Source organism: Pinus tabuliformis, chromosome 6 (genome assembly GCF_031772625.1).
Source record: "Pinus tabuliformis cultivar Carrire ecotype Pingquan chromosome 6, CPIR1, whole genome shotgun sequence".
Lineage (NCBI taxonomy): Eukaryota > Viridiplantae > Streptophyta > Pinopsida > Pinales > Pinaceae > Pinus > Pinus tabuliformis.
Genome location: NC_142292.1, coordinates 2,024,137,607 through 2,024,209,695, shown reverse-complemented (window position 1 = coordinate 2,024,209,695; position 72,089 = coordinate 2,024,137,607). Strand labels below are relative to the sequence as shown.

Here is a 72,089-nt window from a genome sequence, read left to right as displayed (position 1 = left end):
TGGCGCAAGCTTCCTTTGATGCTCTGAAAGATTCTCTAGTAAAAGCATCATTAATGTATGCCCCAGACTATCAACGAGATTTTAACCTGTATCTGGCTGCAGCGGATACGACCATTGCGATGGTTTTAGTTCAAGAAGTCGATGGAATTGAACATCCTATATATTATTTAAGTAAAAACTTGAAAGATACGGAAAGTAAATATTCTTATGTTGAAAAGCTAGCACTCGCTGCTGTTCAAGCGATACAAACATTTCGACATTATGTCCTCTTTCGGAAAACTACCATTCTATCAGATTGCAACCCCCTGACTTATATACTGTCGCGACAGTTGCTGGGGGGCAAATATTCAAAATGGATAGCAATCCTTCAAGAGTTTGATCTGGAATTTGTAAAATCCAAATCAAAGAAAGCTTTAGTTTTCGCAGAATTATTGTGCGATCTCCCATCGTCGTCCAACGATGAAACCTCCGAAGAGTCAATCGTGGACGAAAGTTTGTTTATGATATCTGCAAGCGATGAGTGGCATGGAGATATAATAATATATCTCCAAACCCAAAAATTCAGGCCTGACACCTCTCACTCAGAACAGAAACGTATACGATACCAAGCAAAAGACTACATGATCGTCGGTGATGCGCTTTACCGTCGTGGTATCGATACAGTTCTGAGGAGGTGTCTCACCCATGAAGAGGCCGAAAAAGCTCTGAATGAGTGTCATTCAGGTGCGTGTGGGGGGCATCAATCTGGATATGCTACAGCACAGAAAATCCTACGAGAAGGATATTTCTGGCCAACCATGTTCAAAGATTGCATAACCGCAGTCAGAAGTTGCCATGCTTGTCAAATTTTCGATAGCAAAACCAGAAGACCACCCGCACCTTTACAGCCAATAGTTGCTGTTGGGCCTTTCGCCAAATGGGGCATCGATTTCATGCAATGTAACCCCACCTCGACCGGGGGGCATGGGTATATTATAGTCGCCGTTGACTATTTTACCAAATGGGCCGAGGCGATGCCTACATTGGATAACACTGGTGAAACAACTGCCCTTTTCTTTTTTGTAGTCGCCAGGTTTGGCGTAACACAGGCCATAGTTACAGATCATGGATCACATTTTCGCAATCACATGATGGTTGAATTAGCTGCCAAGCTAGGGCTATCTCGCGACAGCTCTACCCCGTATTATCCGCAAGCTAACGGACAAGTTGAAGCAATCAACAAGGTCCTGAAGCGTATGTTGCAAAGGATGATCGGGGTTCACAAAAGAAGGTGGCACCTAATCCTGTACTCAGCCTTGTGGGCTTACCGAACATCGGTAAAGAACGCGACTGGGGTCACACCTTTCCAACTAGTGTATGGCCTGGAAGCAGTCTTGCCAATCCAGTGCGAAATTTCGTCGCTTAAACTCGCAATTGATCTCCTCCCCGGAACTTCGGAAGAAGAGGCTCGTTTCTTGGAATTAATCCAATTGGATGAAACCCGTCGTGATGTCGCTTTGGCTAACGAAGCCCATAAGAAACGAGTCAAGGCGCAGTTCGACAAAAATGTCAAACCCCATGTCTTCTCAGAAGGTGACTTGGTCTTGCTTTATGACCAAGAATCCGATAAATTGGGAGCAGGTAAATTTAATTCCTTATGGATGGGCCCCTATATTGTTAAACGAGTCTTAGCAAAAGGAGCCTACGAGTTAATGGATTATGACGGAATTCCACTGGCGCAACCTCGTAATGGGTTGTACCTCAAGCGTTACTATGCTTAAATAGTAACCTGTATGCTTTTGTTGTATTTTGTTTTCACTGAGGTGTTTGTTTTGGTCGAGTGATCCGCCTTTTTATATTTATTGCAGATGTCAAACCTTCGGGAGACATGTGTTGGATATGCCGACGGAGCGAGTCGTAGTTCGCGGAACCTGTCCTCCGTAGCCTGGGCCATTTTTGATCCAAGCGGCGAGTTAGTAAGTTTTAGAGGTGTGTGTATTGGGCAATCAACGAATAACATCGCTGATTATAGCGCGTTGATAGAACTACTCTCTGATGCCATCACCCGTGGTATACGCCGACTAATCGTCAGGCTAGACTCACAGCTCGTAATACTGCAACTCAATGGTATATATTCCGTTCGCAATCCAGCTATTTATCGCATGTTCCTAAGGGTTAAGATTTTGGAAAGACAATTTGATTCAATTCAATACCAACATATTTCCAGAAACTTAAACACATTAACCGACTCATTAGCAAACTATGTGTTAGATAGACATTTGCGACATTTATAAAAAGAGACACATCATCAATGATTGTACATATGGATCATATAACTCAACCAGAATAAAACTCGAAAATCAAAATATATATAAGCTGTTTATCGTTCATACATAATGTTATGTAACCAAGAAAAAATCGGTCATATGACCCAAAAACTCAAAAGTGCTAGGGGGCACCCTAGTCTAGTGATGCTCATGATAGCACGTCACGGCCTATGCAATCATGCGCAAGAGACGAGTCCATCGTCTAGGCACGCCAGTAGTATGCCGCTGCAACTGCAAAGGTAACTCATCAATCCTCACATCAGGAATGCTGAGAGTAAGGCTCTCAACCTGCTCCTGCACAGCTGTAAGAGTCTCTGCCACATCAAGATCGCGGAGAATAACCCTCCCAGCAGTCTCCCCTGCTGGGGCAGCAACTGGCGCTTTCGGATGAACTGCTGGACGAACAGGACCAACATCTGCATGCACACATGAGTTTGATTAAATCTTGATAGAATAAAGCACAAGGACATTATAAATAAGAACAGTAAACAGTAATATGGTCAAAGATTTTACCAACAGCGCCCCACTGTTCGCCATCCGGTAACACCAAATCCGGATCACCTCGGAAATCCATGCCAACATATGGGTACTCGGAATAGACCATCTCCTGGCGCTCGAACCACCTGAAGAAGGTATCAGTGAAAGTAATCTGAGATTGACCAGCATGCCTAGACATGTGGTCAACCCATCTCTGCATGCGTGGCTCGGTAGGAGAAGGCAGGTCGAGTGCAATATACTGAGGCTGCATCAGTGGTATTTTCTCCAAGGCAAAGGCAGTCAAAACAGAACCAAATCCAAAGTTCTTCAGCTTCCCGTCCTTTACCTTGGTCAATTGACTTTTCATCTGAACAAGTACTGCATCACACCAGTTGAATACTTTCGGTTGGAGACACTCCAAGGCGTGCTGTACATAAGACCTGTTGGCAACATGTAGAGATGCGCTTCCGGCCATCCTACCAATAGTATACAGGATGGACCTGAGAGACCTATCAGTAATCTCACGGATAACAACCTTCCCATCTCTGCTCGGCTGGGAACCTTCCCTGCAATACTAGCGGACGTAATCTCTCACGGAGTCATTCCCCCGGGCCGAACCTGACAAAGAAATGGGGGCACCCCGCCTTGACAACCCAGTCAAGAAGTAAATGTCCACTATGGTCAAGGGGATGGATTTTCCCCTAATATGGAATACTTGGTTGATGGGATCCCAAGCATCAAGCATATACTGCAGTAAAGAGATCTGTGCTCTCATGCTAGAGATACGGAAAAACTTCAGCAGGCCATAGTTCCGCAGCGCATTCACCGTGACAGGGTCATGGAGAGCAATCATATCTTCTTCTTCATGTTCTCATTCTCGCCATGTAAGGGACATTTTTCTCAAAGATCCCTGCAAAACAAACAAGAGAAAGAGTAAGTTCCTGAATTTGATGAGAAACTGCCAAAATTTCATCAAAAACTGTGCAATAGAACTGCTTTTCTATTATCAACGCAAGAGGCTAGTGTCCTACCTGCGTTGAAGGTCAAACTGCCTTAAGGCAGCTTGACATTCAACGCAGGTTTCGAATGGACTGCCTGCGCTGATGTCAGAGCGCCCTAGCAAAACCCCAGGGGCTCATGGGGGCAGGAAAACAAGCACAGAATGGAAAAATGAAACCATGAAAAGAAAGAGCTAGGGTTTAGCTCCTACCTGGTCCAGACGGCGCCGAGAATCATCCATAGAATCTCCCGAAATCAGCTGGTGAAATTCAAGGGGGAAGAGGCACCTCCAAAGCTCCAACAAACCAAGTTCGAATGAAATGGTAAAATGAGAGGTAAAAACACCTTTTAATTGATTTTTACGTAGTTCAAAGCTAAATATTAGGGTTATAATCTCATTTTCATGCAAATGTTATTCATTTCTAACTAGTTTGATGCAGCAATTGAGAATACAGGACTATCCTTGAAAAGAGAAAAAGCTAGTTATGGTAAAAAATCAAAATTTGACTATATAATCGAGCAGTTTTAGCATAAAGTTCATGCTCGTTAAAAAATAAACGCAAGATCCGAGCAGTTTTAACGTGGACTTCATGCTCGTTAAAAAATAAACATAAGCAATGAGCAAGTGTTTCCACCAGCGTTTAAGCTCATTTTAAAATAAAAAATGAACCTTCCCGGTAAATAACCACTGTGAATGTAACCTTATCAGCCATTAAAGCCTTGGTCGTGTTTGCACCATCACCTCCACTTTTCATTTGGCCGATCGTTCACCATATGATTGTTTACCCATTTTGAGGAACAACTGCAAATAGTGATTTCACCTAGCCATCCTTTTGACACTGCCGTGATTGGAAAATTCCAACCTGTACTTGGAATCAGCTGCTATCCCTGTTTATCACTCGTTCCTCAAAAGACGAGTCTTCTTTAAGCTCTTTTCAACTGACTCGTAAAATATGAAAAGATTGCCGAGTTGTGGCCTTCCATCTCGTTAAAGCAACCGGAAGAGCTATCCCTCCTCTAGATTTTAATCTTTTTGGACCTGAGGGATTATTGCACAAAAAGATCGAGCGCTTGTTTTGTTCGGCTCGTTAAAACTATCGAAAACTCATCCCTTCTGTATTGTTTTATACTTTTTCGGACTTAAGGGATTAGATGACGAAAAAGGAATTGTGGAGTTGACTTTATGTATCTTTTCAGACTCTCTAAAAATGAAAAGAACCGAGTTATCCTTGTCGTTAGACTCGTTAAAATCACTAAATAGCGACAAACTTGTCTTTAGACGAGAACGAGTTTCACTATCGCTAGGCTCGTTAAAACATAGCGATGGGCTTGCCTGAAGGGCAGGTTATAGAACAAGCGTATGTTATCCTCCTCAAGCTTGACAAAAATAAAGAGGTATTGGTCAGCAATGACTGGGGAAAAATTGGGAGAAAATCAAGAAAACTTTGATGGTAGCAAGTCGCTCTTGAACATGACACTTTTCCTCCGTACCACAATCAGGTTGGGTTGTTTCATTCACCGGTCACATCACCATGGTCTCGCCATACCATCCATATTTGGGGTAATGCTACTGATCCATTGCATCAGTGTCGCCATATGTTCAAGAGAAGTCGTTCAGAAAGAGTCAATCGGGTCCCATCCACTGCCATACATTATCCTTCATCCATTCATGACCGCCACCCTGAATCATGTGTCACAGATCGTTTTCACCTCCATTAAAATCAATAGCTCCGTTCCTTGTCACTGATGTGGGATTCATTAAGGCCCTCCTTTGACGGATCGCTTCTTGTCGACATCAGCTCATTATCCAAGAAGTTGATCTAGGAACAACCCCTTCAGTACTTTGAAGCTTGCATGCCTCAATGGCAAGTTTCTCACTTCCGGCGACAGGTATACATCAATGACCTTCGACCAGAAGATTTTGCGTGGTGTTCGACGCCAAGTCCTTTTTTCACACCACGTGAATTGTACTGTAGTACCTTGAGGGTCATTATCATTATCGGTGATTCCTCTCGCGCTTGTTAACGGTTTACATCATTGACCGGTAATCAAGCGATGTCTTTTCATGTTCGACTTCAGCGCAGTTCTCACATGGATCGACTTGTACTTAGAGTGAAGATCGAATGAGTTTGAAGACCCCGGATCTAGTTTCATCCATCTGGGCTGCGATATATATTTAGGAGAAATAAAAACATTGGACATGTACATCATTGCAGCAGATGATCATCCTACTCAAAGGATGATAATTTCGCCAAAATTATCAATCTACCATCAGACGATCGTCTATTCTATGTACAAAAATGAATTTATAAAGCTGAGCATGGGAATGCCTGCCTCAGCTAGATCATGAAAGCAGTATGAATCATAATGTATTGTATTGTATCTTATTACAGGTCTCCTCCCAGCAAATGGATGAACTTCAGACCCTCCTGGATAAAGCATTTCACCCGATAAACGGCCTCATACTTTAGGGGCAACTGTTATAGACATTTTTGTGCCTTACAGCATTGAGCATGAAATGTCCATAATCTAAGGGATCCAAAGTCTCTAAACATGTTGTTCCTACCCCTAGAGGAACAAGGCTAACTAACCACAACAATTCACAGAAGTTCTCCACCTGAAACCACTCAAAAACAAGTCAATTCAGGATCATGTTAACTGCTCCACTGAGCATCTGCGCTGAATGTCAACTGCTCCACTGTTTACCTGCGTTGAATGTCAACTCCAACAAAGGCTACCTACGCTGAGCGAGATTGGACAAGTGGCAGGCTCATTCCTCAATGTGTCAATGCTCAGGAAGCTTCCAAAATGACACTTGCCTCAGGGAATTCGAGTGGTGATGAGTAAGAGGTTCCAAATCTCCAAGTGGAAGCAAGAACCTCCAAGTGGAATCAAGAACTGAGAGAGGGAGAGGACACTAGTCAGATCTCAAGCTGACTCATCCTCTCTCCAAACATCTATATATGGATCTCTCCTCCATGAGATCTAGAGGCTGGAATTTTTTTATTGCAAAGAATTCCTGTTGGTTTGAGACTGGAACTATTGGGTGCTTAATGCGTTGAAGGGAGCTGAAGAAGGAATTCCATTCTGCTGGGAAGGAGATGCTGGATTGGAGCCCTCTGGGTTGTATCTCTTCCTGAACCTTGTTATCAATCAATAAAGCTATCTTGGTTTTCTCCTATATATTGGTGTATTTGTATGATTGCATTAGTGTATTTGATTTACTTCTAATCCTGAATCATTTGTGAATATGAATATCTGCCTTTGTGTTGTGTTCTTCTCTTGTCGCAAGTAGCTGTTCTCTTGTCACAGGTAGCTGTTCTCTTGTGATCTCGTGGGAATCAAGTAGCTGTTCTCTTGAGCAAGCGAGGAGGCAAGTAGCTGTGAACACCCAAAGAGAAGAGGATCTAGATCGAGGGGCAAACGGAAGACAACGGTAAGTCTATCGATCTCCCCTCTTTCACATTTCATAAAGGAAGAAACCAGTATAGTTGTACTCATTTGTTGCTAAGGTACTGTCACACCTTAGGTGGATAGGATCGTCCTGCATAGTCATTTTTCCTCAGAACACGGAACCCAAGCAAAGTCTCATCTCTAGCCCAGCGCAGGTACTGTTCTGTGAGTCTGAAATTCAGCACACTTCCCGAGTGTAGTAGGTGCGCTGCATTTCAAATTCCATATGTTACAGGTGCGCTGATCAGACTAGGCATTGCTCAGTTTTGGTTTCTGTTATTCATTATTTCCAGTTCTATTCATGAATTTTGTTGCCTGTAATCAGAATATCTCTGTTTGAAACCCCTTTTCCTTGCTGTTATTCTGCCTCCTTTGTGCAAAAGAGCTGTAAATGTTTTTGTGTATTTGTTGAGTCATTTTCATTTCTCCTTTGCAAAAAGTAACGTAATCGTACTGTCGTCCTTTGATTTGAAAGTGTCGCAAGTGTCGTTTTCAGTCATACGAAAGAGTTTGGTTGCTATTGATAGTCGATTATCCTATTACTGTTGTATTTGGCCTGAATTTGTAGTTTTTCTAGTGTCAAAAACAAGTATTCATTTCCAAATCGTAAAATGTTATTGTCTCCATTTTGATTTTGAAAAGAAACTTGTTAATAATTGTCGCTTGAAAAGTAATTCAGATTTGTGCATTAGCTTTCTTTTTACCATTCACATACTAAGAAATCCGAAAACAAATACATGCATGTGCATTTGCATTTAGACTGTTTGATTGGTTTGATTTAAGACTGTGCATTTAGTGTGTGCTCTTTGCTCTTTGTGAAAGAATACTGTCTCTCTTTCCTTAGTAGCTAGGATTTTCATTGCACAAAGAAGATAAAAGACTGTTTATCATCTTAGATTGCATTTTAGGAATTATACATCTACATCTCGTGGTGAACCTGAAAGGAAATTTTCATAAACAATATCAACTATAAAATAAATTCTATGAATCTAACAACGCTTTGGAACCTAACGCACAACATCTAGAAGTCTAGGCTAGAGATGTATTCCGGCGTCGTACAGCCTGGTAACTGTTGTTCTCACTGATGGTTGGGTGATTCCTCCACTTTAAGATGATAAGTGCCAGTACGGACTTGTGCTCCCACGTACCGTCGAGTATATTTTGGGAGACCACAATAGGCTTAATCCTTTATCCATAGGAAGCCGTGTCTGCCGCCTTATCGATCGCAATGCACTGAACACAGCATTCGGGAAGATTGACTGCCGTACCGTAAAAAGTATTCTGCAGTTTTGCGATTGGTTTGGTAATCCCTCTACCTAGATTTCCAGAGCAGTCCCTTTCGTTCATTTTCAGACTCCTTAACGGAAAAGGTCCATCTGAGCACTTGTCACTTCAGGCTCATTAAAAATCAAAGGCGACTAGAGTCATCTTTTGTTTTTTCTCGACTCATAAAAATTGAAAAAGAAAGTTGTGTCAAAGCAACTAAAATTTATTTTAAATGGAATAATCATCACCCTTTCCTACGTTGATATTAGGTTGAGAAAATGGAACCCACCAACCAAGGAATTCCCCTTAGGGGAAATCCTAGTCCCTTCTCCTCATGGGGAGATATTGGTGCACCCCATATGGCCACATTGTTGCTTCCAGGATTGACAATCGGCTTGCCCGTATGGCTCTTCTCAACCTCTGTCGTTCAGAACACCACAATTCCTGAACAATCAAGTCAATAACTAGACGAATCCAGAGTTACGCACCAACCTTCTACTTCCTCCAATTCTTCCTCTCCTCCTTCCTCTTCGCTTGATGGGGCTGGTAAAGCCAAAATTCAAGTATCTGAGAAGAAGAAGGAAAAGAAGAAGAAAGAGAAGAAGAAGAAGGAGCCAAAAGCAAAAGGGGCAACCAAGCATCGTGTAGCAAAAATCCACACACTGCACCGACCAGGCCTAAATCGCCATGTGTCATTTGCAAAGGAGACCACTATCATAGAGATTGTCCCTGCATCCCTCGGATCTTAAGGGATTGGTCTCCTCGTTTGCACAACCCGGTGTCGTCAACCACTGATGATCATGTTGAAAGCACACCGTCGACTAGTGAAAGTGAAGCCCCAGGACAAAAAGGAAAATATAGATTTCCTTGTAAACTGTGCGAAGGCGATCATGCTGTCCACCGTTGTCCCTTCTTAGACAAGGCTAAAATAGTTTTGGACGATCGTCCGGTTTCACAGTTACGACTTCCTCCTGGATATAAAAAACTCTTGTCGAGTCCGTCACTAGTTGAAAATCCGGCTGACCCGCCCAGGTGGTCAGCCGAAGCATCTATCATTGAAGACAAACCATCTGAACCCATACCAGAAGAAAGTCAAAAGGTCGAGGCGACAGTTGACCCGGTCTTGCCTTCAGAGGTTCCATCTTCAGATGATACAGTCACAGAAGAGAATAAGGATGACATCGTCCAAATTCTTTTCGTAAGCACAAACTCTGATGAACATGGGGGCAATATACCCGTTACTTTATCACAGGAAGGAAGTTCGTCAGAGTCATACCCAGTCGTCTATTCGGTCCCACCTCCAAGCAACCTAGTTGTTTCCTTCGACTGGAATCAACTAGGCAGACCCCATTTACCAGCTAGTGTACCATTCTGAATCATTGCTCAAGTATATAGAATGGTTGTGGCTGGTACCATCATAGATGAAGGGGCTTCTGTGAGTATCCTTTCCTCGACTGCTTGGAGAGTGCTTAGTTCGCCATCGCTTTTTCTTGAGGTAAGAACTCTAACAGGCTTTGACAAAGGAACCAGTCGACCGTTAGGGATCCTTCCCAATGTGCCCATAACATTGAGAGGGAAAATCGTTCATATGAACGTAATGGTAGTTCAAGGACCCCTAGATTATAATCTACTCCTTGGACGAGACTATATTTATTGCATGGGAGCCATTGTCTCATCACTCTTTAGAGTGATGTGTTTTCTGCACGAAGGAAGAGTGGTCAAGCTCATAGACCAGCTTTCATTTCCCGGATCACACAGAGCAAATAGTCATATGCCATCCCTGAATGGTCTTTTCACACAAAGAATGTCTCATCAATCTCCAGTCCACCCACCTAATGAGTGTGAGTGATTCGGGGGACATGACTGAAACCCAGGGGGCATGCACCCTGGTCTGCTTCGGCAGGAAAACTTCGGGTATAGGGTAGGTTTCCGCAAGAGATATATGACTGGACTGTACTCCCGTCCGTGATTGGAAGAGGGGGTTAGACTGGAATAAGATTCTCTTGTCAAATTTATGTGAGTGGATTGTCTCACCTTTGTCTATTTCGGTAGACATCGCCGAAGAAGTGTTTTGTTTGCACTGTGAATAGAACAATCTTTGGTAACCTGAAAGAGGTAGACCTTTCCTGATAAAACAAATGTTTTGTTGGAGATTTGAAAGGTGACCTTGAAACTCTGTTTTATACCTAGGGGCATGCAAACCTTTTGGCGTGCAAGTGAAGAGCGACTATTAATTTTTTAAAATTTGTAGGTCCTCTAACCCTTTAAACTCGTAGGATTGGTCGTTTCCTAACTTGCATAAAGAAAGGATGTGGGGAAAAACTCTAAAAATTTCCGTTTTCATATATGAGACATTCTTATTATACAACTGGATTAATCGAGCAGTTTTAGCACATAGTTCAAGCTCGTTAAAAAATAAACATAAGTCATGAGCAAATGTTTCCCCCAGTGTTTAAGCTCAATAAAAAAAATGAACCGATTTCCGGTAAATAACCAGCGTGAATGTAATACTTTAGCCTTTAAAGCCATGGTCATGTTCTCATCATCACCTCCACTCTGTATTGGCCGATCATTCACCTCCATTTGATTGTTTACCCCTTTTTAGGAATAGTTGCGAAGAGTGATCTCACTAGCCATCCTTGTAACACTATCGTGATTGGAAAATTCCAAAACTTACCTGGAATCAGCTGCTACCCGATTTTATCACTCATTCCTCAAAAGACGAGTCTCCTTTAAGCTCTTTTCAACTGACTCGTAAAATATGAAAAGATTGCCGAGCCACTGGCCTCTCCAGCTTGTTAAAGGGACCGGAAGTGCTATCCCTCCTCTAAATTTTAATCTTTTTGGACCTGAGGGATTATTACACATAAAGATCGAGCGCTTGTTTTGTTTGGATTGTTAAAAGTATCGAAAAATCATCCCTTTTGTATTGTTTTATACTTTTTCGGACTTAAGGGATTAGATGACGAAAAAGGAATTTGGAGTTTTCTTTACGTTCCTTTTCAGACTCTCTAAAATTGAAAAGGACCGAGTTATCTTTGTCGTTAAACTCGTTAAAACTTAATAGCGACAAACATGTCCATAGCAGACAAGAACGAGTTTCACTATCGCTAGACTCGTCAAAACATAGTGATGGGTTTGCCCGAAGGGAAAATTATAGAACAAGCATATGTTATCCTCCTCAAGCTTGAAAAAAATAAAGAGGTACCGGTCAGCAATGACTGGGGAAAAATTGGAAGAAAACTTGAAGAAACTTTGTTGGTAGCAAGTCGCTCTTGAACATGACGCTTTCACTCCGCATCCAAGTCGGGTTGGGTTGTTTCATTCACCGGTCACATCACCATGGTCCCATCACACCATCCACATTTGGGGTTAATGCTACCAATCCATCACGTCAGTGTCGCCGATATGTTCAAGAGAAGTCATTCAGAGAATTCACCTGTGTCTCACTTGCTACAATACATTTACACTCCATTCCTTCATGACCTCCACCCTGAACCTTATGTCATCAGATCGTTTTCACCTCCATTAAAATCATTTGATCCGTTCCGTGTCATTGATGTGGGATTCATTAAGGCCCTCCTGTGACGGATCGCTTCTTGTTGACATCAACTCATTATCCAAGAAGTCGATCTAGGAACACCCCGTTCAGTACTTTGAAGCTTGCATGCCTCAATGGCAAGTTTCTCACTTCCGGCGACATGTTTACATCAATGACCTTCGACTGAAAGATTTTGCGTGGTGTTCGATGCCAAGTCCTTTATTCACACCACGTGAATTGTACTGCAGTACCTTGAGGGTCATTATCATTATTGTTGATTCCTCTCGCGCCTGTTAACAACTTACATCATTGGCTGGCAATCAGGCGATGTCTTTCCATGTTCAACTCCAGAACATCTCTCACATGGATAGACTTGTACTTCGAGTGAAGATCGAATGAGATTGAAGACCCCCGATCTAGTTTCATCCATCCGGGCTGTGATATATATTCAGGGAAATAAAGACATCAAATGTACATTATTGCTGCACAGATAATCATCCAATCAAAGGGATGATGACAATACCAGAATCATCAGTCTACACTCAGACGATTGTCTATCCTATGTACATGAAAATGAATTTATAAAGCTGAGCATGGGAATGCCCGCCTTAGCTAGATCATGAAAATATTATGAAGATAATGTATTGTATTGTATCTTATTACAGGTCTCCTCTCAACTTGAAAGAACTTCGGATCCTCATAATAAAGCATTTCACTCGAGATCAAAAGATTAACGACCTCATGCTTTAGGGGGCAACTGTTATAGACATTTTTGGGCACTACAACCCCAAGCATAAAATGTCCATAAACCAAGGGCTCCTAAGTCCCTAAAAGTGTTGTTCTAACCCCTAAAGGAACAAGGTCAACTGATTACAACTTCTCCCAGAAGTTCTCCATGAGAAACTGCTCAGAATTGGTCAAAACAGGATCATTGCAGCTGCTCCACTGGCTAGGTGCGTTGCATCTCACCCAAATACACTGTGAGCATGGTGCGTTGCATTTAAAAAGTCCCTTCTGTGGGGTGCGATGGGTGAGAAATGACAAATGGCAGTGTCATTCCGCGAGGTGGAGAGGCATGGAATCTTCCAGAAACTTCTCCTGTGACACTTGCCTCTCTGAATTCGACCAAGGATGAGTAAGAGATCATCAATCTCCAAGTGGAAGCAAGAACTATTAGAGGGAAGACACTAATCAAATCACAAGCTGACTCATCTCCCTTACAGATATCTATATATGGATCCCTCATCCCAGAGATCCAGAGGCTGGAATTTTGCATATTGTAAGGAATTGTTGTTGGTTTCTTGAGATAACATCAGAGTGTTGGGTGATCTAAGCTTTGTATGAGGTGAAGAGGGGCTTACTTGCTGAGAGGATGATGCTGGGTCAGAACAACTGGTTGTAACTCCCTTGGCTCTTTCTTGTTTATCAATAAAAGCTATTCAAGTTTTCCTCCATACTCTTGTGTCATTTATGTTTTATGCATTTGTATGGTCAATTTACATCTGATCCTATATTGTTTATGATTATAGAACCATGTTCTTGTATAGTGTTATGCTACTGTGATCTTACAGGTACTCTGTGAAGCTGGGCGTGCAAGGGAACAAGTAGCGAAAGACTATCAAGAGAGAGAGGAATCGAACTAGGAGATTAGCGCAAGACAAAGGTTGGTCTTCTTTGTTCTTCTCACATCTATATTTCATAAAGGAAAAACGAAAGTAGCTTTACTTTGTTTTGTTTCTAAGGTAGCTACCACACCTTAGTGGGATAAGCAGTTCTGTATAGACACTTTTCCCTGTAACAACAGGTGGATGGGCTTTCTACAACAATTTCATATTGTTATCAGATATAAGAAGGGCATACATAATAAGGTTGCAGACATGTTCTCAAGACCAATCATAAATGCATCCACAATACTTAAGCATAATTCAGTAATTCATGAAAGTCACATTGAATAATATGCTCAAGACGCGGATTTTAAGGATGTATATGCAACTTTAAGTCATGGAAACTAGGTAGAAGAATTGGATTATTACATAAACGACAAACTCTTATATCATTTGGGAAAGTTATGCATTCCACAAACTGAAAGAGTTAACATAATTCGAGAAGCACATACTTCTCTCATATCAGGTCATTTTGGTGTAAGTAAAATAGTTGCACAATTACAAAGATTCTGCTATTGGCCATGAATAAATGAGATAGTTTCTAGATATATTAAAGGATGTACTATGTGTGCTACAAGCAAGCCAAGTAATAGAAAATTAGGCTTGTATACTCCATTTCCAATTCCTTCTCGTCCTTGGGAAAGTGTTTCCATGGATTTTGTTGGGGGGTTGCCAAAGTCTAGAAAGAGTCATGATTATTTGTATGTAGTTGTGGATAGGTTCAGTAAAATGTGTATTTTGACACCATGTAATAAATAGGTCAGAACTGAACAAACTGCAAAGTTGTTCATTCAAAATGTATGGGTTCATTTTGGGTTACCCACTTCTATTGTATCCAATTGAGATTCTCAATTTGTCAGGAAATTTTGGTCAAGTCTATGGGAGTTAATGGACACAAAGTTAAATAAGAGCACGACATTTCATCCACAAACAGATGGTCATATAGAATAATAGGACAGTGATACAATTGCTTCGAGGATATTGCAACAAACATCCCAAACTTTGCGATGAGCATTTGTGTTATGTGTAGCATGCCTACAACCATGCAAGCATCAAGGAAGTTTATTTACCTTTCTTTCTTTCGCTTTCTATATGCTTATTCATTATGTTTTCGTCACTCTCAGATTATGAAACAAGATTATGTTCAATAAAATAATAACTCATAAACTTCTATTTTCTTTCACATGAAAATATGTTTTATGGCTCTCTTTAGTTTTGAAACAAATATCATAACTGCACATTTACTTTTAGATTTGTTTTGTTTAGCATTTGATTTCTTTTTTGTGTAATAAAAGGTCAGTCTGTGAAACATCTCATATGCAAGTACACATTCATGATATTAAAAGATCAAATAGGGAAATATTTAAAATTTTCAATAATTCTCTTATCCCTTAAAGTTTGATCCTTTTTTAGCATTAATGACTTGTGATTTGATATTGTTGGATGCTCATTTATTATTGGCCTATTTTCATGCTTTTTTTTGTTTCCTTTGATTTTTGTAGATTTCCCCAGTCCTCTTTACATTGAATAAGGGTGGAGTTCATCATTTTTGGGTTTTACTTGGCATACTCATTGGACAAATAGTAGATGCTCTACTATATATAAACTGAAATCTCGTCTTTAAGTAAATATTTTAAGAAAGATATTTTTAGTGTGCTAACCCTCAAATCCCCTAATCATTTAATCCATGATTTTGGAGACTTGTTATGGATCATTCTCAATATTTTTTTGAATCTCTTCATCATTACTTAAGAACTTTATCTTTAACCCTGATAATAAAAGAACACAATGTTTTCACAAGATGGTTCACTTTTAAGGTCATGAGTTTTTGGAAAAGCAAGGTCGGCTAGTAAAGATTAGTCATTGAAATATTTGTACTCCATCCCTTTCTATTAAGGAGCATATTTTCTTCCCCATGTATTAAGTAACCCCTTGAAAATTAACAATAATGATAGTTTGATTTTAACACAAAAAAGTTAATTGAAGGATAGGAGGTCTCATCATTAGTTGACCTACCATGATCATGGTTTCTAACAAAGTGACATTACTTTTGTTGGTCAACAAGCCAAGGTAATGGATTTTAGTCACAAGACTAAAAGATAAGAGGTCTCATCATGAGCCAACTTGTTCACTTTTGTTAGTTCTTGTGAATGGCACTATCGTTAGTTTATCACCAAGCCAAGGAAGTGACCTTCAGTTGAATTCTAAGAAAACTTCATTAGAAACAAAGTAGAAGGATCTTGAAACTATGAATTTATATCTAATAGATGAGATAAAGGCATTTCATTGGGTTAAAAGGAATATTTGTTGAGGTTGTATATGTTTGTTGGAAGCAGTGGCCATGCCTGTGGTATTGAAGTTAATTTAACACTATAATTTATGTGGTTACCTTATCTTTCCCAAGACTTATCACTAGTCAAAGTTGTTATTTTCATATTTACACATGATACAATAAAAATATATGGGTTCATATTTTAACAAGATTGTGAATGATGATGAATATGATTTGGGTTTGTTGAGAAATTCCAAATGTTAACCATACATGTCACGTACAAATATTTTCATATTATCTTAGGTCTAGCATTTTGGAATATCTAATATTTATTTATTTGACTTTCATAGATTTCCAATCATCCAACCAAATATAACTGCTTCGCCTAGTGAGTCGCCATTTGTTGGCCCACCAAAAAATCCCGTATGTTTTGACCAAAATGAGGGGGCTCTCATTACATATTTTAGAGAAATCCCCTTTTAAACGGCACTTGATTGGTTGGTGGATTCTCCTGTATTCATTGACTAGAATTTGTGCTTCTTGCGCCTTTAGAGGTTGATCATGTATTAACATATATTTTCTTTTGATCATTGGGGTTGTCTCTTTGATTTCGTGGTCTTGTCTGATTTTTTCATATCAATCTTGATCATGCCACTCTTCTCGCCTCTCAGCAACCCTTTTTTTATTGCATAAATATCACTTGAGTTTGAACGAACTCTTATGTGATGAGCTTCTTTCAACATATTTCTAATGTATGGAATTTTGGTACATTCTACTCACAATTTCAATGTTTGACTACTTTCATCATTTTGGCGCTTTTCTTTGATGACTTCCTCCTTTGACTTGACTGAATATTTTTTATTTGACTTGGTTTCCACATGGCATCTTCATAATTCACACCCCTTCGAAAATATGTAAATGTAGATACATTAATGCTTACCTATATAGTGTAAATAATGTAATGCACTAGTAAGAAAATATATGTGTGTGTGTATGTGTCTAGAGAGAGAGAAAGTAATTAACTTGACTTATTAATATATATATATATATATATATATCTATATATATATATATATATATATATATAGCCCATGGGGCTTTGGATTGACGGTGAATGGCTGCACTGTTAAGGCACTCCTTGCGATAGGTCACTGGTTCAAATCCCCCGTGGGTGCTTACCTACCAACATATATATATATATATATATATATCTATACACACACACACACACACACACACACACACACATACAAAACTTATTAGAATCCTGGTCATTAAATTGAAACTTGGATTATCTATTTTTTAAAGGTATTTTTTGCATGTATTTAAATCACCATTAAAAATATCAAATTAAATGAAATATGAAACTTGTAGTGATCGAGATAGTTCTAGAAATAGAAGTGGGTTTGAAAAAACTCAAAAATCAAAGTCATCATATTGAAATGAAACTAAAACTAGATTGTAGTGCTTGTCGTCCTGATTCCAACGACGTTAATGACACTCAAATACGAGTTCGTATGCTCAAGATATTCATTGTCAAGGTTCTGGTCAAATTAGGCCCAATGAAAATCCCTAATGAGGCAAAAATTTGGCAAGGGTAGGTGCACGAAATCCGGCAACCGGAACGGATGAATTTTTGCCTCTTTAATTTTGTCGGTGACCCTTAAAACAGATGGATTTTTTTTATATAGTTTGGCTATATATAAAAAATAATAATAATTAATATATATATATATATATATATATATATATATATATATATATATATATATATATATATATATATATATATATATATATATATATATCTATATTCAAACCATATAATATATATGGGTTGGGACACCAGAAACCCAAGCCCGCCCAACCATATAATGACCACACAATCAAGGAGTTGACAGGGTTTGAACCCACCTGGCCTAGGTGGATCGGCCTGCCAACGGGTGGCCCCAAATTTGAACACCAATGAAACCATTGAATAATAACCAACACCAAAATAAAACATGGCTCCTCATATTGGAACCGGTGACCTGCTCTCACAACCAATTCCTTAATACAACATCGCCAACCAACGGGTCGTTGGCCCAACTTTTGTTAAATTTGCCGCCAAGATTACATATAAACCCATTATTCATCCAAGCACAGAGGTGTGGTGGAACCGAGTAGTGGGAACTGAGTTGCAGGTGGAACTAGGAGCACGCCCATGCAGGCACATATTTCAAGAAATATTCCTAGGGAATCTTGGGAGAATCTTTTTGCAGCAAATCTTGAGAGAATATAAAGATTCCTTAGATCTAGAGGTCACTTGCTTAGAACAAGGTCAAGTTTATAGTTATTTAACACAATTTCGTGCCACGAATCTAATGGTGATGCATGTTTATGGATATGAGCTTTTCATTTTCAGTCCATGCTAGAAAATGGAGGTATAAGGGTCATTTATGTAAATTTGATTGTAATTCATTTCTGTTGCCATTTAAAGAAAGAGGCCTCCTCACTTTGAGCAGGGCTCGAAGATGTAGCCCACACTGGGTGAACTCCATAATCAGATAATTTTGTGCCCTTGATCTCATGGTTTATTTTTATTTCTTCTTCTTTTCATGTCTTTAAGTTACTTAGTTACATGCTCTTTTATATGCAATTTTGTATGCGTCCTTGAAGTAAAACATCTGGATGAAATATGGTATTAGAGCATGTCTTCTTGATGCGAGTTTCATGAGTGAATTCTAACTAGGAACAAGCTCCAAAGAGGAGAAGAAAAACTCAAATCCTTTGATCCTGAAGTGGGGCATGCAACATGAAGACAAAACATGGCAGATGAGGAAGTTCAAATTGAGGAAGAGCAAAATTATTGCAAGATATCCTTCACCGTGGAAGAGAAAGTTGACAAGTTGTTTGCAGAATATGAGAAGAAAATTAAGCCTGAGAAGAAAGAACCAGATGATCATGCCTCAGTAAATCATGAAGGTGGAATATGAGAGCCTCCTGAACTACCCTCTCCATCCTCTAGTGATAGTTCTTCTTCTTCCTCTTCTCATCACTCTAACATGCATCATAGGAATACATCTAAGAAGCCATTTTTTAAGCTAGATGTAAAGTTTGATTTTCCCACATATAATGGAGAATGTAATGCAAAGAAAATAAATAATTGGATTAGACAGATCGATGTTTATTCCTGGATTCAACAGATCGAGGAGGATGAGGCTAGGATCCAATTAGAATCTCTACGGTTTAGTGGCACCACTCTTGTCTGGTGGGAGAGAAAGTTGCAGAAAGGTAGCAAACACTAGGGTAATCTCCTTTCTTCTTGGTCCAATTTTGTTTCTACATTAAAATATTAGTTTTATCCTTTGGGTTATCAAAAAAATGCTTTAATGGAATGGAAATATTTGAGACAAGGAAAGGGTCAAAATGTATAAAGCTTCACAGAAGAGTTTAGAAAACAAGCTTTGAATTTGGATATTTCACTTGATTCACCATAAACGATAACAAAGCATATTGGTGCTTTACATAGTTACATCAGGAATTTTTTTTTTTTTTTATTTGAGCCTACTACTATTGTTGCGATCAATGTGAATCACATTCATATTGAAAGCAGGGGCAAGAGTGACAAAGAAGAGCAACCGAAGAAATCATCTTTCAAATGACATACTGGCAAGTTCAAAGGGAAAGGAAAAGAAGGAAACTACAACCAAGAAGGAGGAAGGAGCAAAGCCATCTTACACACATTGTAAGAAGGAAGGCCATGATGATGAACATTGTTGGAAGTTAAATCCGGAGTTGAAACCAAAGATATTTGTTGCGAAGAAGAAGCAAAAGATGGTGGCAACCATAAAGCAGGACCTTGGATCTGATTCGGGTGACGAGACACAGATCACAACAGTGGGCATACAAGGTACTCTTTCTCTTCATGCTATGAAAATTATAAATTTCATGCAAGTACAAGTTATTCAAATGATTCTCTTGTTAATGAGCAAAAGACGATTGAATTATTACACATTAGAGTCATAATGAAACAATGTACTAAAGTGGAAACCTTGTTTGATCTGGTCTCACATGAAAATTTCATTTAAGAATCCTTGGTTAAGAATTTAGGGTTAGAAACCAAGCTTCATCTGAAAACCTACTCTCTTGGTTGGGTGTGTGATAAATCCAAATTACATGTGACCAAACAGTGTAGAGCTAGATTTTGTATTGCATCCAAACTAGTAGATGAGGTTGATCTTGATGTTGTACCCTTGGATATTTGTGGTGTTGTATTGGGGAGTCTACATTTGTATGATAGGAAAGAAATTTTCTTTCTCCATGAAAACAAGTATCATATCACAAAATATGAGGTGGAATACTTTGTCAGATCTCATTGTGCCAAAATTAGTGCCAATCTTGTAAGTGCAATTCAGATGAAGATATTGATCAATTCCAGAAAAGGGTTCATGCTCATGGTGGTGAAAGCAAAAGATGCAGAGACATCTGAAGAGTTCCAAGGTTGTGATCCCACTCATAAAAAGGAATTGTGTGCTTGTTTCTAACTACAATGGGATTTTTTAGGAACCAAGTGGGTTGCCTCCAAAGCATGAGATTCACTTTCAACAGGATGCTCCTTTACCAAACATTTGTATGCACAGGTTGTCATCCATTGAGATGGAGGAGATAAAGAAGTAAGTGCAGGAAATGTTGAACCAAGGGGTCATAAGGGAAATTTATTCTCCATGCGGTTCATATATTGTGTTGGTGCTAAAGAAGGATGGCACATGGAGAATATGTGTAGAATACAGAGAACTCAACAAAATAATGGTGAAGAATCAGTACCCTATCCCTCACATTGATGATTTATTAGATTAATTGAAAAATGTTGTCTATTTCACGAAACTGGACTTGCACAGTGGCTATCATTAGGTCAGGATTGCATAACAGAATGTATGGAAGACTACATTTAGGACAAAACAAGGGTTGTTTGAATGGTTGTCTATTTCACAAAACTAGAATTGCACAGTGGCTATCATCAGGTTAGGATTGCAGAACAAGATGTATGGAAGATTGCATTCATGAAAAAAGAGGATTTGTTTGAATGGTTGGTGATGCCATTCAGACTATGAAATGCTCCTTTCACATTCATGTGATGGAAATAATACTGAGAGGGGGGCTGAATCAGTATTTACAAATCAATAACTTTTTCATTTCCATAATCAGATTTATATACGCTACTTCAGTGAAGGGAACTCGCGTGTGCATGCAACTGTTCTTAAGGCAACCAGCATATATCTAGTGAACTTATGATTTAGTTAATTCATCATATGTTGATCTTTAATCAGTGCATCAATACATTATTAAACATTAAACAATAACCATGTGCAGTAATAACAGAATAAACCATCACACATAAGCAACACACATGGACACCAACATTTAAGGTGGAAACCCAATGTAAGTGAAAACCACCTGATGTTCCTGTCTCTGTCTTCTTTTAATAATAATAAAATCTATTTACAATCTTGTATTGGTGCAGACTCATACCAGTATGTAGGCACCCACCTGCAGAAGGATATAACCTTCTCTTGTTTTCTAGCTTCTATTGGAAGGGAGCTGCAACCTCTTAGCTCTTGTACTGGCCGATATGTTTACCAGTACATAGGTGCCAACCTATAGAAGGCTACGACCTTCTCTCTTCTTCCAGGGACCACGTTTCATGAATTTTCAGACTGGATACTCCTGGTACACAACAACACTATATGTAGGCCACGTTTCATCCAATTTTCATACTAGACCCATCAACAACATTGAAGCTTAGAATCAATCACCATAACCATCAAATACATATGCATCAACCAATCATTGAAACTCAATCATCAATATCTGAATCAACCACAACTAAATCAGTCATTGAAAACCCATCATCATTGAAGCAAATCACAACTAATCAATCTGAACATTCAAACCACTGTTACTAGAACATAGTCACCAGATAACAAAGCAAAACCTATAACTCTGCATCAACAACTAGAACCAACTGAAACTTAAAACATCATATTTCATAATTTATACGCTACTTTGATGTGCCGAACCGGCATGTATACGCGCTTTTATCAAATCCAACCAGTGTATAGATCTGCAAATACTGACTCATAACTTTGAAGCTTTTCCAGACTTCATCAATCTCTGATATAACTGAAACAATCAATCACTGACACCTCTAAACCTCTGACACAACTGAATCAACCATTCATTCAAAATTAATCAAATTCATCCAATCAACTAGAACAGACAGATCACTATAACTAGTACACAGATATGAACCCAGAACACTGCATCAACAACTAGAACAAACTGTAACCTCAAAATGCATGTGTCAGAATGTATACGCTTCTTTAATGAAGCAAACCTACGTGTATACACCACTTCCTTTTGTCCAACCTGCGTATACCACTATAGATACTGAATCATAAAACCTCTGAACCACAAACTATACCAATCAGCGACATTATGAAGATCTATTGTCATATTACAGAGTTCTAAACAGATAGCAACAAGGATCACCCTTCCTTCTCAATCAATCAATCAATCAGACTCAATTTCCTTACACATTCAGTCCTACTTTCAGATCTAAGAAGACATCATTGACAAATAACAGTAATATAGTAGTAAAACAACAGTATTGATCTAATAGATCAGTCATCCTTGAACATCAAGCTTTTCTTTTGAAAACGCTAATTGGAAGAGCCGAACTAGCCTGTATACGCACCTTCACTAAAGCGAACCAACGTATAGATCTGCAAATACTTAATTATAACTTCGCTGGAATTCTAGACTTTAGACATAACTAGATCATCATATATAAAAGGATAGAACATGCGTTAGCAATCAAATCTAGCCTATCCATTGTCCGATCACATAATGATAAGTCAATATAATCTTGATCCATCATTATATCTCATTCATCATCAACCACATGGGTGCATCCTTAGTTCAGATCAAGCAAAGCATCAGACACCCATTACCTGCATATTTGATCTAACACTTCATCAGATATTCAATACTTGCACACCTTAGCTTAATGATCTTCTCCTCCTTATATATTTTTAGGCCTTTCTCAATACCTTTGACCAGAACCACTTAGTAACAATACCTTGGACCAAATACCTAGGGTCAATACCTCGGACCAAATACCTCAGACAAAATACCTTGGATCAATACCTTGGACTAAATACCTCGGACCAGAACCTTAGTTTTCCAACATGTACGCGCTTTTCCTCCTTTGAAAGAGTGTGTATACGTATATGCTCATTTTTTTCCGTTAACCCGCATGTATATGCTGCTTGGACAAGGTGAACCAGTGTATACTTCTTAAACTACTCTCTTTCTTCAATCTTTGGAGTCTGATCTGTAATCCTTTTTTGTTAACCTACTACACTGTGAACTGTCATCTGAGTGAGTTTCCATCAAGGGCAACACCTATATCATAATGCCATTGTACATTACTTCTGAACTGATTCCTTTGAACTGCCCTGCATTTTGTCACATCTGTAAACACAACTGCCATGCATTCTGTCACATCTGATATTTCTTTTGTAGATTGATCTAGTTACCGTATACAAGTGAGTTGTTTTACTACAAGTGGGTTTCCATAAAGTACAACACATGTATCATAATGCCAAAAATCTCCCCCTTTGGATTTTATGGCAACCATGTTGGTGTTGATTACTGCAAGCTTTAGAAACTGTTAGAGATAACAAGCAACACCAAAATACTCTCCCCCTTTGACATCAAGGGAAAAGGGTGGACCAAGATACTCTCCCCCTTTGATATCAATGGTAAATGGCTGACCAAAATGAAGACTTTCATATCTGAACAACTGAATATGAACATTGATCATGCTCCCTCTAGGCACATGCTGAATTATCTGATTAAAATCCCCTTTGTTCATGCGGAGATGCATTATACCATCCATGCTCCCTCGGAGCACATGCAGAGTCTGCAAATATATTTTCTAAAAAAAATAACGTGACTCTATAACTCAACTATGTGAGTATGACCTTCCTATCACCAAGGACTCATACATACATCAATCTCCCAACCAAGTGGTGATATACCAAATGTTTATACATGACTGAAATATAAAAATTATTACATCATCCTTCCCATGCATAGTGGGGGTGCAAATTACATCATATGACCAAAAAGGACTCATTAAAAGACTATGATAGACAAAGACATATTATTACATCATGGGCCTTTACATGACCTTTACCTTAAATGATATACATGACATTTTTAACAAAGACCAAAGATCTAAACAAGACCATCATAGTCATCAGCAACTATATAGCATCCGTTAGCAACATCCAGGCCTGCAACCTGTATATGTCCATGACAAAGTAAATATCATCAACCTATGACAAAGTATGTCGTATATAGATATCAACTCATCCTCTTAATCTCATCAAGATCAAATTTCTTGTTTTCCTTAGTAGAAAGAGCCTTATAATAACCTTCCATGAATCAACTAAGCATATGTCATATCTCTAAGAAGTAACATAAAATCATTCACATCATATCATATGTATGTGAAAACACCATAGTCATCATCTATGATCATAACGTAATTCCATCATCATTATGTGACTAAGTAAGCCATGCCTCTAAATATCCATGTCTTCAAATAGCTATGTCTTCATGAGACTTGCATTAACACCATTCTCTTGGCCAACCAACGATATTTATCAATATGCAACTTAAGTAATCATCCATGTATCCAACATCATGTGTATCCATCAACTATGTATCTACCAAACCATGAGCTGATGATCATTTGTTAAGCTTTCTTGATACCATCAACAACAATAATCCTCAACCATGTGAGAGCCAAGAAATATAGGAATCTTGCATCATAACTACCCATATGAATTTTATGCATCTTTGAAGGCATGATGACACCAGCATAAAAAAAATGAGTGGCTCATCATCAAATAATGAAGTTGTGTACTCAAGCTTTGTACTTCTTCTTGTACTTATGAAGATCACCATGTAAGCAACATATATGTACTGTATGCATCATAAAAAAGTTATCCACAATCATCCATAAATCTGATCTGAATAACAACTATGTAACCCCAAGCAATACAAGTATCATCTGAGATTTCATCATGGTCAACTCATAATCGTAACATAGCATGATGTATCATTCAAACACTTTAGCCACATAAGCATCGTCATCATTGATAAGAACCATTAGGTACCAAAGATTTCTAAACATAATTCCAACAATGCATTATTATAAGCATATTCTTCCCCTGAACCTGTGCCAATTGTTCATTTTCAGATCTGATCATTGCAAATATTAGTAAGAATCATCAAGGCATCATCATAAATCAGATATACATCAATTTTTTTTTAACAGCTTATGAGGACCAACACATTTTCACATATCATCAGCAGATTGTAACCATCATCAAACAGAGAAAATAATTGATTGAACCATATCAGACCCTTTTTCCTGAGTTTGTCCCACTGCTTTTTCCTCAAACCAACATATATGTGACTGTTCAGCTTCGAACTCGCGTATATACGAGACTTGACTTCATGAAACTTGCATATGAGATTTAGAACATTGAAGTTTCACACTTTAAGTTCCCCCTGAGTCTATTATGTCTGTATACTATGCCATGCCACATTTTTCTGACTGTACTTCATTCTTCTTCCATATCTTCGAGTGTGATGATGTTTTCTCCTTTTGGTATGGTGCCAGAAATTTTCTCCTACATTCCTTTGCTATATGTCCAAACTTGTTACATGCATAGCATCTTACATGTTTCATATTCCTTTTATAGCAGTCAATGGCTTTGTGACTAGACATATTGCAAGAAAAACAATATCCCTTGAAGTACCTGGAAGTTGATGATGTTTCTGTGTGATGGTTATTAACTTGAACCATTCTACTTCTGCATCTTGTTGCAACATGTCCAAAATTATGACATATAAAACATTCAACATTATTCATCAGAGGAAAGAACCGATTATCACTTCCATAGTTAGGAGTAAATGATTTTCTTTGAAGACTCTCTTTCCTTGGTTGTTGATGGGGTTGACCTCTTATCTCCTTGTTGAGCATTTCAGATTTTTCACTAGAGTTATTTGCTTTAGTTTATGAGCTAGATTCTTCTTTAACAATTTCATGAAAACCAAGACCATATTTGATGGTAGGAGACCTTTGACTACTAAGAATATCATCCAAAATATTAGTACTATCTTGAAATCGTAAAAGTTTATCCTTTTCTTCTAATTTACCTTTTAGGATATTTACCTCAACCTGATATTGCTCTTCCTTTTCAAGATACTGCTTTTTCATGATTTCTTCAGCTTTTCTTCCTTCTCCCACTTGTTGCCTTAATCCGAGAACTTCGTTTTCTTGTTCTTCAAGTGCTTGGAGTAGTTCTTCATTCTGATTATTTTATTTTTCGAGATCTTCTTTTAGAGAGAGGATCTTAGCTTCAAGACTTTCATAGTAACTGGATCTATCTTTAAGTTTCTTGATTGTTGTACTCTTTTTACTTACTTCATTTCTTAATGATGTCACTTCATCCTGCAGCTTTTGACATTGATCTTCCTTTTCCTTGTACTGCTTCCTTACCTTGTTTCCTTCCTCCAATTGATATTTTAATCTGGTAACTTCTTCTTTGTAGGAAAATTCCCTTTTATCAATTAGATCTTCTTGATCTCTAATTATATTTGTGAGCTTTTAAATTCTGCTTCTATTTTATTTCTTTCTCTTTCACCCATAGTTGTTTCGATATCACTTTCATTATCTTCAAATGAACAGAGAAATGTATCACCAGAGGACATCAAATTCAAACATGATAGTTCTTTTGCTTGTTCATCTTCATTCTGAGGTGATTTTGAATCTGAAGAGTTGCGTCCACATAATCCCCAATCGTCTCTCCCACTGTCATAGTTCCTTTAGGATGCCTTCTTCTTTTGAGGTGCTTTCTTCTTTAGCTTCTTTCCCATTGTTTCTACGGATCTCCTTCAATGGATCAAGCTTCTGCTAAAGGACTTGCTACCAATTGTTGGAAATAATATTGAGAGGGGGGGGTGAATCAATATTTACAAATCAATAACTTTTTAATTTCCATAATCAGATTTATATACGCTACTTCAGTGAAGGGAACTCGCGTGTGCACGCAACTATTCTTAAGGCAACCAGTGTATATCTAGTGAACTTATGAATCAGTTAATTCATCATATGTTGATCTTTAATTAGTGCATCAGTACATTATTAAACATTAAACAATAACCATGTGTATTAATAAAAGAATAAACCATCAATCATAAGCAACACACATGAACACTAAGATTTAAGGTGGAAACCCAATGTGGGTGAAAACCACCTGCTGCTTTCATCTCTGTCTTCTTTTAATAATAAGAAAATATGTTTATGATCTTGTATTGGTGCAGACTCATACCAGTACGCAAGCACCCACCTACAGAAGGCTACAACCTTCTCTCATTTTCCAGCTTCTACTAGAAGGGAGCTACAACCCCCTATCTCTTGTACTGGACGATATTTTTACTAGTACGTAGGTGCCAGCCTACAGAAGGTTACAACCTTATCTCTTCTTCTAGGGACCACGTTTCATGAATTTTCAGACTGGATCAGTCAAATTTTTCTTTTGCATACACTACTTGGAAGAGTCGAACCAGTGTGTATACGAACTTTCACCAAAGCAAACCAGTGTATAGATATGAAAATACTTACTTATAACTTTGCTGCAATTCCAGAATTTAGACATACCCAGATCATCATATATAAAGGATAAAATGTGCGTGAGCAATCAGATCTAGCCTATCCATTGTCAGATCACATAATGATAAGTCATTATAATCTTGATCCATCATTAGATCTCATCCATCATCAACCACATAGGTGCATCCTTAGTTTAGATCAAGCAAAGCATCAGACACCCATAACCTGCATATTTTATCTAACACTTCATCAGATATTCAATACTTGCACACCTTCACCTAACGATCTTCTCCTCCTTATATAGTTTTAGGTCTTTCTCAACACCTTGGAGCAGAACCACTTAGGACCAATACCTTGGACCAAATACCTAGGGTCAATACCTCAGACCAAATACCTCAGACCAAATACCTTGGATCAATACCTTGGACCAAAATACCTTGGACTAAATACCTCAGACCAAAACCTTAGTTTTCCAACATGTACATGCTTTTCCTCCTTTGAAAGTGCGTGTATACATATATGCTCCTTTTGTTCTATTAACCCGCGTGTATATGCTGCTTGGACAAGGTGAACCAACGTATACTTCTTAAACTACTCTCTTTCTTCAATCTCTAGAGTCTGATCTGTAATCCTTTGTTGTTAACTTGCTGCATTGTGAACTATCATCTGAGTGAGTTGCCATCAAGGGCAACACCTGTATCATAATGCCATTGTACATTACTTTTGAACTGATTCCTTTGAACTGCCCTGCATTTGTAACATCTATAAACACAACTGCCATGCATTCTGTCACATCTGATATTTCTTTTGTAGATTCATCTAGTTACCATATACAAGTGAGTTGTTTTGCTACAAGTGGGTTTCCATCAAGTACAACATATGTATCACAATGCCAACATCATGAGGGTGATGAATGATATTTTTAAACCTTTTCTTAATGATTTTGTACTTGTGTTTCTTGATGACATTATTTCTTTTAGTAGAACATGGGAAGATCATGTGAGTCATGTTAAAAAGGTGCTTAATGTTTTGCAAAAGGAAACATTGTATCTAAAAATGTCTAAGTGTGAATTTGGTAATACCTCTTTGGTTTAATTGGGTCACAATGTCAGAGGTGGACAATTAAAATTAGATTCTTCTAAAATTGATGTGATTGTGAAGTGGCCTAAACCCACCAATGTTACAGAGGTTCGTAGCTGTTTTGGTGCAGTACAATACTAGAGAAGGTTCATTGTGAACGTCTCTGTCATTACATCCCTGTAGTATACTTAGGGGGGATAGTATGGGGTACAGAGGGAGGTACTCAAGGGAATAATATAATAATGGGATGGGCCATAGTTAATAAATAAAGTGGTTAACCCGCATCATGTAAGAGACCACAAGTAGTTAGCAATAATGTGATAAGCCCATGGTATTAGATGGATGGTATTGAGAGAACCATGGTAATGACCCATGGTATTGTATGTATGAATCCTATATAGAGGCTAGAGACTCTCCATTGAGAGATGTCAAGGATTATTGTATTGACAAGCATATGGCTTGTGGAGTGTTCTCCTTCCTTAAGGAGTAGTTGTATGGTGTTACCCTACCTCAAGGATTTGATCAATAAAAAGATGCATTTTCATGTTATATTATTGGGTTGATCTTGTTATTTCTGGGCATATTTATATTCTCCTATATTTGTAGGTCATATCTATTACAAGTGGTATCGAAGCACTTTCTTGGGCAAAGCGAAGATTTTTATTTTTATTTTTGCAGGAATTTTTTGGGGCAACAAGTTTGTAGATCATATCTGTAACTTCTGGTGCAAAATTTGAAGAAAAAAGTGCAGATCTGGATTCTTTGTGAAAAAAATAATCGGCCGAATTGGAGTCTGGATGAGGGAGATATCGCTAATTTAAAAATCAGTTGTGTTGCAGAAAAGTTTTGACGAAAATTCGTGGATGGCGCATCTCCAGTTAATTTTTTTTTTTTGTGGGGGATTTTGAGAAACTCATTGTAGATCGTAGATCCTCCTGAAAAATTACCCAATTACAAAAAACAAATCGGTCGAATTGGAGTCCGGATGTGGGAGATATCGCTGATTTAAAATCAGCTCTCTTTTTCGTAATTTTTTGTGACGGTAGACAGTTGCAGCTTGAATATGAAATTCCAAAGTGCCTAGATCGAGATTTCTATCACATGGGAAGAGGCATAGTGGTTATTCCATTTCCGGAAATAGGTCATAATAAGGATTCTGAGCAATATTGATTGTGTTGAAAAGTGTGCAACAAGAAATGCTTGTTGAGAGTGCAACAAGATGATGGATCTTAGTGAAAAGAGTCGCCTTCACTAAGTGGGCCCGCAGGCTATTTTTGGCGCAAGTCTATTTTTAGACTATGTCTATTTTTAGACATATGGATCATGTCTATGGATGATTGATCAAGTTGGGAAAAATAGATGGACTTCTATTTTTGATGAAAGTGTGAGTGATCACAGTGTGAGTGATTACAGTGTGAGTGATCAAAGTCAAAAATAGAAAAGTCAAATATTATTATCTCACAATAATATTTGGACTATAAACTTAATCTTATTCTCTTGGAGCACTTCAGTTTGAGCTACGGAAGTGGCACATGCAGCTGTCAGAAGGAAATTCATTTTTCTTATGAGTCAGTTGAGTTGTTGCATGCATGACTTCAGTTAGAACTCAAGTGAGTTGAGTTTAGTGGACTGGAGGTACAGTTGATGGAGTTGTGTTCAGTTTAGCTTTGTTAAACTGGTTGTATTTAGTCTAACTGATCAATAGACTAAAGATGAGTTGGGTGAATTAGTTATTAATTAATTCACAAGTTATTAACTCATAATGCAACTATAGAATACATCAGTTAACTCAGTTGCATGACAGTGCATGTTCAGTTCAGCAGGGACAGGTGTTAGAGGATCAGATTGCTATCATTTGTGACTATAGCTGTGCATGATGATTTGCACAATCAAAGGATTGAGTATGCCAATGAGTTTGCTCACGTATCTTCATGATATTATAGCTGTTGCTCACGTCCAACATAGTGTGGGTGACTATTTTGCAGTGTAAAATCGAGTTTGGGAAGTAATTCTCATCAGTTCTCGAGCAGGTTTGAGCAGTGGAGGCAGGCAAGCAGCGGGAGAGATTTGGAGATCAAATCTGAGCTGTATTGTGTGTAACAGGTGGAGATACTTGTGAGAAGTATTATGCTTTGTATTGTTACATGATTCAATCAATATAATATACAGATAGTGTGGGGTTTTTAGCGAGATGCTTTCCCCGGGATACATACTGTGTTTATGAGTTTGATTGATGCTTCTATGTGTGCCTGTGGATGTTTCTGCTTCTGTAATTTGATGATCAACGTAGAGGAGATTATGTATTATACATGTTCCGCTTAAATTGTATGATCAGGATAATCTCTGTTGAATATGTGTCATATTATTCAAAATTTCTACAGATTGAACTGTGGCCATTGTAAATTTTCGCCAAGTAAGTGATTTTTTTTTTCAAAACCCTCTTCATGGCTTCTAGCAATATATGTTTTTACAGGAAAAGTGTAGGAATTTACAGGGTAAGTTCCACAGAAAGAATACCAAAAGGACACCGCTCACAACCAGATCTCAAATCAATACACCAATATTTTTGACATGGTTAAAACCCTCAGAGTGCAAGGAGGGAAACAGTCCACGGCCTGTCCCAACGTGGGTACTACAGGCAATTTATTAATCAAAGAATGAAAATTTACATAAGCTTCTCTCATGCACAGATTACCCGAACAATGACCCTCCATGCGCTTTAAATAGAACTCATGGACCAATCGGGTGTCAAGCCACGGATCAAGTGTCAGTAATACCGAGGTGAGAGTGAACCGTCGGATCACTACATATCGTGACCGTCAGATTGTAAGTTACAAAATGTACAACAGTAAAGAAACACACTTTACCTAACTCTAACCTAACTCTATACTAGACCAAGTTGAACTTAACTATATCCTATGTGTCGGAATATCCTAACATCCCCCCTTAAGAACAACTTGGGATAGGATTGAAGGATTTACAAATATGACACAATAGGAGAAGGAAGGAGGCACTAGAGCCTATCCCCCCTTAGTGACAACTTCCTGAACTCCAAGCATATATCGAAGTTTAGTGAACTTCGCCTCTGTGAGAGCCTTTGTGAAGATGTCTGCAACCTGATCATCTGTTGGACAATATTGCACTTCAAGAACATGGTCATGAATGAGCTTTCTGATGAAGTGCATGTGTAGTTCAATGTGTTTGCTGCGCTGATGCTGGACTGGATCTTTGCATAGCTGAATGGCACTTTGATTATCACACCAAAGTGTGGTTGGATGCTGCTGCTCAAAGCCAAACTCTGATAGGATCTGACGAAGCCACAAGGCTTCCTTACTAGCTTCCACGGCACCACGATACTCTGCTTCTGCTGACGAAAGAGAAATGGCAGCCTGTTTCTTACAAGCCCATGTAATAGGTCCTGAACCAAGAGTGAAGACATAACCGGCAGTAGACTTCCGATCATCAGGGTCACCAGCCCAATCAGAATCAGTGAAACCAACTAACAGAGGAGCTGCTTTGGCACTGTAATGAATCCCAAACTGTACTGTACCTCGAACATAACGAAGTATTCTTTTAGCTGCTTTCCAATGACTTTCACGGGGGTTTTGCATAAAACGAGCAACAAGGCCAACAACAAAGGAAAGATCAGGACGAGTATGGGTTAAATACAAGAGTTTTCCGACAAGTTGACGGTATAAGGTAGCATCAACTTCAGGAGAAGTACAAGAGACTGAAAGTTTGACTCCAGACTGAAAGGGAGAAGGGGCTGGCTTACAGTCTTCCATGTGAAAATGACGAAGAATATCACAAGCATACTTGGACTGGGAAAGGAAAATACCCTCCTGGGATTGCAAGACTTGAAGACCGAGAAAATAGTGTAAGTGTCCTAAGTCTGTCATTTCAAATTTCTTTTTAAGGCTGGACTTCACATGGTTTATAAGGTTGGGATCACTACCAGTAAGAATAAGATCATCAACATAAAGAACAAGGATGATAAGAGAGTTGCCCACTTTCTTGGTGTAGACAGTATTGTCAGAATGACACCTAGAAAAGCCAGATTCTAAAAGAAAGCTATCCATTTTGGCATACCAAGCCCGAGGAGCTTGCTTGAGGCCATAAAGGGATTTCTTAAGTCGACAAACAAGGCTGGAGTCTGTTTGTATGAAGCCAATGGGTTGTTCCATATAGATTTCTTCCTGCAAGTCCCCATGCAAGAAGGCAGATTTAACATCCATCTGATGGACTTCCCATTTTAAAGAGGCAGCAAGGGAAAGAACAAGGCGGATAGAGTTCATTTTGGCAACAGGGGAGAAGGTTTCAGTGTAGTCAATGCCTTCAACCTGTGAAAAGCCCTTAGCAACGAGACGAGCTTTATGTTTATCAACTTTCCCATCTGGTCCATACTTGGTTCTGTAAACCCATTTACATCTAACAAGTTTGCGTCCCTTTGGTAGAGGAACAAGATCCCATGTATCATTTGTCATCAATGAATGATATTCTTCATTCATAGCTGCTTCCCAATGTGGATGGCCTGAAGCTTCTGCAAAAGTGTCAGGATCATGATTTACTGGAGCTTGAGCCAGTAAAGAAGAGGCTCTTTCAAACTGAGAACGTGTACGTCGCTGATCTGTAGGATCACCGGCAAGATCACCTGCTGCATCCCGAGTAGCACGGACCCATCTTGGAAGTTGAGGATCCTGAGAAGGTGGGGGAGGATTATCATCCTCGCTTTCATCATCTGAAGAAGAAATGTTTTCAAAGATAGAAGAGATAGGAAGAGGTGGCACATCCGCCGGACTAGGCTCGCAGGCCGATTTATTTTCATCAAATTTTACATCTCTTCTAATGATAACATTTTTGGACTTAAATGGAATAAGTCTATAACCTTTTACATCTTCAGAATATCCAACAAAAGTACATTTCTCACTCTTAGGTTCTAAAGCTTTATGCTTTTCATCTGGAATATGGGCCCATGCTTCACTTCCAAACACACGAAAGTGACTTACATCTGGTTTAATGGAACTCCAAGCTTCTTCTGGAGTGATATTCTCTAGAACCTTAGTAGGAGTGCGATTGATTATATAATTTGCACAATTAATTGCTTCGGCCCAAAAACTAAGACTGAGTCCTTTAGATTGCAGCATACAATTAGCCATTTCCTTTAAGGTGCGATTTTTCCTTTCAGCTACACCATTTTGTTGTGGAGTGTATGGAACAGTATGTTGCATTTGAATTCCATTTTCGGTGCAAAAGTTGATGAATGTGTTTTTAACATATTCTCCACCATTATCAGTTCTTAGCTTAAGAATTTGATGTCCAGATTGTTTTTCAACAAAGGCTTTGAAGGCCAAAAAGGTGTTAAATACTTCGCTCTTGAGTTTTAAGAAGTATACCCAAGTGCGTCTGGAGAAATCATCAATGAAAGTTAAGAAGTACTTGCAGCCAGAGAATGAAGCAACAGGAAGAGGACCACATAAATCACTGTGCACAAGCTGTAAAGGGGCTGAGGCGTGCCAAGAGGCACGTTTGTCAAAACTGTCCCGATGATGTTTTCCGAGTACACATCCGGAACAAACACCATCTCTGCAAGATACCATAGGAAGACCTGTCACCATATTTTCTTTACATAGATGCTGAAGGGAGCGATAGTTTAAGTGACCAAATCGCTCATGCCAAAGTTTGCTCACTTCATCATTATGAGCAACAAATACTGAGGGAAGATTGGATGACCCAAAGTTGTGAAACTTATACAACCTTTTGGAATCATCAGCAAGACCAGTAGCTAGAATCTGTTTAGGATCTTTTAGATCCTTGATTACAACATCATGAGGTGAAAATTCAACAATTTTACCTTCACCTGAATGAGTTATCTGATAGACAGATAGAAGGTTGCAGGATAAGGTTGGAACACATAATACATCATTAAACTGACCATTGTCTAGATGAACAGTTCCAGTCCCTACAACATTAAGAGATCTATCATCACCAATATATATATTTTTGGTGTTACAATCATTTAAAGAAGAAAACATGGCTTGGTTTTTGGCCATGTGACAAGAGGCTCCAGAATCAATGAGCCACTCATGAGAATGAGAAGAAGAAGAAGATACATTTAATGCATAACCAGACTGAGATGATTGACAATGACATGCAGAAAGTGCCATTCCGGAAGTTGAAGTTGAAGTAGGCTCCACATGGATGTTATGTTTCTTCATTGCGGCTTCCAAGGCTTCCATCTTCTTAAAGCATTTAGATTCTAAGTGGCCATCTCGATTACAAAAGTTACAATGTCTATCAGTCTTCTTCCATTTGTTTTTATTGGTCTTATCATTTTGCTGAAATGATCTTTCATTTTGAGGCTGAGATGGTTTAGGACCATTCTTTTGAGGATATGACTTCTTAGGATTCTTTGAATTTGGTTGCTGCTGGGCGGCTAACGCTTTCGTGGAAGAGTTTCCAAGATTAAGAAGACCAAGGTGTAAGAGTTTTTCTTGTTCTCTTATTAAGGAATCACAAAAGGAGTCAAAGGAAGGGGCCTTGTAGTCTTGTCCTTGACAAATGAAAGCTTCCCTTGTAGAATGGAAAGTGGAAACAAATACAGAGTAGGCTGGTCCCAACTTAGTAAGGATGGAATAAATAAGGTTACCATCTTCTTTCTTAACTTTAACACCTTCCAAGAGATATCTAAGGGTCTTGAATTTGGACAAGAAATCTTCAATGCAAGAAAAATTATTAGGATCCAAAGTAAGCAACTCATTTTCAAGTTGATGGGCTCTAATTTCATTTTTAATCCCAAAAACTTTAGCAAGTTTTTCTAATGCTTCATGAGGAGTCTCAAGTCCTGCAATGTGGAATCTAAGATCAGGAGAAATAGACATCCCTATCAAACCACGTGCTTGATCTTGTCTATTTTCCCATTTTGCCACCTTGTCTTCATCTTTTGGTTTCTTCTCTTGGTCTGTGGCTATTCTGAAGAGACCTTTACTTCTAAGTAAATCTTCCATGTATTCTACCCATTGGAAGTAGTTAGTGCTGTCAAGAATGACTTGGCATGGACTTTCCATTTAAAAAAAAAACTGAAGCTGAAGATGCTGAAAGTAAGTGTTCCAACGGATAGATCTCGAAAAAATAGGTGGTTTTAAAAAAAACGGCTCTGAAAAAGGCTTCCGGATGAAGAAGTTATGGCTTTTTGAAAAAAAAATTGTTGACGTTGCCGGCAAAGTGCGCGAATGTGCGGGAATGAAAAAATCCGCCCCCACAAAATGGAGACTTGAACCCAAGACCTCTACTCTCTTAAAATAGCTTTGAACCAATTGATCTATACAAAAAATTTGAGAGAGAGAGAGAGAGAGGGGGGGGGGAGGCGGCCTTGGTTTGCGTGCTTGCCTTGAGAAAGCTCTTTTTCCCTACAAAACACAAAACACAAAACCCAACACGAATATGCAAAGAAAAACGAACCTTGCGGCTCGAAGTTAGCTTTAGCCAAAAAACTAGAAATTTAAAAAAAAAAATCTCAAAGTTAGCTTTAGCCGAAAAACTAAATATTTTTCTCAATGTTTCTGATTTTCCGAGATCACACTAAGGTGCAGGGAAAAGAGCATACGCATGAGAAAAATCCTTCCTTTCTGTTTCTGATTTGCCCAGATCGCACAGAGTCGCAGGGCAAAGAGCATACGCAGAAATGAAAGGTATAGATCCGGTTAAAAAAAAGGCTAAATAAACTGAGACCGAAATAAGCAGAGAGAAAATAACAGTAAACTGCAAAAAAAACATTGTATACCTCCCGATCTGAAAAATGACGCAGCTAGGGCTACCGAAAACCTTTTCGCGTGAAACGAAAGGGGTTCCTCACTGGAACAGATGCTCCGAATGCAATAGAGCAGTCCTCTCGGCCCGAAAGCAGTCAGAAACAACAGATCTAGGAAACGACAACCGCATGTAGTTCTACCGGCTTCAGATTTGGATCACCAACGGACGCGGCCCTCAAATAGCTCTGATACCATGTAGGAATTTACAGGGTAAGTTCCACAGAAAGAATACCAAAAGGACACCGCTCACAACCAGATCTCAAATCAATACACCAGTATTTTTGACGTGGTTAAAACCCTCAGAGTGCAAGGAGGGAAACAGTCCATGGCCTGTCCCAACGTGGGTACTACAGGCAATTTATTAATCAAAGAATGAAAATTTACATAAGCTTCTCTCATGCACGGATTACCCGAACAATTACCCTCCATGCGCTTTAAATAGAACTCATGGACCAATCGGGTGTCAAGCCACGGATCAAGTGTCGGTAATACCGAGGTGAGAGTGAACCGTCGGATCACTACATATCGTGACCGTCAGATTGTAAGTTACAAAATGTACAACGGTAAAGAAACACACTTTACCTAACTCTAACCTAACTCTATACTAGACCAAGTTGAACTTAACTATATCCTATGTGTCGGAATATCCTAACAAAAAGTTGATGGGCCGACTATTGGAAAATTTATACAAGATCAGAAGTGTGACCGCCCATGGTTTTGGAAGGACTTCATAGGGTATTATTTGAAAGATGAGGTTGTTATATGGTGGAAATCACATGATAGTGAGATTTTGAAGTTATGTCGTGCTAACGAAATTGAAAAACTATTTTTGGACAAATGGTCTCATACTGGAAAGAAGGAAATCCAAAAACCTAGCAAAAATTTTATTTTTACAGGAAAGAAGGAAACCAAGTAGTGTTATTTTCTGCTAGTATCTCCTTATTACAGGTTCATGGATGTATTCAGAAGGAGAATATCATTGTGTCTATAGATCCTAGTTGCAAGCATAATTTTATCCATGTTAATTTGGCAAAAAAATTGCAAGTTATAGCAAAACACATTGAAAACACAGAGGTTCATAATGAGGATGTTCAAGTTTATAAATATTTGAAGCTTTCTATGGATAAGTATGCATTGCATTGTGATTTTTATGCTTCAGATATGGATAACATGGATGTTGTTTTGGGATATGCTTGGATGGAATCTGTGGGTAATTTCAATATTAATGTGAAAAAGAAATTCATGAAGCTCTGATATAAAAAGAAGAAAATTACATTACATGATATTTCCATTAAGACCCTGACACATAAGATGATGAGTCTTTGATGGTTGACAACCAAACACAAGCGTCAAACCAGGTACCAGAAAAACAGGTAGAGTCTAAGGAGGTTGAAGTAGAAAATGTTACAGGTACTGATACATCAGATGAGGAATCCGTGGTTGAAGTAATAATGGAATATAAGCAACAACAACAAGGGCCACAACATGTACCAAATACCAATCAGGCTCCATTAGGTCGTGAATTAAAGAAAGATACACTGTTGGTTAAAACTTCAGCATATCACCACCCACATCACCCTGAAAATATATGAGATTGATCAAACCCTTGAGGAAGGGTAACACCATACAACTACTCCTTAAAGAAGGAGAACACTCCACAAGCCATATGCTTGTCAATACAATAATCCTTGACATTTCTCAATGTGGAGTCTTTAGCCTCTATATAGGATTCATACATACAATACCATGGGTCATTACCATGGTTCTCTTAATACCATCCATACAATACCATGGGATTATCACATTATTGCTAACTACTTGTGGTCCCTTACATGATGCGGGTTAACCAATTTATTTATTAACTATGGCCCATCCCATTATTATATTATTCCCTTGGGTACCTCCCTCTGTACACCATACTATCCCCCTAGGTATACTACAATCCCCTTACATGCATTGAAAAGTTTGAAGAAAACCTTTCAGTTGGGGAGGAAAGCAATAGAAAGCCTTTGATACACTGAAAGAGAATATCAGTACCGCACCAGTTTTGGCCTTACCTAACCTCCATCAGCCCTTTGAGATATAGATAGATACCAGTGGGTACACCATGGTAGCAGTATTGATGTAGATGAGGAAACTTGTATGTTACCATTCATAGGCATTCTCCCAAGTCCCTGTGAACTATCCCACAAATGACAAGGAGTTGTATGCCTTGGTTCAAAGCATGAAGAAGTGGAAGCAATATTTGATTGGTAAGGAGACCATCATTCACACAGATCACTAGGCCTTGTGGTACCTCCAGTCACAAACCAAGCTTCAACAAGCATGCCATTTCAGACGGATTTGATTCCTCTAGAAGTTTCACTTGGTAAGAAAATACAAGAAGTGCACCAACAACAAAGTGGAAGATATGCTTTCTCACCCTCCTATTTTTGCATCTATAGTTTTGCAAAATGCTTCTTTATCTTTTTGAAATTTATGTTGAATAATATGCTAATGATGATGATTTTAAGAATATTTATGCAAAGATGACCCATGGATCGCAGGTGAATAATTACCATTTGTAGGGAAAATTCTTGTAACACGTTGGAAAAATTTGTATCCCTACCAATGAGAGAATACATGTAATCAGAGACGCACATACCTCTCTTGTGTCAAGTAATTTTGGTGTAGGGAAAAATTGTGTCATTTGCAGAGGTTGTATTATTGGCCTCACACGAAAAATATTATGAGTCGATATGTAAATGGTTGTGTGTTGTGTTCAGTTAGAAAGCCCACTAATAGAAAATTGGGCCTTTACACACCACTCCATGTTCCAAGTCATCCATGGGAAAGTGTGTCAATGGATTTTGTTGGCGGTTTTCCTTCGTCTAGGAGAGGTCATGTTTATTTGTATGTCACTGTGGACCGATTTAGAAAAATGTGTCTCATAATGATTTGTAAAAGGTAGGTCATTGCATAGAATAATGTTCACTCTTCTTTCAATTTGTATGGGTCCACTTTCAGTTTCCTGCATCCATTGTGTTTGATTGACACTCTCACTTTCTTGGATATTTTTGGATGTATTTGTGGAGAATGATGGACACCAAGCTGAAGAGAAGCACGAAATTTCATCCGCAGATCGATGAACAAATAGAGGTTGTCAACCACACAATGATACAGTAATTACTCCAAGGCTATTGTGGCTAGCATCCCATGTTGTGGGATGAGTAGCTTCCCTATGTACAACATGCATAGAACTGGGCAGTGCATTCATCCACTCAGAGCTCACCATTCGAGACATGCTTTGGATATTTTGCAAAGGATCCCTTAGACATGGTCTTTGGGAGATATGAAGATTCCAGTGGGCAAGATGACAGGAACAAAGCACAGAAGTTCATTCAGCGAATTCAAATGATTCACGAGGAAGTGTGGGAGAAATTGGAGAAAATTCAAGCTCAATATAAAGCTCGACATGATAAGCACTGATTCAATCACCAATTCCAGGTTGGAGACAGAGTGTGGTTCCACATCAACAAGGAAAAAATGAAATGGGAAGGAAAGAAGTTGATGCCAATCCGATATGGCCCATTCACCATATTATAAAAGATTGGAGACAATTATTTTTGCCTCGATTTTATAGCATACATGCAAATGTACTCAGTGGTAAATGTTGAAAACTTGGAGCTTTATGAGCCTTCTTTGATCATGGACACATAAAAGGTTAGACAAGCAGTGGACAAATTTGCACCCGAACACTTGGACAAGCTACCACAGGATATCAATCTTGATAGTAAGACCCAGACTTCATGGTGGGGATACATGGAGTACCTTTGTATTGGTTTCAAGGGAATGCATCCAAGTAAGGCCCAATGGATTGAAAAGGATTAAGTGAGGGAGAAATTCCTTCACTTTCCAATTAACTAATAAAATCTTTTGGCGGACCAAAAGCTCATTAGTGGGGAGGAATGATTTAGGTGGCTCCAGAAATAGAAGTGGCTTTGAAAAGATAAAAAAATCAAACTCATAGGATTGAAGTGAAACTAGGACCAGATCGTAGTGCTCGTCGTCATGATTCCAACAGCATGACAGATACTCAAATCTGATTTCCTATGATCAAGGTATTCATGATCAAATTTCTGGTCAAACTAGGCCCAATGGTAGTCACTAACGAGGCATAAATTTTGCAAAGGGTTGGCACACAGAATCTGGTGGTCATAACAGGTGAATTTTTTACCTCTTTAATTTTTCTGGTGACCGTTAAAACTTAGCAGAATTTTTTTTTATAGTGTAGTTATATATAACAAGAAATATAAAAATAAAAAATATATCTGTTGGCGAGCCACCAACCTTGCCAACCAAATGGTAATTACATTAAAACCATATAATATATATATGGGTCAGACCACTAGAGACCTAGGTCTGCCCAACCATATAACAACCACACAACAGAGGAGTCGAACCCACCCGGCCCAGGTGGGCCAACCCTCCAACTAGTGGCCCCAAATTTGAACAACAATGAAGTTTTCGAATAATAACCAATGCTAAAATAAAACATGGCTCCCTGGATTGGAACCTGTGACCCACTCTCACAACCAATTCCTTAATATAGCACCTCCAACCAACAATCCGTTGACCCAAAATTTCTTAACTTTGTTGCCTACATTACATATAAACCCATCATTCATCCAAGCACAGAGGAATGGCGGAATCGAGAAGCGTGAACCAAGTTGCAGATGGAACTAGGAGCACCCAAGTTGGAACCGCGCCCACATGGACATGGATTTTGAGAAATATTCCTAGGGAATATTGGAAGAATATTTTTTCATGGAATCTTGAGGGAATCTTGGAAGAATATTTTTGCATGGAATCTTGAAGGAATCTAAATATTCCTTAGAGCTCCATAGGTCACTTTCTCATAACATGGTCAAGTTTATAGTCGTTTGAAATGATTTCACGCCACGAATCCAATTATGATTTTTGTTTCTCCATCTGAGCTTTACCTTTGTAGTCCATGCCGGAAAGTGGAGGTATAAGGGTCATTTATGTAGACTTTATTGTAATTCATTTTTGCAACCGTTTAATGAAAGAGGCCTACCCACTTTGAGCAGGGCCTGGAGACATAGCCCACACTAGGTGAAATCCATAATCAAATCATTTTGTTCCTTTCACCTCATGGTTTCTTTTGATTTCCACTTCTTTCATTTGTTTAAGTTACTTGGTTACATTCTCTTTTATATGCAATTTTGTATGCATCCTTGAAGTATAAGATCTGGACCATGTAGGGAAATTGCAGCAAATAAATAACAATAGAAAATCACATAATGGAAAACAACACCATAAATTGATAATGAAGTTCATGTATCTCAAAGCCTAATACTTCTTGCTCGGTCTTTAGTGGGGGGAGGGGCTCTTTATTAGTTCTTAAAAAGCCATCAAAGTAAACCAAAATTGCATCAAATAAATTCTTGAATGATGTTGTCATGTTCTGCTCGACCTCAGGATTTTGACACAACTTACGACACTCAACAATGCCTTCCAAATATCCCAAAACAATCTTCCAAAGTTACGTTATCTTTTTGTCTTCCTCTACATAAATACAAATATGTTGCATAAAAATTTCAACTTGTGGCTTATGGCCCACTGGTCGAAATTTTATAATAGTTTGAGAGAGGTCGGGGGGTCAGTTTTCGACCTCCCCACCAATTCATTGTGATATGGTACATTGTATACAAAAAATATTAAAACAGAACTAATGGGTCTAGAATTCCTCACTACCTGCTGGCTCCACCCTATCCACATCATATAACGTATATATAATAATATATGTCGGCAAGTCTCACCCACTGGTTCCAACATTCACGTACACCATTCCGCCATTCAACGTTCAACGTTTTGGATATGCTGGTTTGATAAGTGTGGTAGGGGGTTCAAAAGTATGGCAAAGTATTCAACCATGGCGGATTTCACCATTTTTTTTTTACCATATATAACATGTTATCACAAAAAATATATTCGGAGGAGTGTTTATAATAAGAACCATCACGTGGTGTATTAATGAGGTGTGTGATTTGTTATGATGAGGTCTCAAGATCGAATCCCTCTAGTCCGTCGATCCATAAATTTTGACTAATCTCTTAGGTGACGTGGCCTTTCTCAATTGTTCCACATGGGTTCCTCTCATTAGACCACATGGCACATCGGGATTGGCCCAAATTCCACCAATCAAACAATGCCACTTGTCAAGATTTCATTGGTCCATGTGGTGTTGGAACTATGACCACAGAACTCTGAAGAAGAACCATAAAATGGAACCCTAGATGTTGGAACTATGCCTATTGGGACCTTGAATTTGGACTTCGACTTTTTGACCTCCTTTGACCAGAAATTTGACTTTGAATAATTGTTGGATAAAGAGTAATTCTTCCCATTCAAGTTGGATTGTATTTGTATTTTCGATCTCTTCGCAATGGCATTGGTTTCGCTTGAATTCAATGACTTCAAATTTTTGGCCTTTTTAGATCCCCTTTAGATCATTCCTCCCCATTGAGACCTTTTGGACCTCCAAAAGGTTGTTTATATTTTTTTAAGGTGAGCACAATGTTCCTTCACCTTCCCTATATCTTTGGGCCAATTTTTTTTGAATCTGAACATTTTACTCATCCAAACAATCATCAATACAACATAAAAACTACAAAGAACATTGTTCAATTTTCTATCCACATATACATCCATGTTTGTTGTTATCAACCACATATTTTTGAATAGAAACAAGTTGAATAACAACACTGAAAATATTGACATAAATGAAACTTTACCTTGCTGACTCTTCATAACCAGAACAATACCCAACTTATCATGCAATGACACTTGTTGTTGTACTATCTTATGCTTGTGTGCTTTAGATTGTACCAACTTTGGCGCGACATTTTTTCTTGCATAAGCTACTCTTTTCAACTGTTTTATTGTTATAAAATATTTGTTTTCCTTGATAGGATGAGAGTGCACAATATATTTGACTCCTCTTTTAAAAAAGTGATATCGATTATGTTCCCTGTAGAAAATTGCTTTCCAATCATACAAATAATGACTACCTAAGACCACTCCACATGCATCTAGCGGCAAGACAACACATGTTGAGATGTGATTCCAAATTGTAAGATACGTTTCTTAGTTACTCGCAATTTATGACCTTTTTTCATCCAATTTAGTGTTTAATATTTATGATGCATTTTAGTTTTTAACTCCAACTGTTTAACCACTTCGTCAAAAATTAGACTAACTTGAGATGAATCCTGCTGGTTACAGCTACTACAATAGCCCTGTGAAAGTGAGAATACCCCTACAAGGTCTTCTACATGTACAAATACCTTCTAGAACTGCTTCCAAACCTTAACTAATCCATACACCATTAGTCTAAAACTTGCAAAAACACTGTAGATGTGCTCAAATCAGAATTAGAGGTTATCAATGAATTTAGAACATCAAAAAACTCCTAATTTTCCTCTTTCTGAGCTCAATTTGGATAAAAACTAAAAAATTTATGAGCTTCCAAGCTCTCTCATGAACTTTACTATTAACCATCCTACAAATTCGCCCTCTCGCTAACTAACCTACATATCAGCCCCAAAAATCGCTAATGGAGTGACAATTCTTCCCTCTTCCAGTGCATTTTGTTATAACTTAAATTTAGCCTCTAACCCATGGAGACCAAAAATCAGGGTTGTGTGGGAACATAGGGCCGAGGGCTGGGCCTTAATGTCTTCCATTGCCGGTTAAGCCCTTAGCATTGAGCATGCAGTTATATGGTGCCATGGGGCTGAGGGTCAGGCTAATTGACTACCCTTCCCACTAGGCCCGTTTACACTTCGCATTGGGTCACATGGGGTCGCATAAGTCCTGGGCTAGCCCCCTTACCTTAGCACCTTAACTCGAGTGCCTTTTTCATTCCTCCTTGGGCACGTGCATTTTCAAACGACCAAGGGTTGGCCCCCTTGCTTTAGCACCTACCTTGTAGCCTTTGCTACGAGTATATGAGGTGTGGTATGACCACGGGCTAGAGCTCTTTCCTCCGCCGCCACTCCTTAACGCCTCCGTAGGTTATATGGTAGTGGTCTAATGGTAAGGTGTTATGGCCTTGTGCTGGGGCTAAGCCTCAAGCCCTTGCCTCCCTCTTCCATGGTTCTGTGATGTGTGGTGTGGCCAGGGGCTAAGGCTTAGCCCTGACCCCTTCCCCCATATAGTGCCAATGTATAATTTATATAGTGGTTAGCCACTATGAATTATAAGAACCATCGTGTGCTCTAGTGGTAAGGCGCTTGACTTGTGCTCGATCGGTCCCGTGTTCGATCCCTGTGGGTGATCTAAGATTTTTCCACTTATGGATGCATCAGATTTAACATGAGTTACATCGCTTAAAACCCATAAAGATATCAGCATGAAAAAATCAAGACAAAGAGACATCATCACAAAATATCATGACACTGAGATTTGATTATGGGTTTCATCCAATTTGGACTACATCCCCAGGCCCTACTCAAGAGTGGGGAGGCCTTCTTTTATTAAGTGGCATGAAAAGAGAGAAATACAAGCAGATTTCTACATAAACATCCCTATACCTCTAATTTGGAATATATCTGGCAAATGGAGAGCCCATCTCTAGAAATAGACAACACCACTAACTTCCTAGTGAAAAATAGTCCAAAAATGCCTATCTGAACACCCTATTCGGATAATCAGCCCTTCTGCAACCTTCTCGGAACCTTCTGATCAATGAAATGAAGTCCCGACCACCTGCCAAGAGCAGGTGCTGCTATTCTACTCTGAAATACTGCACTACTCTCTCTGCTCTCCCCGTTTCCTCTTACTCAAATGGTCCTTTAAGTAAGTTGGTGGCAAAATCCCTCAAAACGTGGGCAGTTCTAACCATAGGCCAAGTTAAGCAAAGAAGTGTTTTCCAATAGAGGTTCTCGAGCCCGAATAAGGCACAGCAACAAACCTTTCGAAATAGGGAAAACTCTATCGAAAGGTCAAAACAGATCGTTCACTTGAAACCTCAAAATGACAGACAATACAAAGAATTGGCGTTTCCTTTAACCCAATGGCTTTAACAAAGAATCAACGTTTTTCATATCGGTGGATGGGCCAAGCCCAAACAACAACACACTATGATACATGGAGCCACCGAACTTATAAAATACGACATATAACATATTGCATCCGGCAGTCCCCATCGCAATCGCAATCAGAGGGAACTATCACCGTAGAGACCAACCCATTCTTCGACGCTCTGCGATATGGCGGACCCGTCGGGATTATTAAACAAAACATATGAAATTTCGCATCTGAAAAAACCAAGTATGCATAACACGAACCCGCTACGTTTATTGAATATAGTTTATAAATATCGCGTATGAGAAGTCCTGTCGTAAATCGCAATCGGCGATTACACTCGGACAGCTTTGTAAACACAAACCCTTTTATGCGATTACGATATGTATGTCATTGTAATGAAGTCTTGTTGGGGCTGATCCAAAACCTCTCCCAATCTACGATCGCAATATGTGATATCACATCGCAAGAGAGTCCTGCCAGGGCCGATTCAGAACCTCCTCCGATCTGCGATCGCAATATGCGATATCACATCACAACAAAGTCCTGTCGGGGCTAATTTACCTTTATTTTTGATGAGCCTCATAAATGGGTAATTATATGGGCTCATTTTACCTCCTTACCTAGTCAAATCAACCATTCTCTTAGCTTATTACATGTTTTTCTGATTATATTTATGCTTATAGAGTGAGTTGCGTTAGTTATTGTGCCATGTCGTCTAACATGTATTTAATGTAGATTATTGATGGATTTCGAGGTCAAAGTCAAGGATCTAGTGAAAAAATGGTAGCAATAACTCGAAGTGGATATAGGAGAGGACTTATAGGATGGAATCCCCCTCATTTATTACTCCTCACTTCGAATTCCCCTTCATTCAGCTCGGAGTACAAGCAGTTGAATCATGCACTAGAAGGCAGCTGAGAAAGTGGAGGATGACTGATGATTATCTCGAGTTTTGGGAGCCAAGCCTCCCTATTTTAAGGAGGATGTTGGTAGCTTCATTTGTATAAGTAGAGGGGCCTAGGGCCTCACTAGGGTTGGATTTTGTCGCAAGATTATTATTTTTGTGACAGTTTCATGTAATCATGCTATTGTTTTGAAAATAAATATGGAATCCTTTTTGAGCTAGAACTGAGTTACCTCAAAGGGCTGAAGCTCTTGGGTTAGGGCCCAATCCAAGTAGCCAAGCTCCTCTTTACTTGTATTTGTATGCTTTGTTTTAGTTTGTAGATTAGTTTGATGTTAAATATATTTCTCTTATGGTGAAGAATAGGTTGTTTTGATGATTTAGTAGTTTGCTTCCATTTGTGCTTTCTGTAGCAGGTTAAGCAGTGATCAAAAAAGATTCAAAAGGCTAGAAATAGTGCCTTGGCCTCTCTTCCTCCCTCTGGGACCATGATTTGAGGCAAAGACTCTCTTGCTGCCCCGAAAACATAGATTTTCCTCATTCATAGGACTTCTAGTGTGTGCAGCTTTTTACTAGGTTAATAGTCCAGCTTTGCTTTGCTTTAGATCTTCTTCATCATGCTCACTTCCTAATTTGCAATAGTCTTCTTTCATGCTTTCCTTTCCTACAGTATTTCTCAGCATTTCCTTTCATAGATCATAGTTTAGATCCTTTTTATGCAAAACTCTGTTTTTCCTAAATGCATTCATTTCACTTGTTGCTTGATTTCCTCGGTCAACTGTAATTTTATATGTAGCAGATCTCTTCCAGCAGTAGTCTAGCTTATCAGAAATCACCCCCTCCATCTGATCCATGCCCTATTGGTCTCCCAAACCTCACCTCAATTCTGCCCTAGTTTCCTGCATTTTTTCCTAGAACTTCTTCCTCTCTCCTTGAGCAAATCCAATCATCTTTCTCTCTCCTGGTGGTTCATGATATACCATAGGTGCCCTAACACCTCATTCCAACCTTCACCCACCTTTCTCACCCACTCTCACACCATCAAAACAGTGAAAACTGCTCTCGGCCTCCTCTTGTAGGCCACCTGTAGTTCCATGTTTTTCTCTTGTAGATTTCCTGTGTCCTCCTGTAGATTTTCCTGTAGGATTTCTTTTGAAGGCCGAGTGTTAGAAAAGCCTCCAGAAGGCCACCTGAGACCTCCTAGGACCCATCAACACCATCCTACATCCTCTCAAGTCCCAAAACCACCCTTCAATGCCACCTATTCGCTACCACACTCACACACAATAAATTACATGCATGTCAAATTCACATAAAAACACATAAAAATCCAAAAACATGTTTCTTGCTTATTTACTTCCAGGAATAGCATAGTTAGATGTTGTTTACTTCCTTGAGTAGGTAATGGAATTCCTTTCATGGTTTTCATAGTGCTTTTTGCAAATGTAGAATTAGTTGGTTAATTAGGGTTTACTAGGTTTGCTTTACATTTCAGTATTTCTCCTTTTAGCAATTAGAATAGCATTTGTAGAGTAATCTTTCTTTCCTTTCACCACATATCAGAGCTTCTTCTGGAATCCATAGAAGTTGGCTGACCAAGTGACAAACTGCAATGAGAACTGGTACTTGTGCATACAACACCGACGCTTCCAAGTTTGTTACGAAATACCGGGTTGATAAGAGTAAAGTAGGCAGCCCAGGAGTTGTAGCATTATTGCTGCAATACTGGTGCTCACCACTTTTTTGCATTTTTTCCAGGGAAGAATCAAAGTATTCTGTGATTACTACTTTCTTCTATTTCCTATTGCAACATTCTGCTAATAGTTCATTTCAGCAAAAGTAGACTAGTCATTTGTTTTCCTTTCAAGTTCTACATTTCCTTGCTTTCCTCTCCAATTCTGCAAATTTCCATTTCATCAAGTTCATTTCAGTTAGTTGCAATTTTTTTTTGTTCAATCAATTTCAGTTTTGCAGGTACTATCAGTGTGGGAAAAAAGAAACAAAAGCCAACCAAAAAAATTTCCTTTCATACCTCATAGGAATAGAGATAACTCAGGAAAATTTTTGCCAACACCCCCACTGCTTCACATAGCCAACCTTCTCTCTTCTTCAGTGGCTACGATCAGGAAGAACCCTTAGGTGAACAACTAGACATATTTGAAGAACCTATAGGGGAAGAAGAAGAAGAAAACATTCCTTTGGAGCCAATGGCTGAAAACAGAAATGCTAGGGGGAATGGAGAGAGAATAGAGGGTACCTTTCCCATTCGAGAGACCAATGGGGACACCAAAATGAAGAATATAAGCCCTTCCACCCTACCTCATTTCCATGGTCTGACTACAGAAGATCCTGACACCTTCTTGTTTGATTTTTTTGTCATCTGTCGAACTTATGACTATGCAGAAGATGAACAAAATTTGAAACTATTCCCTTCTACTCTCAAGGATGCAGTACTGCACTGGTTCATGGGATTACCTGGAAATAGCATCACAACTTGGGCTCAGATGCAGTAGGTCTTTAACAACACGTATCGAGACTATTGTAGGTCAAAAGATACTTAAGAATAAATCTTATGAATGACCATAGGAAGTGATGAGCCCCTGGAAGACTATGAAGAGAGGTTCCATCTCAGTTACAAAAGGGTTGGGTGTACACTTGAACCCGAGTCTCTGAAATTGGTCCTGTTCAGAAGAATTCGGGAAGACCTTTTAGACACCCTCCATCTACTAGCTAGGGGAGACATCTACCAACTATCTTATGAGGACATAAAGACTATTTTTAGAAACCATTCTAGAGCAGTCAGAAAGAAAGGTAGGGGGAGTCAACCCATAGCCAGTACCTCTTCCTCCAACTCATCCATTAAAGGTGAAATTGGAAACATGCTGGAAGACTTCAAGAGTGAGATGCTACAGATTCTTGCCATGCAAATGGATACCTTACATATCAAGAGAAAACAAGAGGAAGAAAAGAGGGCTTTGGCCATTTTTTGCCCTAGATGCACCAGGAGGCATCCTAGGAATGAATTCCCATTGAACTCTGTAGAGGTTTTTTAGTTTGTGAAGAAAATCCTTCTATAGATAAGTGCCCTTCCTTGCCTGGACTTAAAGCTGTATATCAAGGGGCTGAGGGAGTCACTGAACAACTCTATTACATAAACCAAAGAAGACCACATAGACCTAGACCATACCAGCAGGGGATGCCAGGGACATCTTAGGCATACTACAACCCCAACCAAGTTCCCTCCATACCTTCTTGGGGTCCCCCTTCTCATCCTTCCTGGTCCACACCACCTCCTTGGTCCTTCACATCTCAATATCATGCCCAACCAGCCACCCATGCATTTGAATCCTATGCTTAGCTGAAACCTTAGTGGAATGCATCTCATCAGGGGTGGAGGCCCCAATACAACTCTCTTCCCGCTCTTATGCCTCCACCACTTGCCCAACCACAACCGTTACCTTTTGCTCCACCAAGGCAACCCCAAATGCCTACCTAGCCAAATCCGAACCTGAACAACATACAGGCTCAACAAGTGTATAGTGGGGAACCATCATGCCCAACCTATGCTGTGGAGATTCAAGAAATTAACTTGAGATTGTAGGTTTTAACCCTGTACAGAAATTACTTGCATACGAATTCTAAAACACAGAAAATAAAAAATTCAAGAGAATAACACATAAAACACATATACACAGATATTTTCCCCTGGATCCCAAAATCAGGACTACCAGCTTGATTTTTCATTATATTCCTTTCAATATTACAATACATATTTATACATGCCGAAGCATCCAATACCATGGACCAAAAACCATCGCGTCCAAAACCATGGACCGAAAACTATCAAATCCAAAAAACATGTGTGAAAATCATGCACAAAACCATGGGTACACCTCAAACCCCCTGTGACCCCCCCTTCCCCCCCCCCCGCTACACAATCGGCGCAACAAAGGGGGAGCTCCACCCCCCCTCTAACCCCCCAGTTAACTACATGGGCTAGTCGTTGAAAGAATATAACACAAACCAACATTCTCCCACTTGTTGTTTTCTTTCCACAAGGGGACACAAGAGAGCTTAGTCATTTTTCCAGCCTTGAAATGCCCATTGTCTCTCTACACCAAGAGAACTTCTCAGAGCTTACAAATTTTGTCAATGCATCTACAGTATTCTTCAAAGTGTCCACCTTTACCAACAACACCTTTTTGTCTTTTATCATATCCCTCACAAAGTGATACCGAACATCAATGTGCTTTGTCTTTGAATGATATATGGGGTCCTTTGCCAAGAAAATTGCACTTTGGCTGTCACAGTCTATCCTTATAGCTCGCTGTACTAACCCCATACTTGAACACAATCTCTGCAACCAAACTGCTTCCTTGCTTGCATGAGTGGCTGCCATGTATTCTGCCTCGGTAGTTGATAATGCCACTACAGATTGTTTCTTACTCATCCAACTAACTACACTTCCAAATAGGTTAAACACATACCCACTTGTAGATCTTCTCTGATCCAGATCTCCAGCCTAGTCTGCATAAAAAAAGCCACGAATATCCAACATTCTGTCTAATCCCGGTCTTCCTTGGTAGCACAAACCATAATCACTAGTGCCACGCAAATACTTGAAAACCTGCTTCACTGCTGTCTAGTGCTCCTTCTCTGGTTTTGACATAAACCTGCTCAATACTCCCACTGCATGTGCAATGTCTGGTCTAGTATAGACCATTGCATACATCAGGCTAGCGACTACACTTGCATATGGAACATGGGACATGTACTCTTCCTCTTCTTGTGTCTTGTCACACTGTTCAGCAGATAACCTCACACCTACAAGAATAGGAACCTTCACCAGTTTACTATCCTGTATATTAAACCTCTGTAGTATTGTCTCGACATACTTCCTCTGGTTTAACCAGAGCTTCCTCTTTGCCCGATCTTTTTAAATTTCCATGCCCAAAATATAGTTTTCAGCACCAAGATCTTTCATGTCGAATTTGAAGGACAATTGGGTCTTCAAATCCTGGATAATTTCTTTGTCATTTCCAACCAGCAACATATCATCCACATACAAGACCAGATAAATAACACAATCACCAATTAATTTAAAATACACACAGTGATCTGCTTTGCTTCTGGTGAATCCAAGTCCCCATATAAATGTATCAAATTTCTGATACCACATCCATGGTGACTGTTTTACCCATACAAAGACTTCTTTAACTTGCATACCAGTTCTTTCTTACCCTTCACTGCAAAGCCTTCAGGTTGCTTCATGTATATTTCCTCTTCTAGATCCCCGTGAAGAAATGTTTTCTTCACATCCATCTATTCTACCTCAAAATCAAAAGCAAAAGCAACAGATAAAAGTAATCTAATAGAAGTTACCTCGGCAATAGGAGAAAAAATATCACCAAAATCAATTCCCGACACCTGGGAGTAACCTTTTTGTTGAGATTTTTGGTTTTCATAAATTGGGCAAAAATCTCAGTAGGTGACAACAATAAGATTGTGTTGCTATATTAGCTCTATTTTGTTGGGAGAGAGTTAATGCGTCCTATATTTGTTGTAAGAGGATTTATGAGTCAGTTAGATTCTCTTAGCTATATAATAGATTGGGATGTGTGTGAGAGTTTGTGAGGAAATTGATTATTTTGTAATCTCCTGTTTGATAATAAATATTGTCGATACCTATGTTTAGTGGACATAGCCCAGATTGGTTGGGTGAACCACGTTAAACCACTGTGTCATTTGTGTATGATTTTATATGCTGTGTTTGTCTTTTATTTTCGCTACGCGCCGTTTGCTCTAACAAGTGGTATCAGAGCAAGTTGGAGGAGTGGCGCAGCGGAGGAGTGGCGAGCCCAAGTCTGGCATAGACTGTTTGTGTGTTGGAATGTGGCTGTTTATGCGTTGGAGCGTGGCTGTTTATGCGTTTGCATATCACCAATTACCAGCGTGTTGAACTGCACTCACAAAATATAACAGAGCGTGGCGGTGGACCTGCGTATGCCAGAGCATTGATATTCACGGTGATCGGCTATATCAGCGCAAGTCGGAGTAGGTGCACGCGTGAGGCAGACTCGAAGTGATTTCCGAGTATCGGTGGAGTATTTTTTTTTTTGTTTCCAAAGTCTAGCAATTGGCGCGGATAATTAAAAAATAGTCGCGCTGATAATCGGTAGAGAACAATTTGGTGCGGATAATTAAGGCATAGATGCGCCAATTGGCGCGGGTCCGAACCTAAAAGACACGCCAGAGTGCCAGAGCGCCAATATCCAGATAAGCACGGATCCGACAGGTTTAGTCACGCCATTTTTGTTACTCTACGCATTTTTGCTGCTGGCGCGGATTGTAATTTGTTAAGATAGCGCCAACGCGCCAACCGAGAACTGCATTGGTACAACTACAAGTGTTTATTTGGTTTTTTATTTTATAACTGCAGTTTGGTACAACAAAGTGTTTTTTGATAAAAGGCAAAGGAATTGTGTGTTAAATCTTTATTTAATTGATTAACGAGTTGGAATTGGAGATTGTTGTTGGTTGATACAAGATGGCGAAAACTCAGAGTGCCCGGTTTGAAATCGAGAAGTTTAATGGCAAAAACAACTTCGAGATCTGGAAGGTAAAGATGCATGATCTGCTGGTACAACAAGGCGTGGCGAAAGTGTTGTTGGGCAAATCCAAACAACCATAGAATATCACAGAGAATGAATGGGCCGAGATGGATGAAAGAGCAGTGAGTGCTATTCGGCTGTGTTTGGCGGATGATGTGTTGTTTAATATCGTGTCAGAGAAAACAGCTGCAGGCCTATGGTCGAAGCTTGAGAAGCTCTACATGACGAAATCCTTGACAAATCGAATTCTCCTGAAGCGGCAGCTATACAGTTTGCGAATGAAGGAAGGTACATCGATTATTGATCATTTGAATGTTTTTAATACTCTACTAGTGCAATTAGAAAGTATAGAAGTAAAATTTGAATCAGAGGATAAAGCTATTACTTTATTGTGCTCGTTGCCCGAGTCATGGGATCATTTTGTTACTTCTATAAGTCTTAGTTCATGAGAAACCATTGAATTTGATGATGTCGTTGGAGCTTTGTTGTCCGAGGAGACAAGGAAGAGGTCGAATGCTGACACCTCTACATCAGAAGCAATGATGGCTAGAGGTCGTTCTAGAGAAAGACGCTCTGGTAAGCACAGCGACTCGCGTTCAAAATCGAAAGGGAAGAAGAGTAAAGTAAAGTGCTGGTTTTGTGGCAAATCGGGGCATTTGAAGAAGGACTGCTGGAAGCGACAACAAACTTCTAAAGAAGCTTCATCGACAGAGAAGAAGGAAGCAAACACGACAGATACAGGTTCGGCATCTGGTTCAGGTATGAGCGACGAAGTGTTATCAGTTAATTTGTCAAATCATGATCAACATTGGTTGTTAGATTCCGGTGCATCAAACCACATGTGTATTCATAGAGAATGGTTTAAGACATATAGATCAGTTAATGATGGAGTCGTGTACATGGGTAATGATGTCACATCTAATATTGTGGGAATAGGGAGTATACAGCTGCAAATGTTTGATGGGACAACTAAAATGTTAACTGATGTAAGACATGTACTAGATTTAAGGAAAAATCTAATTTCACTAGGAGCAATTGACACCAATGGATATAAAACTGTAATTCAAGGTGGAGTAATGAAAATTTACAAAGGTATTTTACTAGTAATGAAAGCTAAGAAAGTAGGATATTTATTTCAGTTAGAAGGAAGAACAGGGTCAGATCATGTGTCTACAGTGTCTGAACATGACAGTAGTTCCATTCTCCTATGGCATCAAAGGTTGGGCCATATGAGCGAAAGAGGGTTAAAGATTTTGGTTGATCGCAAGTTACTTCCTAATCTAAGGTCTGGAAAGTTATATTTCTGTAAACATTGTCTGTTTGACAAATAAAGTAAGAAAAAGTTTAAAACAGGCAAACATACTAGTAAAGGAATACTTGATTATATCCATTCAGATGTTTGGGGTCCAGCACCTACAACCTCGTATGGTGACTCGTCATATTTTGTATCGTTTATTGGTGACTTTTCTAGGAAGGTGTGGGTCTATATGTTGAAAAGGAAGTCTGATGTTTTTACAGTTTTCAAGCAGTTTAGAGCGTTGGTATAAAACATCACTGGTAGAACTATAAAATGTTTAAGAACTGACATGGTGGTGATTTTACCTCCAAGGTGTTTGAAAACTATTGCAAGGATGCAGGGATCGAGAGACATAAGACTACTGTTTATACTCAGCAAAATGGCGTTGCTGAACGCATGAATAGGACTCTTTTAGAGAGAGCAAGGAGTATGCTGAGTAACGCTGGTTTTCAGAAGGAATTGTGGACAGAAGCGGTGGCTACAGCTTGTTATGTGATAAATCGATCACCATCAATGACGATAAGTTGCAAGATTCCTCAAGAGGTATGGAAAGGTCACCCTTGTGATTATTCTAAACTCAGAGTGTTTGGTTGTGATGCATATGCTCTAGTGCGTAAAAATTAGCGAACTAAATTAGATCCAAAGTCAAAAAGGTATATCTTTGTTGGATATGGTGATGGAACAAAGGGATATAGCTTGTGGGATCCTACTACCCACAAAATCATCATCAACAGAGATGTAAAGTTTAATGAATCCTCTCGTGTACAGTTAGATGTAGATAATAAATTGAAACAGGATTATGTATCTGATTTTCAGCACATTCAGATTGAAAGCACTTCTAATGATAGTCATGATGACCATAGTTCAGATACTAGTCATGAACAGGTTTCAGAATCAGATTATGAACAGGGTTCAGATGTAGATCATGAAAAGGTCTCAGATGGTGATCATGAAGAAGTTCCTACAAATGGTAGTTAGCCAATGGCAGAAGCACCAGAAACATCCTTAAGGAGGTCTACAAGAATCAAACGCCCTTCGAAAAGGTATGATGATTATGTTACTTCAGTTGCTTTTACCGCTAATGACGATGAACCTCTGTGCTATCAAGAAGCTATAGAAGGTTCGAAAAGTGAAAAATGAAAAGCAGCTATGAAGGACGAAATGATGGCCTTAGGTAAGAATGGCACATGGGATCTGGTTGAACTTCTGAAAGACAGGTAAACTGTGGGATGTAAATGGGTTTTCAAGGTGAAACGGGGTGTGAATGATACGGAGGATAGATACAAAGCGAGGTTGGTTGAAAAATGGTTTTCTCAGAAAGCAGGCATTGACTTTCATGAGATATTTTCACCAGTTGTTAAAATAGTTTCAATTCGAATTGTGTTAGCATTAGTCACTTTGCTTGATTTAGAATTATAGCAACTAGATGTTAAGACTACATTTTTACATGGAGATTTAGATGAGGAAATATATATGGAACAACCGGAAGGGTTTGTTCAGCATCGCAATAAGAAATTTGTCAACAGGCTCAAGAAATCATTGTATGGTCTGAAGCAGTCGCCTCGACAATGGTACAAGAAATTTGATTCTTTCATGTTAAGTCAAAAATATATAAGAAGTGAATATGATCATTGTGTTTACTTTAAGCAATTAAGTAATGGCATGTTCATTATCTTAGTGTTGTATTTTGACGATATGCTTTTAGCAAGCAAAATCATTGAAGAAATCAATAGGTTAAAGACTCAGATGGCAAGGACATTTGATATGAAAGATCTAGGAGCAGCAAGACAGATTTTGGGCATGGAGATTTTCAGAGACAGGAGCAATGGTAAGCTGTGGCTATCACAACAGAAGTATATTGAGAAAATACTCTTGAGGTTTGGTATGAACAATGTGAAGTCTGTGTCAGTCCCTTTAGCTTCCCATTTTAAGCTTTCTTCCAGTTTATGTCCTAATACAGATGAAGAAAATGAATATATGTCTCGAATTCCATATGCCAATGTAGTAGGATGTTTGATGTATGCGATGGTTTGTACTCGACCAGATATTTCACATGCAGTTGGGTTTGTCAGCAAGTATATGGAAAATCCGGGTAAAGAACACTGGTCAACAGTGAAATGGGTGCTTCGGTATTTGAGAGGCACAAGTAGTTATTGTATCACTTACAATAAGAGTAGTGAATTTGTTTGCGGGTATGTTGATTCCGATTTTGCAGGTGATTTGAATAAGAGAAGGTCAACTTCTGGGTATGTCTTTACTCTTGCAGTTGGAGCTATTAGCTGGATGTCAAAGCTACAAAACATTGTTGCTTTATCCACTACTGAAGCAGAATACATTTCTGCTTCGCATGCTTGCAAAGAAGCGATTTGGCTGAAAGGTTTGCTTGGTGAGTTTGGTAGGTTACAGGAAAACATCAAGTTACTTTGTGATAGTCAAAGTGAAATACATTTGGCTAAGAATCCGGCCTATCATAGTAAATCCAAGCATATACCAATAAAGTACCATTTTGTAAGACATGTTATCACTGAAAGGGGAGTCTCTCTTGAAAAGGTGCATACAAAGAAAAACTATGCAGACATGTTCACGAAACCAGTTTTGTTAGAGAAGCTGCGTTGGTGTTTGGCTTCTCTTAGCTTGCAGAAAAGATAAAATAATAAAAGAATAGGGTATCAGGCTAATTGTTGTCAAGGTGGAGATTGTTGAGATTTTCGGTTTATTGGGCAAAAATCTCAGTAGGTGACAACAATAAGATTGTGTTGCTATATTAGCTCTATTTTGTTGGGAGAGAGTTAATGCATCCTATATTTGTTGTAAGAGGATTTATGAGTCAGTTAGATTCTCTTAGCTATATAATAGATTGGGATGTGTGTGAGAGTTTGTGAGGAAATTTATTATTTTGTAATCTCCTGTTTGATAATAAAGATTGTCGATGCCTATGTTTGGTGGACGTAGCCTAGATTGGTTGGGTGAACCACACTAAACCACTGTGTCATTTGTGTATGATTTTATATGCTGTGTTTGTCTTTTATTTTCGCTGCGCACCATTTGCTCTAACACTTTTTCTACCAACCGTGCTATGTATTTCTCCACTTTTCCTTCTACATTTGTCTTCTTTTTGAACACCCATTTTCTGCCAATGGGTTTCTTTCCAGCCGGAAACTCCACCAGATCCCAAGCCTCATTTTTGTGCAAAGATGCCATTTCATCAACCATGGCCTCTTTCCAGAGTTTCCATCCTCTGAATCCACTACTTCCTTCATAGTTCTGGGATCATAATTAGTAACAGACAAAGAAAAATTTGAACAGAAAGCAGATGGACTATAGCTTTCTGGCTGCCTTCTTTCTCGAACTAATCTTCTCATAGCCGGAGTTTGTGGCTCTTCATCTTTTGATTCCTCCTTTGCTGTAGAGTCTGATTCTTCCTCCTTTAGCTCAAACTCTATCTTCTCAGATTCCTTTGGTTGGAATTCATGTTTAATAACATCTTTCACCTCTCTGAACACCACATCTCAGCTGTACACAACCTTCCTTGTTATTTGGTTCCAAAGCTTATAACCTTTAAACCATCCTTATACCCAATAAAGATGCATTTTTCAGATTTACTATCCAGCTTGGTTTGTTTCTCCTTTTGAACATGTACATATGCATCACATCCAAATACCCTTAAATGTGAAAGAGAGGGTTTCTTACCAGTCCATACCTCTTTTGGATTCTTATCCTCCAACGCTGATGAAAGTGACCTGTTAACCAGGTAACATGCAATATCCATCTCCTCTGTCCAGAATTCCTGTCCTAACCTGGCACCACTGAGCATGCTTCTTGCCCTTTCCATCAATGTCTTGTTCATTCTTTCTGCAACTCCATTTGCTGAGGTCTATATGGAGTAGTTTTCTACCGTGATATACCACACTTCTTACAAAATTCTTCAAATTCCTTGCTACAAAACTCCACCATTATCTGTCCTCAGCACCTTTATCTTCTTCTCTGTCTGATTTTCCATGAGAGCCTTAAATTCTTTAAATTTATCAAAGACTTCAGATTTCTTCTTAAGGAAATATATCCATGTATTCCTTGAGAAGTCATCTATAAATGATACATAGTACACAGACTTACCCAGTGATGGAACCTTCATAGGTCCAAACACATCGCTGTGCACAAGCTCTAATATCCGTTTCGCCCTCTTACCACCAGAGGGGAAACTCACCCGATTCTGCTTCCCATATAAACAATTTTCATAGAAATCAAAATCCAGAGAACTATTACTCATACCTTCTACCATACCTTTACCATGAAGTATTCAAAGGCCCTTCTCTCCAATATGTCCAAGCCTTTGATGCCACAACATGGTCTTCTCTCTAGAGACCACTAGATTTTCTGCTCCACTTTCAGGAACCACAAAACTGTTGCATCCATCAATAATAGTGCTACCTTGCATCTTGTATAGAGTTCCAATCAAAACTCCCCGCATCAATACCAGTGCTCCCCGAACCATCTTGCAGGTATCCTTCTCGAACACTGTTTTTACACCTGCATCATCCAACTTGCTTACAGAAATCAGATTTTTGGCCAATGCAGGAATATGCAAAACACGCGGAAGTGTTCTAACCCTTCCAGCTTGCAACTTCAACTTCAATTTTCTGTAACCACTGATTCTAGCCTTCTTATCATCCCCCAAGAAGACATCACCACCATCATATTTCTCATACTCATAGAACCACTCTCTATGGGGAGTGAAGTGAAAGGATGCGCCTGAGTCAATCAACCATGCCTCATGATCTACATGTGTACTTGAAGAGGCCAAGTACACATCCCCACCTTCATCTGAGGTTGTTTTCGCCTCCACAAAAGGAGCATCATCAGATCCTTTTCCTTTGTCAGGAGCTTTAGATTTATAGTCCCTTTTGTAGTGCCCTTCCTTTCCGCATTTCCAGCACACCACCTTTACAGGTTTTCCTCGAGATTTAGATCTCCCACTCGATGACTTATTTTTGTTTCTGTTGTGGGACCGTCCTCGTACAGACAAGGCATCACCATTCTGGCTCTCCATATTTTTCCATCTCATCTCCTCCGTTAGCAAGGATGAGACTATTTCATCAAACTTAAAGGCAGTTGCATTGCTACCTATTGCAATAACCAGACTATCCCATGAATCTGTTAGAGAACACAACAAACTGATGCACTTATCTTCATCTAAAATTTTAATATGAACAAATGCTAACTGACTTACCACAATATTAAATGCATTCAGATGCTCTGTCACCGAGTCTCCATATTTCATCGTCAGGTTATACAGCTTTTTCTGCATGAACAATTTATTCACCAGAGACTTAGATTGGTACAAAGTCCATAACTTGTCCCTCACCGTAGCTGGTGAGCTCTAGTATTGTAGCAATAATGCTACAACTCCTGGGGCTTCCTGTCTCTTAATTTTATCAACCCGGTAGTTCGTACAAACTTGGAAGCGGCGGTGCTGTATGCACAAGTACTAGCTCTTGTCGCAGCTGTCACTTGGTCAGCTGGCACAAGTCCGCTAGGGCTCAAGCCAACTTCTATATGCTCTCAGAAGAAGCTTTCTAAATGATGGACGAAGGCTATCTCGAAGGAAATTAACCTATTTTGCAAAAATGAACTGAAAGCCAAAAAGAAACACAAACCCTAGCAAACCCTAGCAAACCCTAATTCTACCAGCTAGTCCTACTGATGCAAAGGAAAGAATGCAAACAACGAAAATAGATGCCATTACTTCTGTTGGATACCTATACCAATAGGTTTCATATCTCATGATTGGCAAGAGAAAGTCCAAATATGCTCTGCTTTGAGTTCACAAAGATCCCATATTTCCGAGAGAACAAGAAGGTGTGTAAAGTGTTTCAATGTTGATGACCTTATTTTCAAATTTTTGATGGATGATCCAACAGTTTAATCTGGATCATGCCATGTGTTCAATTTTATGCTATAGAATAGAGAAAGAAGTCTGTCCAAACAGCTGAATCTTGGCAGACAAGCTAGTTTAGGTAGAGAAGAAAAGGTTCCCAACAGCTTAATCTGGGACCTTGGAAGAGATAAGGGTAGAAGTAGATAGAGAAAGCAAAAGAAAAAGCCAAAGAAAAGAAAAGGCAAATAAGGGTCTGCAAGTCCAAGTGCACCCTCCAAGAAGAAATAAAAATGCTAGGTAAGTAGCTGGGTAGGTAGTTGGGGTTGCAGAAAGGTTATCCCCATCATTGCAAGAACAGTGATGGTGGGCATCAAAGCAAAAGGTTACAGCAGGAAGCATGACTAATTTCCCTCATTTCCCCTCCAATTTCATTTCTAACATTCCCCCATCAGCTTAGATCCATGGAAAAGACTAAGGTTTCATGGTGGTTCTTAATCTTTAGAAGCCACATTTCTTGTCTAAAAATCTTTTCATTTTGATCTACTCTTAAAACCAAGTTTGTTTCACATAAACTTAATGGTTTCCTCCTCCACTTACCCCCTACTCCATGCTAACACTAACCCTATTATATAAATCCCTTATATCACCTTTTTCCCTAATATTACTAACACCAAGGTGTATAAACCCCAAAATCTTATAAATACCCACCCCCTTGGCATTATAGCCAATAAAGTCTCGAGTCAGGGATCAAATGACACCAGGTCATGTTGATGAACCTATGCCAACTACCCCTTCCCCTTCATGAGCTGATTCCTCTATTTTTACCCCTTTTGCACATAAAAAACCCCTAAAGGGCTTAAATTCCACCTTTACTCGCTTCAAAGAGCAAAAAACTATAAAACCCTCTTTCTGCTCTATAACCAAGGTTGGCGCACATAATTTGTTTTTTGGAAATACATTGGAAAATCGTTCAAAAACATGTTTTATTGCCTCCGCCCGCTTCCGTATACACTGCCCATGTCACCTCCCCGATGACCGTTAGATCAGGCCCTCCAGATCCGACGGCCCTGAATGCGTCGGAGTCCTTCCGACGTCCGACAGTTATATGTACTATCCCCCTGTCACGTCAGTCATCCGACCACCGTCCGATTAACCTCTGCAGATCTAACGATCACCATGATGTCGAAGCTCATCCGTTGCCCGAAACTTATCTCCCGACGTCCGTATTTTGAGTACGTCACTCCGCTGCCACGCGCCCTCACCACAATGCGTCGGAGGTACAACTGCAAATACCGCCCCCGTACCGGAAGCGGTGCGATACGAAACCACTGCCGGTTTCCGGTTTCCTCATCCCGCTCGCTTACATCCTCGCCGCGTCAGCAACATGTCATCGCTCCGTCACCCAGGTACGCTGTCCCGTCAGCCTCTTGCCCTACCATTGGTCCACCTGTCCTGCCATCTCACTGCCCCTGTGGACCAACCGGACCCCGCCACATCACCCGATGACGTCAGCATGACGTCATCCGACCTTGACCCCACCAATGACGTCATGCTGACGTCAGCACGGATTCGCGCCAAAAGCACCAAAAGGTCTATTTTAGCCAAAAATTCGTGTTTTTTACCATTTTTGTGCATTCGTCGTTGTTGTGTTCTGCATGCAAAACTACGTTTAAACCTGCACCACCCGCGGAAAAGAGTTTCCTAACCACCGGAACGTCAATTTCCTCAGCGCCAACAAGCTCTGACTGACCCAAATCTACAGGTATTCCTCATTTGAGCTCTGAAACTCCATTTTCACTGCATTTCGCATGTCAATGAGTAACAGACCTTAAGACTCCAATTTCACCGTTAAACACCATCAAGTTGACATTTAAATTGAACCAGAGCCGTCACTAAGCTACTGTCAAGCCAATTGTAGGCAATTCGAAACAAAAATGTCACTGGTTCGCGCAATCGTGAACCCGTCACCGGCAGGAGATAAATACACCACAAAAGAGCATCCTCTGAACATTTCTGCCACCCACCTAATCACACAGAGGCAGTACTTCAACTGCTGCAGCCTTACTTCCACCTTTCACTTACAAAACCAACATTCTCTGCAAAGAAACCTTGTTGGTGTTACTCTGCATAGTAACACAGTCCTTGGGTGAACAGAAATCCTAAAGGAGAGCCATGGACCCCCCTGTAGCTCCTATAGCCCTCAATGTGGCTCCCCTGAATGTCCCTAATAGAACATTGGACACCAGGGCATTAGCAGACTTGGACTACAAGATATCAGAGGAGATGTTGAGCAGAAGCAGGTTCCATTTGCAAATCCTAAATGAGATAAAGATCAAACATGAGAGGGGGACAGACATCCTGGGAATTTGGGATTCATTCCTTCCAATATTCAAGCTTCCTCAGGTTAATCAATTCCCTGAGCTTGTACACTTAGTTGCTGACCACTATGATGCATCCCAGAGGGCAGTGCTGGACTCTTCAGGCTCAATTCTATTCCTCATTACCCCTGAAGCCATCAGGGAGATGTTGCAGTTCCAGACAGATCAAAAGTTGGTTCCTCTATCATTAGCTGATTTTATAGTACAGGGAGCCAGGATAACAGAGGCACAAATCACAAAGCTTAATCAGATTTTCATCAAAGCTGATACTGTGCAAATTCCTCCCATCCATTATCTCTACCTCAACCAGTTGGGCTTAGACCTTGTTGACATGATCAGTCCCATCCTGGGATATGATTCAGTGGAGTATGTGGATGAAACTGTTCTACAAATGATGCTTATGTTTTCCCCAGGAAAGAAGCCAATCCACTATGATTATGCCACATACATATCAGATAAGATGCATGATCAATTGATGAATTTATCAAGAGAAAGGGTATTTAGATACACCTCGTACCTATATCATCTGCTCCTTTACTTCCAGCATGATAAGTTCTCCTTCCCAAAGAAGAGAGTAGATGCACAGGGCAATCTGAGATCAGTTGTGTATTGGACATCCGTTTTTCACATAGTGAGCTGTTCCCCATACACCTACTGCGAATTTATTGATCTTTTCATCCATCCAGCCTTGACTCTACTGTTGGGTTCACCACCTCCCAGATTGACAGATGAAATGCAAAGACTCCTGCATTTATCAAAAGCATACAGTATTGGGGATTGGTATTTCTACCAACACCACACCGTTATCAGACTATATGGGTGTGAGTTGCCCCCATTTAAACTACCTAGATTTGTGCCTATGAGGTTACTTGCCTTGGAATACTTCAGGCAGTTTGGTTATGTGGATATGCTCCACTTTTCAGGAAAAGGTAAGAAGGCACAGTTAAAAATCAGAAATCAACTTGGCCATTTACTTCTCAATGAGAGGGATGAAGGGTGGAAAGAGGCAGATAGAATACTTGGGTGCCTTGGTCTCAAATACAGCTTCGTATGGAAACCCTATGACCCCAATAACTTCATTACAATGAGGAGGCTCAAATACAAATTATCTGCTTATGGTCATTATAGCCTTCCTAACTTAGAAAAATATGCCAACCAAAGCAAGTGGAGAAGAGGAACTTTAGAAGAAGATGTGACTCAAGAAGAGCTTAATCAAAGAGCTCTAAGAAACCTCAAGAAAATGGCTGACCTTGAGTTTTATTCACAGGTTACCTCACTGCCAGGCACACAAATTGGAGCAGCAGCGTCTTCCTCAACTGCCCAACATCAAGCTACAAGAACTGGTGAAAATATCTCAGAAAAGGGCAAAGGCAAAGAGATGGAGCAGGAACAGCAGGAACAGCAGGAACAGCAACAAAAACAACAGCAGCAAGCAGAAGGGCTGCAGCAAGGGCAGCAAGAAGAACCAGAACAGCAAGAGCAACAACATCAAGAAGAACAAAGGCAGGAGCAGTCTGCCCAGCAAAAGGAAACAGTGGAGACTCCTCAGACCACTGAAAAAACGGGACCTACAAGACAAGACACTACCTTTGATGCCTCGGTCCTCCAAACCCCTCAAAAGGAGGATACATTTGTCTTTAGAAAAAGAGACAGAGAGACTCCCCTGACAGCCTCTGTAGACCAGGGAGAGAAAAGGCAGAGACTCAATGATTTTCCAGAGGAGGATATAGCAATAAGAGAGGCATTGGGCATGGGCCCACCCAGCAGAGAAACTTCAGCAAGTTCCTTCCAGCAGGAACAAGACAGGACCATGGGAGGGGAGGTCAGCTCCTCCAGCCAGCAGAAAGAGGGACAAGTAAGCATCAAGCAGCAGTTTATAGACATCAAGAGGAGGAGTGACCCTATCAAGGTACAATTGTACAATCACCTGCTAAACATGGCTCCTTCCAATCAGCAGAGACTTATGTCTGCTTTTGATGTAAGTGAAGGCAAATTGACAGTGAGTCACTTTATGCCCACAGCACTCCGGCCACAATCCACTGCTGACTACCTTAGGACCAACCTAGAGGTACTTGCCAAAGACATACACCCTATGGACAAAATTGAGCTGCATAAGCAAACTGGAGAAATGGTGTATGCTTCATTGGCCGACAAGACTTTGGATAATTACAAACTAACCAGCAGTCTGAATGCCACAGCTTCCCAGCTAGAACTGGAGAGGGCCTCTTCTCAGGCCAAAGACAACAGGATAAGAGCCCTGGAGGAAATCATTGTAGAAATTGGGCACAATCCTAATGACATCAAAGGGATACAAGAGATCCTGAAACTCAGAGATGCTGACATGGCTGCACTGAGAAAGAAGATCAAAATTCCAGCCACTATCCATCCACAGACTGATGAGGTAGCTAAGCAAAGGTATGAGCAGGATTCTACTGACCTGCTAATTTCCATTTACAAAGAGCTTGTGAAGGCACAAGAAAAATTGGGGCAATATGAAGCTGCACAAGCACCTCTACAAGCATCATCAAAACAAGCACAAGAAGGGCAGACATCTCAGCCCCCTCCTCAAGTCATCAATCTTGAGGAGACTGTTCCTACTACTGTGCCTCCACCTCAGCAGGCTGAACAAACGGCCACATCTACTTCAGTAGCACCCATCAGCACAGATCAGAGCCTAGATATGCAGAAGCTAAAGAATGAAATACAAATTTTGGAAGCCCAGATGACAGAGCTGAATGAAACTAAGGAAAAGCTGGCCAAGGTAAATGAAAGGCATGATAAGACAAAGAGAGAAGTGGGAGAAAAGGCCAAGGAAATCAAAGCTCTTAAAGACAGAATCAAGGAGCTTGAGAATGAGCTCAAGCTAGATAAAATCATAGCTGAGATCAGAGCAATGATATGGTCCAATATTGGTAAATCCATCAACAACCAATGGCCATACATCGAGACAATCCATGAGCAACTAGAGCTCATTCCAAAGGCACAGAGGGAAATCCGAACATCAAGGGCCTTATTGGGAAATATGCCTGAAGTTGCTACAAGAATGATCAATGTGCTCAATCACAAAACAAGTTCTCAGTTAGCCACCATTGGAATCACAAACAGAACTGAGACTATTCAAATGATCAAGAGGGTTCTTACTCTCAGAAGTCTAGTGCAGACATTGGACAGGAGAACCCAGGATATGCAGACAGAGGTAAATAAGTTCATGGAGAAGTTTCAGGTGTTGCAGAGTAGAGGACTCCCTAGCTTACTGAACAACGGAGGGAAATTATTCACCCATGAACAGTATGCTAAAAGAGTAAATGTTTTTGCCTCAACACAGGTCAATGAGAAGGCCAGCACTTCAGAAGACACAGGGCCTATTACAGGACAGATTTTCTATAGTAAGATAGAAAATCTACTTTTTATAATGAATGAAATTAATCACTTGTTTGATGTAGCCCCAACTTTTTTCAAATACACAGAAGCTGAAGAGACAATGGAGGCCATCCTCAAGCATCAGCTCCCTACACAGGAATGGTGGACAGATGCAATTCAGAGAATTTTGTAAACAGTAACTCATGCACCAACTTCTGTTTTTCCTACAAATTTTGATGAAAAGAAAAGTCAACAAAGTCAGCAGGCATCATAAAATCAAAGCTGAGCCAACTCAGCAGATGTAGCGGCCAACAAAGCAGAAAAGGGAACCACAGCTGGCAAACCCGAGAATGCACTGCGCAGGCAAAAGTAAATGCGTATCTCTAGAATTAATACAGAGTAATGCAACCGACTCAGTGACTCTTAAAAGTCAAGACAATCCTCTGACAGACATAAAGGGCATTTACGCTGCATTTAACATTGTAATAACTTCTTGCCTACTTTCTGAACACTACTGAAGATATTTTCTCTCTCTCAGATGACTCAATACCTGAGATATTTTGTATACATATTTCTATATAAACCCCTTCGCATGAGATAGCAAAGGTTGTTGTGAATTTCTCCTGAAGAGGCTCTTATACTGTAATTGTTTTCTGAAAGTCAATAAAGGAAAGCAATGGAATTTCATGGATGTTTGATGTGTTGAAGATGTTCTGTTCCTGTTCATGACTGCTGGATCCCTGCGTATCTTACCATGCAATAAGTCTCTGTAACCTTTTCCATGTTTAGTTTGTTTTATTATAAATCCATATACGCTATCTGATTTCCGATATTAAGCAACAGAGAAAAAGAATAACTCCCAGGATTTGCTCACTGAGCACCCTGAGTTCAGTCTGTGTTGTTTATAAATGTTTTCTTCAGGTGTAATCTATATAAAGTGTGATTCTTAAGCTGCTGCACTTTCAGAATACATCTTTCATATTGGCCACTGTCACAGGAATTCAAACTTTGCTCCTGTGCTCTGCGTTCATTTTCATTTCACCAACATAACAGAAAATTCTTAACAGATTTCTGCTGGTTGACACATATCATCACTCAAGTTTAAATTTGTCTGTTAAATACACAACATGCCTTGCAGTTAGAACAATACTCAACATTTAAGATCATCTCACAGCATCTAGACTCCATTGCCCAATGGAAACTCACCATCAAAGTATTACATCATAAGACCTGAAAGAGATCCTTCAACCAAAACATAAACAAAACCTGAGCATCATAGCTAGCCTAAAACACAACTATAACAAAGATAAATCATAAAGAGAGAGCCCTCTCTGGTTGCAGTTGGGCTAGGAACTGTAACCCAAAGATTGGTTAGTGGTTACCCCGGCCGTATTCCCTTGGGAGTCATAGGGAACAACCTGGGTGTTAACAACTTCTAGGAAGGTAAAATGCATGTGTCTACGTTATCACTATCTGAAGAAAACATCTTTTTGTATTTTTGATTAAGTTGTTGAAATTATCATGCATGTGCTTCTAACTAGTTTTCCACTGTGCAGGGATGGATCAAGGGATGAAATGCTTTGGGAAAGGTTGGGATGGTACAGAGAGAGTCTAAGGGATCCCCAGTATCCTTTCTGAGAGTTTCACCAAGTCTGGATGACATGCAACCGTGTTCATGAACTTCTACAGGAAGTCTGCAGGGGTTTCTACAGGAAGTGCTGTAAGTCTTCTACAGGATGTTCTGTAATTCTTCTACAGGATGGTTCGAAATGGGATTTTTGAGGATGGATGGTTGATGGAAGATGCATGGGTGGTTATGGAGGTAGGATGGGGGTCTGAAGTGACCTAGGAACTGATGGATGGAGAGGTGAGATGATGTGGAAGGCTGACTTGCATCAACGAAGGTTTAGGCAATGGAAAAGCAAGAAGGTAGGGTTACGTGGCAAAAGAGCAGATGGGAGATGAAGAAACAGACTTGGTGATGGAGGAGCTGACCTGAACGAGGCTCAGATGAACGAGGAGGTGATGAAGGTGATAGAGATGCCCTGCACAATGCTTATTCCAACAAATCAATGAATTCTTGCAAACAAACCAAGTCCTAGCTAATTAAATCCAACTGTTAATGAATGAGTAAAGAGCAGCCTTGTTTGAAAAGAGAACCATATACATCACATGAGAAAGAACATGCCAAAAGATCTAAATGCATACAAACTCCTACCAATCTATTATAAACATGAGAAGCTACTTGAACCCTCAAAAGAAACCTAAGTAACAAAGCACGAATTAAATCTAAAGAGTAGATTTTATTATGAGAATGCAGCAAAGACACATAGATATAAACGAGGGAGGTACTGGGCGCTTGAGATGGGCCCAACCCCAAGAACTACAGCCTCCCAAGAGAGATTTAGAGCTGGTGCAAAGCTGGATCCATCTTTATTAATCAAGAAATGAAAAGTACATCAAAACTGTCTATAAGGAGAGCTTGAGAATGAGCTGAAAGCAAAGCTAATCCATGGCCTAAAAATCAAACTACAAGCTAGCTAACTAATGGCTAAAACAAAATGACTAACTAGCTACAAAAATGACTACCAACTAGCTACCAAAAATGACCAACCACTAGCTAACCAAAATGAGGCCCCAAGCCTTTTTATTTATACAATTTGAGGACCCAACAGTCCTCCTAAAAGTTAGGGACTTGGCTGCCCAAGACTTGGAGTTAACAGTAGTCCAACTTGACTTGCTTGGCTGCCCTTGAGCTGATTGATTCGGTGGCCCTTGAACTCCGAGCTGATGGTGGAGAATTCGAGGTAAGGGCCCATAAATGAGGGGGACACCTTCCTACAAATCCTCTAGCTTGTTCTCCCACGAATTTGGCTGCCAAGTGCTCATTAAGACCTTCAAATTTGTCTCCAAGTTGACCAACAAGGCTACACAAAGCACCCATTAGACTTGTTGGCATAATGACTAACCAAATTCACTCTATTAACTAAAAATAATCAAAAACATGCAATAAACAAATGAGAATGGTGGACTAAGCCAAATTAGGAGGTTGAATGAGCCCAAATAATTGTACATTTTTGGGGCTCATCATCACCCCCCTACTGAAAGTGTTTCTCATCCTCTGAGCAACCAAATCTCTCCCCTTGTCTTTGATGGCCCTGGTGACTTCCTTGGCTAATCATCTCGGCCGATTTCTCCTTTGGCTTCCCGCTTTTCAAACTTTCCTGTAGAAACTGTTCGTTGGCTTCCTGTAGAAACAGTCTCTGTCTTCCTGTAGAAACAGTCTGCTAGCTTCCTCTAGAAACAGTCTGCTAGCTTCAATGAACTGCCCGAGAATAGATATTGCATGCCGAAGCTGGATGGGAATCACTGTTTTTCCATTGGTTAACCTTGATTCATGTTTCTGTTCCTGACATGACAATACTTTCTGACTGTGGCAGCTTTCTTTGCTTCATAAAATGCTTACTGCAATAGCAAATATAATAACAGATTTGTATCCCACAGCCAACTCAAATATAACATTAGTTGCTGCTTCCAGTCCTGCATGAATCGACAACATCTAGGATAGGGCTGTAAGCATTACTAGTGCAGTATTCGGTGACAAAACCAATAACAAGGCCAGACCACAAACCAATAGCACCATAGAAGAAAAGCTCCCAATTCTTTACAACCTTCTGGGCACCAAAATTGAAGATAGTGAAGGTTGAAGGCAATTCAACTAGGCTTACAGCAACAATGCCAATAGACATCACTACTATGGAGATAATACGTTGCTTTTTCAATGCAGGCTCAATTTCCTTCACAGCCATGATCTCAAATATGTTAGTTGCAAACAGAGTTGTGATTAAGCAAGCAATGATACCCATTGAACTAATAAGCAAGGGATAACACATGGCAGTAAGATCATGAGAGTTTTCAAATGATGATATGGATGCAACAACCAGAACTGCACAGGAAGATTCAGTCATAGGACCCAAATAGATCTGATCCCATACCAGCGATATCTCCAACATTGTCACCAACATTATCAGCAATGACAGCTGGGTTGCGTGGATCGTCTTCAGGAATGTTCCTCTCAACCTTGCCAACAAGATCAGCACCTACATCTGTTGCTTTGGTGCAAAGACCACCACCTACGTTGCCAAACAGAGCCATGGAAGAACCACCGAGACCATATTTGAAGATGTTGAAATAAGTTTTGCTAACCATTTCATATATTTTTCTCTAAGATGTTCTGCTAATTTTCGTTTATCTCCATCTGAATTCGAATACACTTCGAGTGAATCATGATCATTGCAAAAATTTCGGAGAGAAATAAAACAATCATCAAATGAGTTGATGATAGAGAACCAATTAACTGATTGTGCACACTTTAGTTGAGGACGTGGAAAGTGTCGATGAACAACAGTTCATGAGTTTCAGCCAAGCCGTCTTCAATTTCTCCGTGATTTGTGATGAGGTGGAAAAAACATGTGCGCTAGATTTTTCAAACTGCAGTGATACATGTCTTCTTCTCTCCGTTAATTAATTGACATCCTGTTCACTGGAGTTCAACTACCATTAACTGTGTTTTTTTTTTTTTTTAATTTTCACGTGAATGGCCGATCATGCTGCGTGATTTTTGCCTTGAGCGCTAGAGAAGACAATCGGTCGAGCCTCGCTAATCCGTGGCTTAATTCCACCATCTCATTCATTCATGCAGTTTCCAAATTAATTTTATGCAATAGAAGAATGGGTTTGTCACATACCTCGAAGTTGAATGGCTGCCGTGAGCTGCTGTGGGCTGTCATTGCTGCATGCATTTGATTTTATGGTTGCATGATGGCTGGGCTGCTAATCCATGGCTGGTTTTCTTGTGCAGGTGTCCTCTGGCCAGATGCATGCAACAAGAATTCATTTCCACGTTCAGATCTGCATCCTGAACCTGCTGCCATTGAATTTTCACAGGACCAGAACTTCTTTTTTCCATTTCTCCCAAACGGCAAACCGGATTGAGCTGAAACTTGGTGGGCATGTTCCTACCATCATGATGCATCTCCCATAGCAAATTCGTGATCAATGGATGCACGGATTTCGAGAAAATTGGAAAATGGCTGAATATTTAAGAGCTCGATTTCTCGGAAACCGTGCATCGGAATTGGTTGAAACTGCTTGGGTAGGTTACTATTACCCACGTGCATCTCCCCATGAAACAAGTTTTGAAACGGATGCACGGTTATGGAGAAAATGCAAAAATGGCTGATGGTGATGGAGGCTGATTTCTTGGAAACCGTGCACCGGAATTGCATGAAACTGCTCAGGCATGTTGTCATCAGCCTTGTACAATCCCCCATAAAATGGTTTGTCAAATGGATGCATGGTTCTCAAGTTATGGCAAAAACAAATTCTGCTCTATGTTTTTTTTGCTTCAAGGCATTTTGCATGTGTTTGCATGGTATGACAAAATGAATTTTTGCTGTGATGCAGGTATGGAGATGATGGAGGATGAGTTGGAAGACAGCAGGAGGACTCTTGAACCTTTGAGGAAGCTACCATGCTTGCAAAACCACTTTTGAAATGCATGCCTAGTTTCCCACAATTTCTACAGGAAGATCCTGTAGAAGCACAATGAGAGGCACAAGGAGGTGGAAAAAGTGATGGATGAAGGCAAGGGATGGACACACAAGTGCTTGTAGGCCTAATCAACGGATTCCCACCATTAGATTCACTTTTGAAATTGTATTTGGCTCGTCCAAAGGTTCTACATGATGTTTCCTGTAGAAATATAGAGCATCCTGTAGAAAACACAGTTTTGAGGAAAGAAGCATAATGACATGAAAAGAATGATGGAAAAGGGGTGAGGAGTGGAAACATAGATGAGTGTAGGCCTCATGGACATATTCCAAGCCTTCAGGTCCTCTTTGGAGATCAATTTGGCTTTTTTGTAAGCTTCCTGTAGAAGATACGAAACTTCCTGTAGAAGGCACAAAAA

At 39.6% G+C, this 72,089-nt stretch overlaps 1 protein-coding gene across 1 annotated transcript; it reads right to left on the bottom strand.

The window, feature by feature from the left end:
* Positions 1–24,261: 24,261 nt before the first annotated feature.
* Positions 24,262–70,273, bottom strand: LOC149267376 (pyrophosphate-energized vacuolar membrane proton pump 1-like). Its single transcript, XM_089411262.1, has 4 exons — positions 70,114–70,273; positions 69,750–70,064; positions 69,585–69,658; positions 24,262–24,327 (listed from the first exon to the last, which is right to left on the bottom strand). Exons 1-4 carry the CDS (start codon positions 70,271–70,273, stop codon positions 24,262–24,264), a joined length of 615 nt encoding a protein of 204 aa, XP_089267388.1.
* Positions 70,274–72,089: the final 1,816 nt, after the last annotated feature.

Excerpts from the sequence above, each read along its gene's own strand:
- LOC149267376 (XM_089411262.1), bottom strand. The coding sequence starts at position 70,273 with ATGGCTCTGTTTGGCAACGTAGGTGGTGGTCTTTGCACCAAAGCAACA. Across the intron at positions 70,065-70,113 it reads CAATGTTGGAGATATCGCTG|TTCTGGTTGTTGCATCCATA; the intron begins GTATGGGATCAG and ends CTTCCTGTGCAG. Across the intron at positions 69,659-69,749 it reads TTTCTTCTATGGTGCTATTG|GACTGGAAGCAGCAACTAAT; the intron begins GTTTGTGGTCTG and ends CGATTCATGCAG.